At 42.7% G+C, this 72,089-nt stretch overlaps 2 protein-coding genes and 2 non-coding genes across 4 annotated transcripts; all 4 read right to left on the reverse strand.

The window, feature by feature from the left end:
- Nucleotides 1-9,369: 9,369 nt before the first annotated feature.
- On the reverse strand, nt 9,370-10,241 carry LOC125548597 (Polyketide cyclase/dehydrase and lipid transport superfamily protein). The gene has a single exon (XM_048712163.2). The coding sequence runs from the start codon at nt 10,008-10,010 to the stop codon at nt 9,474-9,476; it is 537 nt and encodes a 178-aa protein (XP_048568120.1). The 5' UTR covers nt 10,011-10,241; the 3' UTR covers nt 9,370-9,473.
- A 21,630-nt stretch (nt 10,242-31,871) lies between these two features.
- Nucleotides 31,872-31,944, reverse strand: TRNAK-CUU (transfer RNA lysine (anticodon CUU)). Its single transcript has one exon. It is a non-coding gene; the product is annotated as a tRNA-Lys (tRNA).
- Nucleotides 31,945-32,060: 116 nt separating this feature from the next.
- Nucleotides 32,061-42,441, reverse strand: LOC125544720 (ABC transporter G family member 38). The gene is made up of 22 exons (XM_048708464.2): nt 42,008-42,441; nt 41,654-41,863; nt 41,324-41,568; nt 41,159-41,235; nt 40,989-41,036; nt 38,700-38,790; nt 38,309-38,610; nt 37,790-38,071; nt 37,387-37,703; nt 37,128-37,288; nt 36,628-36,737; nt 36,398-36,548; nt 36,111-36,254; nt 35,868-36,016; nt 35,101-35,433; nt 34,181-34,471; nt 34,011-34,094; nt 33,742-33,875; nt 33,258-33,485; nt 32,989-33,160; nt 32,661-32,915; nt 32,061-32,553 (listed from the first exon to the last, which is right to left on the reverse strand). The coding sequence occupies exons 1-22, from the start codon at nt 42,340-42,342 to the stop codon at nt 32,284-32,286; spliced, it is 4,389 nt and encodes a 1,462-aa protein (XP_048564421.1). The 5' UTR covers nt 42,343-42,441; the 3' UTR covers nt 32,061-32,283.
- Nucleotides 42,442-43,512: 1,071 nt separating this feature from the next.
- TRNAF-GAA (transfer RNA phenylalanine (anticodon GAA)) lies at nt 43,513-43,585 on the reverse strand. Its single transcript has one exon. It is a non-coding gene; the product is annotated as a tRNA-Phe (tRNA).
- Between the last annotated feature and the right edge of the window lie 28,504 nt (nt 43,586-72,089).

Genomic DNA, 72,089 nt, shown 5'->3' on the forward strand with positions numbered 1-72,089 from the left:
GCTGGTTTCTCCATAGATAGATCTTGGTGACACGTAGGGAAATTTTGAATTTCTGCTACGTTCCCCAACAGTGGCATCATGAGCTAGGTCTATTGCGTAGATTCTATGCACGAGTAGAACACAAAGTAGTTGTGGGCGTTGATTTTGTTCAATATGCTTACCGTTACTAGTCCAATCTTGATTCGGCGGCATTGTGGGATGAAGCGGCCCGGACCGACCTTACACGTACTCTTACGTGAGACTGGTTCCACCGACTGACATGCACTAGTTGCATAAGGTGGCTAGCGGGTGTCTGTCTCTCCCACTTTAGTCGGATCGGATTCGATGAAAAGGGTCCTTATGAAGGGTAAATAGCAATTGGCATATCACGTTGTGGTTTTTGCGTAGGTAAGAAACGTTCTTGCAAGAAACCCATAGCAGCCACGTAAAACATGCAAACAACAATTAGAGGACGTCTAACTTGTTTTTGCAGGGTATGCCATGTGATGTGATATGGCCAAAAGGATGTGATGAATGATATATGTGATGTATGAGATTGATCATGTTCTTGTAATAGGAATCACGACTTGCATGTCGATGAGTATGACAACCGGCAAGAGCCATAGGAGTTGTCTTTATTTATTGTATGACCTGCGTGTCATTGAACAACGCCATGTAATTACTTTACTTTATTGCTAACCGGTAGCCATAGTAGTAGAAGTAATAGTTAGCGAGCAACTTCATGGAGACACGATGATGGAGATCATGATGATAGAGATCATGGTGTCATGCCGGTGACAAGATGATCATGGAGCCCCAAGATGGAGATCAAAGGAGCTATATGATATTGGCCATATCATGTCATTATTATTTGATTGCATGTGATGTTTATCATGTTTTTGCATCTTGTTTACTTAGAACGACGGTAGTAAATAAGATGATCCCTCATAATAATTTCAAGAAAGTGTTCCCCCTAACTGTGCACCGTTGCGACAGTTCGTTGTTTCGAAGCACCACGTGATGATCGGGTGTGATAGATTCTAACGTTCACATACAACGAGTGTAAGACAAATTTACACACGCGAAACACTTAGGTTGACTTGACGAGCCTAGCATGTACAGACATGGCCTCGGAACACAAGAGACCGAAAGGTCGAGCATGAGTCGTATGGTAGATACGATCAACATGAAGATGTTCACCGATGATGACTAGTCCGTCTCACGTGATGATCGGACACGGCCTAGTTGACTCGGATCATGTAATCACTTAGATGACTAGAGGGATGTCTATCTGAGTGGGAGTTCATAAGATGAACTTGATTATCCTGAACATAGTCAAAAGATCTTCGCAAATTATGTCGTAGCTCGCGCTTCAGTTCTACTGTTTAGATATGTTCCTACAGAAAATTTAGTTGAAAGTTGATAGTAGCAATTATGTGGACTAGGTCCGTAAACTGAGGATTGTCCTCATTGCTTCATAGAAGGCTTATGTCCTTAATGCACCTCTCGGTGTGCTGAACCTCGAACGTCGTTTGTGGATGTTGCGAACATCTGACATACACATTTTTGATAACTACATGATAGTTCAGTTAAATGGTTTAGAGTTGAGGCACCGAAGACGTTTTGAAACGTCGCGAAACATATGAGATGTTTCGAGGGCTGAAATTGGGATTTCAGGCTCGTGCCCACGTCAAGAGGTATAAGACCTCCGACGATTTTCTTAGCCTGCAAACTAAGGGAGAAAAGCTCAATTGTTGAACTTGTGCTCAGATTTTCTGAGTACAACAATCATTTGAATCAAGTGGGAGTTGATCTTCCAGATGAGATAGTGATGTTTCTCCGAAGTCATTACCACCAAGCTGCTAGAGCTTCGTGATGAACTATAATGTATCGGGGACATATATGATGATCCTTGAGATATTCGTGATGTTTGACACCACAAAAGTAGAAATCAAGAAGGAGCATCAATTGTTGATGGTTGATGAAACCACCAGTCTCAAGAAGGGCAAGGGCAAAAAGGGATACTTCATGAAACGGCAAATTAGCTGCTGCTCTAGTGAAGAAACCCAAAGTTGTACCCAAACCCGAGACTAAGTGCTTCTGTAATAAGGGGAACAGCCACTGGAGCAGAATTACCCTAGATACTTGGTAGATGAGAAGGCTGGCAAGGTCGGTAGAAGTATATTTGATATACATTATGTTAATGTGTACTTTACTAGTACTCCTAGTAGCACCAGGGTATTAAATACCGGTTCGGTTGCTAAGTGTTAGTAACTCGAAATAAAAGCTACGGAATAAATGAAGACTAGCTAAAGGTGAGATGACGATATGTGTTGGAAGTATTTCCAAGGTTGATCAAATATCGTACGCTCCCTCTACCATCAAGATTGGTGTTTGCGTTGAGCATAGACATGATTGGATTATGTCTATCGCAATATGGTTATTCATTTAAGGAGAATAATGGTTACTCTATTTATTTGAATAATACCTTCAATGGTCTTGCACCTAAAATGAATGGTTTATTGAATCTCGATCATAGTGATACACATGTTCATGCCAAAAGATATAAGATAGTAATGATAGTACCACCTACTTGTGGCACTACCACATAAGTCATATCGGTATAAAACGCATGAAGAAGCTCCATGTTGATGGATCTTTGGGCTCACTCGTTTTTGAAAAGTTTGAGACATGCGAACCATGTCTATTGGTATATATGCATGAAGAAACTCCATGCAAATGGACCACTTGGACTCACTTGATTTTGAATCACTTGAGACATGCAAATCATACCACATGGGCAAGATGACTGAAAGCCTCATTTTCAGTAAAATGGAACTAGAAAGCAACTTGTTGGAAGTAATACATTTTGATGTGTACAGTCCAATGAGTGCTGAGGCATGTAGTGGATATCGTTATGTTCTTACTTCATAGATGATTTGAGTAGATACTGAGTATATTTACTTAATGAAACATAAGTCTGAATTATTGAAAGGTTCAAGTAATTTCAGGGTGAAGTTGAAAGATCGTCGTGACAAGGGGATAAAAGATCTATGATATGATCATAGAGATGAATATCTGAATTACGAGTTTGGCACAGAATTAAGACATTGTGGAAATTGTTTCACAACTAATACAGCCTGGAACGCCATAGTGTGATGGTGTGTCCGAACATCATAACTGCATCCTATTGGATATGATGCATACCATGATGTCTCTTATCGAATTATCACGATAGTTTATGGGTTAGGCATTAGAGACAACCACATTTACTTTAAATAGGGCACCACGTAATTCTGATGAGATGACACCGTATGAACTATGGTTTAGAGAAACCTAAGCTGTCATTTCTTAAAGGTTTGGGGCTGCGACGCTTATGTGAAAAAGTTTCGGGCTGATAAGCTCGAACCCAAAGCGGATAAATGCATCTTCATAGGACACCCAAAACAGTTGGGTATACCTCCTGTCTCAGATCCGAAAGCAATAAGGGATTGTTTCTAGAATCAGGTCCTTTCTCGAGGAAAAGTTTCTCTCGAAGGAATTGAGTGGGAGGATGGTGGAGACTTGATGAGGTTATTGAACCGTCACTTCAACTAGTGTATAGCAGGGCACAAAGAGTTGTTCCTGTGGCACCTACACCAATTGAAGTGGAAGCTTATGATATTGATCATGAGACTTCGGATCAAGTCACTCCCAAACCTCGTAGGATGACAAGGATGCGTACTACTTCAGAGTGGTACGTAATCCTGTCTTGGAAGTCATGTTGCTAGACAACAATGAACCTACGAGCTATGGAAAAGCGATGGTGGGCCCGGATTCCGATAAATGGCTCGAGGCCATAAAATCCGAGAGAGGATCCATGTATGAAAACAAAGTGTAGACTTTGGCAGAACGGCTCGATGGTCGTAAGGCTGTTAAGTATAGATGGATTTTAAAAGGAAGACGGACAATGATGGTAAATGTGACCATTAAGAAAGCTCGACTTGTCGTTAAGATGTTTTTCGACAAGTTCAAGGAGTTGACTACGATGAGACTTTCTCACTCGTAGCGATGCTAAGAGTCTGTTGGAATTATATTAGCATTATTTATGAAATCTTGCAGATAGGATGTCAAACATTGTTTCCTCGACGATTTTCTTGAGAAAAGGTTGTATGTGATACAACCGGAAGGTTTTGTCAATCCTAAAAGATGCTAATAAGTATGCAAAGCTCTAGCAATCCTTCTAAGGGCTGGAGTAAGCATCTCGGAGTTGGAATGTATGCTTTGATGAGATGATCAAAGATTTTGGGTGTATACAAAGTTTATGAGAAACTTGTATTTCCAAAGAAGTGAGTGCGAGCACTATAGAATTTTCGATGAGTATGTGTTGTTAACATGTTGTTGATCGGAAATGATGTAGAATTTCTAGAAAGCATGCAGAGTTATTTGAAAAGTGTTTTTCAATGGAAAGCCTGGATTAAGCTACTTGAACATTGAGCATCAAGATCTATAAGGATAGATCAAAACGCTTAATGGTACTTTCAAATGAGCACATACCTTGACATGATCTTGAAGGTGTTCAAGATGTATCAGTCAAAGAAGGAGTTCTTGCCTGAGTTGTAAGGTATGAAGTTAAGACTTAAAGCTCGACCACGGCAGAAGAAAGAAAAAGGACGAATGTCGTCCCCTATGCTTTTGTCATAGGCTCTATACGGTATGCCATGCTGAGTACCGCACCTGATGTGTGCCTTGCCACATGTCTGGCAAGAGGGTACAAAGGTGATCCAGGAGTGGATCACTAAATAGCGGTCAAAATTGTCCTTGGAGTAATAAGGACATGTTTCTCGATTATGGAGGTGATAAAGAGTTCGGCGTAAAGGGTTACATCGATGCAAGCTTTAACACCTATCCGAATGATTCTGAGTAGCAAACCGAATACGTATAGTGGAGCAACCATTTGGAATAGCTCCAAGTGGAGCGTGGAAGCAGCAATTATAATATGACCTAGAGATTAGCGAAGTACATACGGATCTGAATGTTGCAGACCCGTTGACTAAAACCTCTCTCACAAGCAAAACATGATCAAACCCAGAACTCATTGAGTCTTAATCACATAATGATGTGAACTAGTTTAGTGACACTAGTAAGCTCTTTGGATGTTGGTCACATGGTGATGTGACCTGTGAGTGTTAATCACATGGCGATGTGAACTAGATTATTGACTCTAGTGCAAGTGGGAGACTGTTGGAAATATGCCCTAGAGGCAATAATAAATTGATTATTATTATATTTCCTTGTTCATGATAATCGTTTATTATCCATGCTAGAATTGTATTGATAGGAAACTCAGATACATGTGTGGATACATAGACAACACCATGTCCCTAGTAAGCCTCTAGTTGACTAGCTCATTGATCAATAGATGGTTACGGTTTTCTGACCATGGACATTGGATGTCGTTGATAACGGGATCACATCATTGGGAGAATGATGTGATGGACAAGACCCAATCCTAAGCCTAGCACATAGATCGTGTAGTTCGCATGCTAAAGCTTTTCTAATGTCAAGTATCATTTCCTTAGACCATGAGATTGTGCAACTCCCGGATACCGTAGGAATAGTTTGGGTGTGCCAAACGTCACAACGTAACTGGGTGGCTATAAAGGTACACTACAGGTATCTCCGAAAGTGTCTATTAGGTTGGCACGAATCGAGACTGGGATTTGTCACTCCGTGTGACGGAGAGGTATCTCTGGGCCCACTCGGTAGGACATCATCATAATGTGCACAATATGATCAAGGAGTTGATCACGTGATGATGTGTTACGGAACGAGTAAAGAGACTTGCCGGTAACGAGATTGAACAAGGTATCGGGATACCGACGATCGAATCTCGGGCAAGTATCGTACCGCTAGACAAAGGGAATTGTATACGGGATTGATCGAATCCTCGACATCGTGGTTCATCCGATGAGATCATCGTGGAACATGTAGGAACCAACATGGGTATCCAGATCCCGCTGTTGGTTATTGACCGGAGAACGTCTCGGTCATGTCTGCATGGTTCCCGAACCCGTAGGGTCTACACACTTAAGGTTCGATGACGCTAGGGTTATAAGGAATAGATATACGTGGTTACCGAATGTTGTTCGGAGTCCCGGATGAGATCCCGGACATCACGAGGAGTTCCGGAATGGTCCGGAGGTAAAGATTTATATATGGAAAGTCCTATTTTGGTCACCGGAAAAGTTTCGGGTTTTATCGGTAACGTACCGGGACCACCGGGAGGGTCCCGGGGGTCCACCAAGTGGGGCCACCAGCCCCGGAGGCTTGCATGGGCCAAGAGTGGGAAGGGACCAGCCCCTGAGTGGGCTGGTGCGCCTCCCACAAGGCCCAAGGCGCAGCTAGGAGGAGAAAGGGGAAACCCTAGGCGCAGATGGGCCTAAGGCCCACCCTAGGGCGCGCCCCCCTCAAACCCATCTAGGGCTGCCGCCCCCCTAGGGGTGGGAACCCTAGAGGGGGCGCACCCTCCTCCCCTCCTCCTATAAATAGTGGGGGTTTTGGGCTGCCCAACATAGACGATTTGATCTCTCCCTGGTGCAGCCCTACCTCTCTCCTCCTCGTCTCTTGCGGTGCTTGGCGAAGCCCTGCTGGAGGACCACGCTCGTCCACCACCACCACGCCGTTGTGCTGCTGCTGGATGGAGTCTTCCTCAACCTCTCCCTCTCTCCTTGCTGGATCAAGGCATGGGAGATGTCACCGGGCTGTACGTGTGTTGAACGCGGAGGTGCCGTCCGTTCGGCACTAGGATCTCCGGTGATTTGGATCACGACGAGTACGACTCCTTCAACCCCGTTCTCTTGAACGCTTCCGCTTAGCGATCTACAAGGGTATGTAGATGCACTCTCCTTCCCCTCGTTGCTGGTTTCTCCATAGATAGATCTTGGTGACACGTAGGAAAATTTTGAATTTCTGCTACGTTCCCCAACAGGTAGTCGCTGACGGTAGGAGCGGCCAAGGTGGGCGTGCGGTGAAGAAGAAGAAGAAGAAGAAGAAGAAGAAGTCAACGCAGGGGGGCGGGTTGTTGGGGAACGTAGTAATTTCAAAAAAATTCATACGCACACAGAAGATCATGGTGATGCATAGCAACGAGAGGGAAGAGTATCGTCCACGTACCCTCGTAGACCGAATGCGGAAGCGTTAGCACAACGTGGTTGATGTAGTCGTACGTCTTCACGATCCAATCGATCCAAGTACCGAACGCACGGCACCTCCGAGTTCTGCACACGTTCAACTCGATGACGTCCCGCGAGCTCCAATCCAGCAAAGCTTCACAGGAGAGTTTCGTCAGCACGACGGCGTGGTGACGGTGATGATGATGCTACCGACGCAGGGCTTCGCCTAAGCATCGCTATGATATAATCGAGGTGTATTATGGTGGAAGGGGGCACCAGACACGGCTAGGGGATCAATGATCAACTTGTGTGTCTAGAGGTGCCCCTGCCCCCGTATATAAAGGAGCAAGAGGTGGAGGCCGGTCTACCCTCTATGGCGCGCCAGGAGGAGGAGTCCTCCTCCTAGTAGTAGGACTCCCCTCTTTCCTACTCCTACTAGGAGGGGGAAAGGAAGGGAGGGAGGGAGAAGGAAAGGGGGCGCCGCCCCCCCCCCTCTCCTAGTCCAATTCGGAACAGAGGGGGAGGGGCGCGCGGCCTACCCTAGGCCAGCCCCCTCTCTCTCTTCACTAAGGCCCATACGGCCTATTATTTCGCCCTGGGGGTTCCCGTAACCCTCCGGCACTCCGGTTTTATCCAAAATCACCCGGAATACTTCCGATGTCCGAATATATTCGTCCAATATATCGATCTTTACGTCTCGACCATTTCGAGACTCCTCGTCATGTCCGTGATAATATCCGGGACTCCGAACTACCTTCGGTACATAAAAACACAAAAAATCATAATACGATCGTCACTGAACTTTAAGCGTGCGGACCCTACGGGTTCGAGAACTATGTAGACATGATCGAGACACGTCTCTGGTCAATAACCAATAGCGGAACCTGGATGCTCATATTGTCTCCCACATATTCTACGAAGATCTTTATCGGTCAAACCGCATAACAACATACGTTGTTCCCTTTATCATCGGTACGTTACTTGCCCAAGATTCGATCGTCGGTATCTCAATACCTAGTTCAATATCGTTACCGGCAAGTCTCTTTACTCGTTCCGTAATACATCATTCCGCAACTAACGCATTAGTTACAATGCTTGCAAGGCTTATAGTGATGTGCATTACCGAGTGGGCCCAGAGATACCTCTCCGACAATCGGAGTGACATGAGTACAAGGTGTCCGCGTGTATTAGGTGGTAGTGACATGAGTACATAATTTGCATGGGTGAATAAATACACCTTTTGTTAAAAGTATGTTCTTCCTGCATAGCTACATATATATAACCCAACAAAAACACCTAACCTTTTATCAATACGAAAACAACATATTCACATGCATATGAGCAACGCTACGTTGTGAATAAACATTAGATACCGGCTAAAGCTCATACCATAAAACAAGAGAGAACCGTCAATTTAGAAACAACTAGCTAAATACCCGTGCGTTGCAATGGGGCCAACTTTATGTATGTATTTCAACCAGAATTTTTCTGATTTGGTTGAGATTGAGATATGCTATGAGGAGAGAATCCATAGGCAAAGCTAAACAAGGAGGTGAGGGTTTGTTTGATCAATGCGGGGGGGGGGGGGGGGGGGGGTATGTGTGAGAGGGGACATGTATGAAGCAATTGTTTGACATTCTTAGCTTTGTGAAAAAGCAACACTCAATACTCTCGTGCCAATTCCTCATAATCATATCCAAAAGATTGTCTGCCAAGTAGTCCGCGGAACATATTTTGGAGAGTTTGTTTTACGGGACGCGGATTTTTGGCTTTGGGAGCATATGCTTTGTAAATAAATTTTAAAAATTCTGATTTTTTTAGATGTTCATATTAGTGTGGCAAGTGTGCTTGACAAGTCTCATGCCATATGGGATAGCAGTGCTTTGTCGGTGAAAAAAAAACAAAATTAAGTGTAACATTTGGCGTTCGACTTGTTTTTTTTGCACAAGTCAAAATGCTTAACTTTTTCACTAACAAAATTGCATGTACCATTTGGGTGCGACAATGAACATATCTATTTTTTTCAAAAAAAATTATTTGTAAAAATTCATTTTTAGCATGCAGGATCATGTACTCCCTAGAGCCAAATTGAATATCCGCCTTTTATGCTGGTATATATTGAATTTATGGTAACTTACCACATAGGGCATGTATCATATAAAGTTTTTTTAGAAGATCTTTTCGATAGTTCTAAATTTAAACAAATCAAAGAATATCTAGAAGAAAATTTTCCAAGTAAAATTCTCCAAAATTTCCATGAAATTGCTTTGAATCAAAAGGGCATGGACTTGTGATCGAACATACTGTCGCCAGTATCACTAGGACAAGCGGAAAACAAGATCAAAATACTCGCAAAGCAGCAGGATCACCATCGACGTTCGCCATGATCTCCTCTTCGAGCCTCTTGGCAATGCCATGCGCGAGCTTCTCCAGGAAACCCACGAAGCCTTCCAGCGTCCACCCCTCGACGGGATCGGCCTCGAACGACCACCTGACCGCGCACCCGGCCGGGTCGGGCTCCACGCCGATGGTCGCCCGGTACCGGCCGAACCCCTTGTTGGTCTCCACCACCTCGTAGCTGTAGGACCGCCCCGCGGCGTCGACCTCGAGGAGCCGCTCCTTGGACCAGCCGACCGCCTCCCCCGGTGCCGCCATGTTCACCGGCCCCGCGCAGTACCGGACGCACCCGGGCCGGCCGTCGTCGCCCTCCAGCCTCCGGCACGTCTGCACCAGGGACACCCACTTGTCGAGGGAGCAGAAGTCTCCCAGCAGGGCCCACGCCTGGTCGGGCGTCGGCCCCGCCGCCGCGGCGCGCACGGTGCCGCGCCACTCGGGCGCCGCCGTTTCACTGTCCGGGCCGTGACCGTGAGGCGCCATGTGCCGGCGCCTGGGCAGCTAGATCGCGGGTGTCGCCGTCAGGTGCGTGATTCGTGCAAGTGCAACGTCGGGATCGTGGTGAATATGATGAGGAACTGAGGGTCACGACTCGTGAGGGAGAGGAGGGGGCGTCTAGCTCACCAGCCGTGTAGTAGATACACAACGTGACCCGCGAGAGGATTAGTTGGCAGGTCGTACGTCCAACCGCATGCGTGTCCAGTGGCGGACTGGTGGAAACTGCTGGGTGCCTCCTACCAGCTTAGCTAGATGCGCGCGCTGCTTGCATTGCATGGCTTGTGAACCATAAAATAAAGTGCATGTGTATTGTCAACATATTCTCTCTAGCTGGCACGAATGGACATGAGTCCACGGGAGAAGCTTGTCACTTTGTGTTGTAGGGCCTCTTAGAAGTGGGGTTACGTGGCTGGGCTACTTAAAATTTGCCAGCTTTTGATGTGGCACCAGATGTATACGGTTTGTATATATGCTCATGCATGTCGAATACCCGCTTCCAAAAGCAAAGGCGCATACTAGCTCACATGTTCTGTCACGGGAGAAGATGATGCGTTGCTCTTTCCGCCTCTTTTGATCGTGCCAGTTCAGCACCGGGTACTAATGTGCTGATGTGATGTCCAATGCGTAAACATTACAATTTTGTAAGTGACTGGTCAGTGCACCTTTTATCCAGGCTGCCACCTCCAGAAAATGATTCAATTGTTGGGCTAACCCCTCCACATGGAGTGAACTGGCAGCACAATAATCTCAGCTCCATCTAATGGATGGGATATCTCCTTGAGAATTACAGTAATACTCTTTTCTTTTTGGTTTAGAGGGCTTATCTTAATTTTTTCGTTTTTTCAATTTAAAAGGCTCATCTCCATCTTCTATTGGGATTCCGAGGCACATTAAATCTTTGCATGCAAGAATTAAAAAGAAACTCACAAATGCATGTAATGTTCCTAGTCATTTAGTGGCTTAATGCATTAGTTTAATATGGGTAGTTTTGTAAAGTACGAGATACATTTCTCCACTCATCATCTGCCTTGAATGATGAAATTTCAGATTTGGGCCCTGTAAACCGGAAAGGAGAGGGAGTAATAGGAAAAGAAGACCCCCGACAACCTTTATCATGGTTGAGGGGATGCCACTATGAGAGGAGAGAACACCATAAAGCACTACAACCGACAAAAAAAGGTGGAGAGATGAGTTCGGATAGGCAGTAAAACGGTGTGGAACATTCAAAATTTTGTGAGGAGCCTGTAGAATTGCTTGGCTATAAAAAAACAATCATATATGAGAGTTGCATGTAATTCATTAAGAAGAAAGAGAGTACAACACCCAAGATGACACGGCCCATACATCACCAAAAATGCCGCAACCTGTCAACACTCTCTTGCATCGCCAAAGATGCTGTGGCCTAAACAACACGACGACCCAAGACAATCTGCACTTGAGCAAAGTACAGCACAATACATGAAAAGTGAGAAACCTCCACTGCAAGGGCTTAAACATTAGCCAGTCGCAACATGACCCAAAAATGATGTCGGTTGTGACTGAAGCACACGCATCACAAGGACAAAACCGCCTCCAGTCTAAAGCAACACTATTTATGTTGGGGAACGTAGTAATTTCAAAAAATTCCTACGCACACGCAAGATCATGGTGATGCATAGCAACGAGAGGGAAGAGTATCGCCCACGTACCCTCGTAGACCGTAAGCGGAAGCGTTATGAGAACGCGGTTGATGTAGTCGAACGTCTTCACGATCCGACCGATCCAAGTACCGAACGCACGGCACCTCCGAGTTCAGCACATGTTTAGCTCGATGACGTCCCACGAACTCCGATCCAGTAGGGCTTCACGGGAGAGTTCCGTCAGCACGACGGCGTGTTGACGGTGATGATGTTGCTACCGACGCAGGGTTTCGCCTAAGCACTGCTACGATATGATCGAGGTGGATTATGGTAGAGGGGGGCACCACACACGGCTAAGGGATCAATGATCAACTTGTGTGTCTACGGGGTGCCCCCTTGCCCCCCATATATAAAGGAACAAGGAGGAGGGGAACGTAGTAATTTCAAAAAAATTCCTACGTACACGCAAGATCATGGTGATGCATAGTAACGAGAGGGGAGAGTGTTGTCTATGTACCCTCGTAGACCGGAATCGGAAGCGTTGGCACAACGCGGTTGATGTAGTCGTACGTCTTCATGGCCCGACCGATCAAGCACCGAAACTACGGCACCTCCGTGTTCTAGCACACGTTCAGCTCGATGACGATCCCCGGACTCCGATCCAGCAAAGTGTCGGGGAAGAGTTCCGTCAGCACGACGGCGTGGTGACGATCTTGATGTTCTACCATCGTAGGGCTTCGCCTAAGCACCTCTACAATATTATCGAGGATTATGATGGAGGGAGGCACCGCACACGGCTAAGAGAACGATCACGAAGATCAACTTGTTGTCTCTAGAGGTGCCCCCCTGCCCCTGTATATAAAGGAGCAAGGGGGAGAGGCCGGCCGGCCCTTGGGGCGCGCCAAGGAGGGGGGAGTCCTCCTCCTAGTAGGAGTAGGACTCCCCTTTCCTAGTCCAACTAGGAAGAGAGAAGGGGGAAGGAAAGAGAGGGAGAGGGAGAGGGAAAGAGGGGCCGCGCCCCCCTCCCCTAGTCCAATTCGGACTCCCCATGGGAGGGGGCGCGCCACCTCCTGGGCTGCTTCCCTCTCTCTCCTCTCAGGCCCACTAAGGCCCAATACTTTCACGTGGGGTTCCGGTAACCCTTCCGGCACTCCGGTTTTCTCCGAAATCACCCGAAACACTTCCGGTGTCCGAATATAGCCGTCCAATATATCGATCTTTATGTCTCGACCATTTCGAGACTCCTCGTCATGTCCGTGATCATATCCGGGACTCCGAACAACCTTCGGTACATCAAAATATATAAACTCATAATGAAACTGTAATCGTAACGTTAAGCATGCGGACCCTACGGGTTCGAGAACAATGTAGACATGATCGAGACACGTCTCCGGTCAATAACCAATAGCGGAACCTGGATGCTCATATTGGCTCCTACATATTCTACGAAGATCTTTTATCGGTCAGACCGCATAACAACATACATTGTTCCCTTTGTCATCGGTATGTTATGAAGGAAATATGCCCTAGAGGCAATAATAAAGTTATTATTTATTTCCTTATATCATGATAAAAGTTTATTATTCATGCTAGAATTGTATTAACCGGAAACATAATACATATGTGAATACATAGACAAACAGAGTGTCACTAGTATGCCTCTACTTGACTAGCTCGTTAATCAAAGATGGTTATGTTTCCTAACCATGGACAAAGAGTTGTTATTTGATTAACGGGATCACATCATTAGTTGAATGATCTGATTGACATGACCCATTCCATTAGCTTAGCACCCGATCGTTTAGTATGTTGCTATTGCTTTCTTCATGACTTATACATGTTCCTATGACTATGAGATTATGCAACTCCCGTTTGCCAGAGGAACACTTTGTGTGCTACCAAACGTCACAACGTAACTGGGTGATTATAAAGGAGCTCTACAGGTGTCTCCAAAGGTACATGTTGGGTTGGCGTATTTCGAGATTAGGATTTGTCACTCCGATTGTCGGAGAGGTATCTCTGGGCCCTTTCGGTAATGCACATCACTTAAGCCTTGCAAGCATTGCAACTAATGAGTTAGTTGCGGGATGATGTATTACGGAACGAGTAAAGAGATTTGCCGGTAACGAGATTGAACTAGGTATAGGATACCGACGATCGAATCTTGGGCAAGTAAACATACCGATGACAAAGGGAACAACGTATGTTGTTATGCGGTCTGACCGATAAAAGATCTTCGTAGAATATGTAGGAGCCAATATGAGCATCCAGGTTCCGCTATTGGTTATTGACCGGAGACATGTCTCGGTCATGTCTACATTGTTCTCGAACCCGTAGGGTCCGCATGCTTAAGGTTACGATGACAGTTATATTATGAGTTTATGCATTTTGATGTACCGAAGGTTGTTCGGAGTCCCTGATGTGATCACGGACATGACGAGGAGTCTCGAAATGGTCGAGACATAAAGATTGATATATTGGAAGCCTATGTTTGGATATCGGAAGTGTTCCGGGTGAAATCGGGATTTTACCGGAGTACCGGGAGGTTACCGGAACCCCCCGGGAGGTATGTGGGCCTTAGTGGGCCTTAGTGGAAGAGAGGAGAGGTGGCCAGAGATGGGCCGCACGCCCCTCCCCCCTTGGTCCGAATAGGACAAGGAGAGGGGGCCGGCCCCCTTCCTCCTCTCTCTCCTCTTTTTCCCCCTCCGCGAATCCTATTCCAACTAGGAAAGGGGGGGAGTCCTACTCCCGGAGGGAGTAGGACTCCTCCTGGCGCGCCCTATGATGGCCGGACGGCCCCCCTCCCTTGAGCCTTTATATACGGAGGCAGGGGCACCCCCTAGAGACACAAGTTGATCCACGTGATCATATTCTTAGCCGTGTGCGGTGCCCCCTTCCACCATAGTCCTCGATAATATTGTAGCGGTGCTTAGGCGAAGCCCTGCAACAGTAGTACATCAAGATCGTCACCACGCCGTCGTGCTGACAGAACTCTTCCCCGACACTTTGTTGGATCGAAGTCCGGGGATCGTCATCGAGCTGAACGTGTGCTAGAACTCGAAGGTGCCCTAGTCTCGGTGCTTGATCGGTCGGGCCGTGAAGACGTACGACTACATCAACCAAGTTAACGCTTCCGTTGTCGATCTACAAGGGTACGTAGATCACACTCTCCCCCTCTCGTTGCTATACATCACCATGATCTTGCGTGTGCGTAGGAATTTTTTTGAAATTACTACAAAACCCATCATGTTACTTGCCCGAGATTCGATCGTCGGTATCTCAATACCTAGTTCAATCTCGTTACCGGCAAGTCTCTTTACTCGTTCCGTAATACATCATCCTGCAACTAACAAATTAGTTGCAATGCTTTCAAGGCTTAAGTGATGTGCCCAGCGATACCTCTCCGACAATCGGAGTGACAAATCCTAATCTCGAAATACGCCAACCCAACATGTACCTTTGGAGACACCTGTAGAGCACCTTTATAATCACCCAGTTATGTTGTGACGTTTGGTGGCACACAAAGTGTTCCTCCGGTAAACGGGAGTTGCATAATCTCATAGTCATAGGAACATGTATAAGTCATGAAGAAAGCAATAGCAACAAACTAAACGATCAAGTGCTATGCTAACGGAATGGGTCAAGTCAATCACATCATTATCCTAATGATGTGATCCCGTTAATCAAATGACAACTCATGTCTATAGTTAGGAAACATAACCATCTTTGATCAACGAGCTAGTCAAGTAGAGGCATACTAGTGACACTCTGTTTGTCTATGTATTCACACATGTATTATGTTTCCGGTTAATACAATTCTAGCATGAATAATAAATATTTATCATGATATAAGGAAATAAATAATAACTTTATTATTGCCTCTAGGGCATATTTCCTTCAGTCTCCCACTTGCACTAGAGTCAATAATCTAGTTCACATCGCCATGTGATTTAATACCAATAGTTCAGATCACCATGTGATTACACCCATAGTTCACATCGACATGTGGCCAACACCCAAAGGGTTTACTAGAGTCAATAATCTAGTTCACATCGCTATGTGATTAACACCCAAAGAGTACTGAGGTGTGATCATATTTTGCTTGTGAGAGAAGTTTAGTCAACGGGTATGCCACATTCAGATCCATAAGTATTTTGCAAATTTCTATGTCAACAATGCTCTACACAGAGCTACTCTAGCTAATTGCTCCCACTTTCAATATGTATCCAGATTGAGTTCAAAGTCATCTGGATCAGTGTCAAAATTTGCATCGACGTAACCCTTTACGACGAACCTTTTGTCACTTCCATAATCGAGAAACATATCCTTATTCCACTAAGGATAATTTTGACCAATGTCCAGTGATCTACTCCTAGATCACTATTGTACTCCTTTGCCAAACTCAGGGCAGGGTATACAATAGGTCTGGTACACAACATGGCATACTTTATAGAACCTATGGCTGAGGCATAGGGAATGACTTTCATTCTCTCTCTATCTTCTGCCGTGGTCGGGTTTTTTGAGTCTTACTCAACTTCACACCTTGTAACACAGGCAAGAACTCCTTCTTTGACTGTTTCATTTTGAACTATTTCAAAATCTTGTCAAGGTATGTACTCATTGAAAAACTTATCAAGCGTCTTGATCTATCTCTATAGATCTTGATGCTCAATATGTAACCAGCTTCACCGAGGTCTTTCTTTGAAAAAACTCCTTTCAAACATTCCTTTATGCTTTGCAGAATAATTCTACATCATTTCCGATCAACAATATGTCATGCATATACTTATCAGAAATGTTGTAGTGCTCCCACTCACTTTCTTGTAAATACAGGCTTCACCGCAAGTCTGTATAAAACTATATGCTTTGATCAACTTATCAAAGCGTATATTCCAACTCCGAGATGCTTGCACCAGTCCATAGATGGATCGCTGGAGCTTGCATATTTTGTTAGTACCTTTAGGATTGACAAAACCTTCTGGTTGCATCATATACAACTCTTCTTTAATAAATCCATTAAGGAATGTAGTTTTGTTTATCCATTTCCCAGATTTCATAAAATGCGGCAATTGCTAATATGATTCGGACAGACTTAAGCATAGATACGAGTGAGAAACTCTCATCGTAGTCAACACCTTGAACTTGTCGAAAACCTTTTTGCGACAATTCTAGCTTTGTAGATAGTAACACTACTATCAGCGTCTGTCTTCCTCTTGAAGATCCATTTAATCTTAATGGCTCGCCGATCATTGGGCAAGTCAATCAAAGTCCATACTTTGTTCTCATACATGGATCTCATCTCAGATTTCATGGCCTCAAGCCATTTCACGGAATCTGGGCTCATCATCGCTTCCTCATAGTTCGTAGGCTCGTCATGGTCAAGTAACATGACCTCCAGAACAGGATTACCGTACCACTCTGGTGTGGATCTCACTCTGGTTTACCTACGAGGTTCGGTAGTAACTTGATCTGAAGTTACATGATCATCATCATTAGCTTCCTCACTAATTGGTGTAGTAGTCACAGGAACAGATTTCTGTGATGAACTACTTTCCAATAAGGGAGCAGGTACAGTTACCTCATCAAGTTCTACTTTCCTCCCACTCACTTCTTTCGAGAGAAACTCCTTTTCTAGAAAGGATCCATTCAAAGCAACGAATATATTGCCTTCGGATCTGTGATAGAAGGTGTACCCAACATTTTATTTTGGGTATCCTATGAAGACGCACTTCTCTGATTTGGGTTAGAGCTTATCAGGTTGAAACTTTTTCACATAAGCATTGCAACCTCAAACTTTAAGAAACGACAGCTTAGGTTCTTGCCAAACCATAGTTCATACGGTGTTGTCTCAACGGATTTAGATGGTGCCCTATTTAACGTGAATGCAGCTGTCTCTAATGCATAACCCCAAAACGACAGTGGTAGATCGGTAAGAGACATCATAGATCGCACCATATCTAATAAAATACGGTTATGACATTCGGACACACCATTACACTGTGGTGTTCCAGGTGGCGTGAGTAGTGAAACTATTTCACATTGTTTTTAACTGAAGGCCAAACTCGTAACTCAAATATTTTACTTCTGCGATCATATTGTAGAAACTTTTATTTTTGTTACGATGATTCTCCACTTCACTCTGAAATTCTTTGAACTTTTCAAATGTTTCAGACTTGTGTTTCATCAAGTAGATATACTCATATCTGCTCAAATCATCTGTGAAGATCAGAAAATAATGATACCTGCCATGAGCCTCAATATTCATCGGACCACATACATCAGTATGTATGATTTCCAACAAATTTGTTGCTCGCTCCATTGTTCCGGAGAACGGAGTCATAGTCATCTTGCCCATGAGGCATGGTTCGCAAGCATCAACTGATTCATAATCAAGTGATTCCAAAAACCCATCAGCATGGATTTTCTTCATGCGCTTTACACCAATATGACCTAAACGGCAGTGCCACAAATAAGTTGCACCATCATTATTAACTTTGCATCTTTTGGTTTCAATATTATGAATATGTGTATCACTACGGTCGAGATCCAACGAACCATTTTCATTGGGTGTGTAACCATATAAGGTTTTATTCATGTAAACAGAACAACAGTTTATTCTCTTTACTTAAATGAATAACCGTATTGCAATAAACATGATCAAATCATATTCATGCTCAACGCAAACACCAAATAACACTTATTTAGGTTCAACACTAATCCCAAAAGTATAGGGAGTGTGCGATGATGATCATATCAATCTTGGAACCACTTCCAACACACATCGTCACTTCACCCTTAACTAGTCTATGTTCATTCTGCAACTCCCGTTTTGAGTCACTACTCTTAGCAACTGAACCAATATCAAATACCGAGGGGTTGCTACGAACACTAGTAAAATACACATCAATAATCTGCATATCAAATATACCTTTGTTCACTTTGCCATCCTTCTTATCCGCCAAATACTTGGAGCAGTTCCGCTTCCAGTGACCAGTCCCTTTGCAGTAGAAGCACTTAGTCTCAGGCTTAGGACCAGACTTGGGCTTCTTCACTTGAGCAGCAACTTGCTTGCCATTCTTCTTGAAGTTCCCCTTCTTCCCTTTGCCCTTTTCTTGAAACTAGTGGTCTTGTCTACCATCAACACTTGATAATTTTCTTGATTTCTACCTTCGTTGATTTCAGCATTACGAAGAGCTTGGGAATCGTTTCCGTTATCCCTTGCATATCATAGTTCATCACGAAGTTCTACTAACTTGGTGATGGTGACTAGAGAATTCTGTCAATCACTATTTTATCTGGAAGATTGACTCCCACTTGATTCAAGTGATTGTAGTACCCAGACAATCTGAGCACATGCTCACTACTTGAGCTATTGTCCTCCATCTTTTAGCTATAGAACTTGTTGGAGACTTCATATCTCTCAACTAGGGTATTTGCTTAAAATATTAACTTCAACTCCTGGAACATCTCATATGGTCCATGACGTTCAAAACGTCTTTGAAGTCCCGATTCTAAGCCGTTTAAGCATGGTGCACTAAACTATCAAGTAGTCATCATATTGAGCTAGCCAAATGTTCATAATATCTGCATCTGCTCCTGCAATAGGTTTGTCACCTAGCGGTGCATCAAAGACATAATTCTTCTGTGCAGCAATGAAGATAAACCTCAGATCACGGATCCAATCCGCATCATTGCTACTAACATCTTTCAACTTAGTTTTCTCTAGGAACATATCAAAAATAAAACAGGGGAGCTAAACGCGAGCTATTGATCTACAACATAGATATGCTAATACTACCAGGACTAAGTTCATGATAAATTAGAGTTCAATTAATCATATTACTTAAGAACTCCCACTTAGAAAAATATCCCTCTAATCCTCTAAGTGATCACGTTATCCAAATCAACTAAACCATGTCCGATCATCACGTGAGATGGAGTAGTATCAATGGTGAACATCAATATGTTGATTATATCTACTATATGATTCACGCTCGACCTTTCGGTCTCCGTGTTCCGAGGCCATATCTGTTATATGCTAGGCTCGTCAAGTTAAACCTAAGTATTCCGCGTGTGCAACTATTTTGCACCCGTTGTATTTGAACGTAGAGCCTATCACACCCGATCATCACGTGGTGTCTCAGCACGAAGAACTTTCGCAACGGTGCATACTCAGGGAGAACACTTATACTTTGATAATTTAGTGAGGGATCATCTTATAATGCTACCGTCAATCAAAGCAAGATAAGATGCATAAAAGATAAACATCACATGCAATCAATATAACTGATATGATATGGCCATCATCATCTTGTGCTTGTGATCTCCATCTTCGAAGCACCGTCATGATCACCATCGTCACCGGCGCAACACCTTGATCACCATCGTAGCATCGTTGTTGTCTCGCCAAAACTTATTCTTCCACGACTATCGCTACCGCTTAGTGATAAAGTAAAGCATTACAGCGCAATTGCATTGCATATAATAAAGCGACATCCAAATGGCTCCTGCCAGTTGCCGATAACTCGGTTACAAAACATGATCATCTCATACAATAAAATTTAGCATCATGTCTTGACCATATCACATCACAACATGCCCTGCAAAAACAAGTTAGACATCCTCTACTTTGTTGTTGCAAGTTTTACGTGGCTGCTACGGGCTTAGCAAGAACCGTTCTTACCTACGCATCAAAACCACAATGATAGTTTGTCAAGTTGGTGCTGTTTTAACCTTCGTAAGGACCGGGCGTAGCCACACTCGGTTCAACTAAAGTTGGAGAAACTGACACCCGCCAGCCACCTGTGTGCAAAGCACGTCGGTAGAACCAGTCTCGCGTAAGCGTACGCGTAATGTCGGTCTGGGCCGCTTCATCCAACAATACCACCGAACCAAAGTATGACATGCTGGTAAGCAGTATGACTTATACCACCCACAACTCACTTGTGTTCTACTTGTGCATAACATCAACGCATAAAACCTAGGCTCAGATGCCACTATTGGGGAACGTAGTAATTTCAAAAAAAAATCCTACGTACACGCAAGATCATGGTGATGCATAGCAATGAGAGGGGAGAGTGTTGTCTACGTACCCTCGTAGACCGGAAGTGGAAGCGTTAGCACAACGCGGTTGATGTAGTCGTACGTCTTCACGGCCCGACCGATCAAGCACCGAAACTACGGCACCTCCGAGTTCTAGCACACGTTCAGCTCGATGACGATCCCCGGACTCCGATCTAGCAAAGTGTCGGGGAAGAGTTTCGTCAGCACGACGGCGTGGTGACGATCTTGATGTTCTACTGTTGCAGGGCTTCGCCTAAGCACCGCTACAATATTATCGAGGATTATGGTGGAGGGGGGCACCGTACACGGCTAAGAGAACGATCACGAAGACCAACTTGTTGTCTCTAGAGGTGCCCCCTGCCCCTGTATATAAATGAGCAAGGGGGAGAGGCCGGCCGGCCCTTGGGGCGCGCCAAGGAGGGGGGAGTTCTCCTCCTAGTAGGAGTAGGACTCCCCTTTCCTAGTCCAACTAGGAAGAGAGAAGGGGGAAGGAAAGAGAGGGAGAGGGAAAGAGGGGCTGCGCCCCCCTCCCCTAGTCCAATTCGGACTCCCCATGGGAGGGGGCACGCCATCTCCTGGGCTGCTGCCCTCTCTCTCCCCTCAGGCCCACTAAGGCCCAATACTTCCTCGAGGGGTTCCGGTAACCCTTCCGACACTCCGGTTTTCTCCGAAATCACCCGAAACACTTCCGTGTCCGAATATAGCCGTCCAATATATCGATCTTTATGTCTCGACCATTTAGAGACTCCTCGTCATGTCCGTGATCATATCCGGGACTCCGAACAACCTTCGGTACATCAAAATATATAAACTCATAATGAAACTGTCATCGTAACGTTAAGCGTGCGGACCCTACGGGTTCGAGAACAATGTAGACATGACCGAGACACGTCTCCGATCAATAACCAATAGCAGAACCTGGATGCTCATATTGGCTCCTACATATTCTACGAAGATCTTTTATCGGTCAGACCGCATAACAACATAAGTTGTTCCCTTTGTCATCGGTATGTTACTTGCCCGAGATTCGATCGTCGATATCTCAATACCTAGTTCAATCTCGTTACCGGCAAGTCTCTTTACTCGTTCCGTAATACATCATCCTGCAACTAACTCATTAGTTGCAATGCTTGCAAGGCTTAAGTGATGTGCATTACCGAGAGGGCCCAGAGATACCTCTCCGACAATCGGAGTGACAAATCCTAATCTCGAAATACGCCAACCCAACAAGTACCTTCGGAGACACCTGTAGAGCACCTTTATAATCGCCCAGTTACGTTGTGATGTTTGGTGGCACACAAAGTGTTCCTCTGGTAAACGGGAGTTGCATAATCTCATAGTCATAGGAACATGTATAAGTCATGAAGAAAGCAACAGCAACAAACTAAACGATCAAGTTCTATGCTAACGGAATGGGTCAAGTCAATCACATCATTCTCCTAATGATGTGATCCCGTTAATCAAATGACAACTCATGTCTATGGTTAGGAAACATAACCATCTTTGATCAACGAGCTAGTCAAGTAGAGGCATACTAGTGACACTCTGTTTGTCTATGTATTCACACATGTATTATGTTTCCGGTTAATACAATTATAGCATGAATAATAAACATTTATCATGATATAAGGAAATAAATAATAACTTTATTATTGCCTCTAGGGCATATTTCCTTCACCCCCTGCCCCCGTATATAAAGGAGCAAGGGGGGGCGGCCAGCCCTCTATGGCGCGCCAGGAGGAGGAGTCCTCCTCCTAGTAGGAGTAGGACTCCCCTCTTTCCTGCTCCTACTAAGAGGGGGAAAGGAAGGGAAGAGGGAGAAGGAAAGGGGGCGCCGCCCCCTCTCCTAGTCCAATTCAGACCAGAGGGGAAGGGACGCGCGGCCTGCCGTAGGCCAGCCCTCTCTCTCTCCACTAAGGCCCATAAGGCCCATTATTTCTCCCGGGGGGGTCCGGTAACCCTCCGGCACTCCGGTTTTCTCCGAAATCACCTGGAACACTTCCGGTGTTTGAATATAGTCGTCCAATATATCGATTTTTACGTCTCGACCATTTCAAGACTACTCATCATGTCCGTGATCATATCCGGGACTCCGAACTACCTTCGATACATCAAAAGACAAAAACTCATTATACCGACCGTCACCGGACTTTAAGCGTGTGGACCCTACGGGTTCGAGAACTATGTAGACATGACCGAGACACATCTCCGGTCAATAACTAATAGCAGAACCTGGATGTTCATATTGGCTCCCACATATTCTACTAAGATCTTTATCGGTCAAACCGCATAATAGCATACGTTGTTCCCTTTGTCATCAGTATGTTACTTGCCCGAGATTCGATCATTGGTATCTCAATACCTAGTTCAATCTCGTTACCGACAAGTCTCTTTTACTTGTTCTGTAATGCATCATCCCGCAACTAACTCATTAGTTACAATGCTTGCAAGGCTTATAGTGATGTGCATTACTGAGTGGGCCCAGAGATACCTCTTCGACAATTGGAGTGACAAATCCTAATCTTGATCTATGTTAACTCAACAAGTACCATCGGAGACACCTGTAGAGCACCTTTATAATCACTGAGTTATGTTGTGATGTTTGGTAGCACACAAAGTGTTCCTCTGGTAATCGGGAGTTACATAATCTTATAGTCATAGGAACATGTATAAGTCATGAAGAAAGCAATAGCAGTAAACTAAAATGATCAAGTGCTAAGCTGACGAAATGGGTCAAGTCAATCACATCATTCTCCTAATGATGTGATCCCGTTTATCAAATGACAACTCATGTCTATGGTTAGGAAACATCACCATGTTTGATCAACGATCTAGTCAAGTAGAGGCATACTAGTGACACTCTGTTTGTCTATGTATTCGACATGTATCATGTTTCTGGTTAATACAATTCTAGCATGAATAATAAACATTTATCATGATATAAGGAAATAAATAATAACTTTATTATTGCCTCTAGGGCATATTTCCTTCAATTTATACGAGCATAGGAATGATGATGTCACCAAGCAAGAGGCCACCAACCCAACATCGTCGTACCATGCCCCCACCCAGGTCGTAGGGAGGGTGATGCAAGCACAAACTAGAGGAGAACATGAGGGTGATGCAAGCACCGATGACTAAACCAAACGACCGGCATCCTGGGGGATGAGGTAGCGACCAACTGAACAATCAACAACCTATGGGTCGTAGACGCGATGCAAGCTATGATTTATCTTATCTCTTGAATGTGTGGTTGCGTAGTCTTCTCCATAGAAAATATTCTGACCCGGGAGCTAATTGTTTGTGAGATAACAACCCAATGAGCATAAGCTGCATCATCTCTGGTTCAATATTTATCTTATCTCTTGCTAGTTGTTATGGTTATTGTTGTTGATTATACTAGGCTTGCACTTTAAAAGTGTTGTTATTGATGTTGTAAATCTCTAGAGGTTCTGGAGAAGAACTCCTTTGTATCCATTATTGATTGTAATGGAAGAAGTAGATTAGTTGGTCACGTGGTTTTTAACTCATCCTCTTGAGTAGGTTTTATGGCATATATCACTTGTGTCAATTGTGCATGTTATTGTACTATTTTGCGCTGCTTATGAGTTGGTTAAAGCTCTTCTCAATAGTTCATCACAAGATGAAAGATTAACTAATGCATTGTTGTTGCCTTTTTGCGGTATTTCTCTTATGCTTCTTGAATGATCAAATGTGTCAATTAAAGGCGAGGGGTGAATAGGTGACTACAAATTTTAACTTTCTTAGTTGATTTTAGGGATTTAGGGATTATGAGTTCTCCAAAATGCAACCAAGAGAATCATCATATAAGTCAAAGAACACTAGCAAATTAGATAAACAAGTTAGGTTACCACTAAGCGGGTAACAAAAAACAGGGAACAAATTAATTAATGGGACAAGGACGAAGAAGATGTATCATGAAATTCAAGTCCTTGGGAGGACTATAATCTCCATTGAAGAGGCTTGGAAAACAAAGATATCCAATAGCCACATTGACCTAGGCTTCTTCTCCTTGAGCCTCGGTCACCATGTATCTTGCTCAATCACTACGCATAGTATTAAAACCTCACGGGATAAACTTTCCCAAAACATTGGGGGCACCATGCTCTTTCACTAAGCATGCGTCTCGAGGTGATCACCATCTTCATAAACTTTCCCAAAGCTTTCCCATAACCTTGGAAGGTTCCAAGCACCTCTAGCCTTCTGGGGCTCCCTACGAAACCAAGAGTATTAACCTTTGTGAAAACCTCAATGCAGATTCAAGATTGGCTCCGTGGAATCACAAACCTAGTGTTTCTACTTATTTTCGCTTACTAAAATCAAAGGTTGGTTGGTTGTTGATGAAGGAATGTAAGCTCAAATAGGTCAACAACGGTGGAATGCTCAAGTCTGGTATGCACTCCATTTAGGATAGAAGGGGCGCCTCTTATATGGGGCCCAAAAATATGCCCATTACATAGCCATTCTTGCCTACCCGAAGACCCTGGGGCATCCCGAATATTCGGGTCCATTAGGGAAATACTCCAACCGAACACAAGGATTAATTCAACCCAAACTCGGAGTAGGATTGGAGTTCTAAGTTGTCTTTTCTGGTTACTTCAGTTATTAGGGGTGCATTTTGGGACTTTATCTCGGGCCTTTTTGAAATGCATAGGATTTGTATATGGCAATAAAAAACATTATTCGTCCTTCACAATTCATGTTAATAGTACAGTTTCCCTAGTAAATGAAAACAGATAAATAAACGACAAAATATAAAGTTATTGTCTTCTTTTATCCTTTTTGCTTGGAGCCCCCGACCACATTTACTTCAGGCCGATAACTTTTTCATATATTATGAGTACAATTTCTCCCCTAATCAATCGTCATTATTACCGAGACACACTCAATGGATAAAGGTGTCCTTTCAGTTCTAAAAATTCCTAAAACAATATAATGGTCAATTGTGCTAGGTTTTGTTTGGATAGAAGAACATTCGGTTGGGTTGGATGTGTTGTCCAAATTGTTGGTGGACTTGTCGTGTTCTCAAAATCATGGTGGTGAGAAAATTGTTTGTGGTGAAAAATGTTATTTGACAACTTACATTTTTTAATAATATTTGACAACTTAGCTAGGTGTGTGGGTAAGTAGAAAATATATATAATGTCTTATGAGTTCTAAAGACTTGTTGTTTTGTTATTGGACAACTTACCTTTTTTAGAATATTTGGCAACTTAGTTGTGTGTGTGTGGCTAAGCACAAAATGTATGAAAGGCCTTATAATCTGATCAAATCAACTGCCTCGGCAGCCGTTGGATGGCGCGCAGGACAGCCATGTGTCCCATGGAGGAGAGCCGGGAGAGGATAGATAGAGGGAAATTGCGTGGCTGAGGGGAAAAGGTAGGAGACGAGAAGGGGACCACATCGGGGAAGAAAGGAAAGGATGGCCGCAGTGTGTGGATAAGGGAGAAGAGAAAGATGGGCAACGCATGGGCTTCGGGGGGAGGGAGGCATGGCACACATAGGAAGTGTCTGACGCGGACCGCAACAAGCACCATGTGTGGGCACATGTGTTTGCAACAAGGTCCATGTTTGCAAACCTGGTAATCAATCTGTATTGTGTTGCGCTATGATTAAAATTGGGAAAGATGTGTCCAGCACTTGTAAAAAATATTATATCTAATGTACTGAACATGGTTGAAGGGAGAGTGCGCCCCATGGAGGAGAGTCGGGAAAGGATAGAGAGAGGGGAAGTGTGTCCATGGCTGAGGGTAAAAGGTAGGGGACGAGAAGGGTACATGTGTCCGGTCGTGACGGTTTTGACCACTAAAGTTGCCATCCGAAAAGAAAAGGCAAACCAAAAAAACTAAACTTGTCATCTAAAAAGAAGTTGCTATGCTTGACAACTAAAGTTGTTATCCTCGCGTCCTAAACTTGCCACAAAAAACATTCAGAGTTGCCACGTGTTCGTGTCACATGTGTGGCACTTATCGGGGTCCTATATCTAATATGTGTATCACATATGTCATTGTATATTTTCGATAGTTGTCCGTGATTTTGCAATTTAACTGTTGCGTCTTCTCGACCCGCTGGGTTTCTCTTTATATATACCGACTAATAAAGTGTTGAACGCTTATGCCCATCCACCGTCGCGTCTTCCCGCAACCCCCCCCCCTCCCCGATTACCCCACAATGCATATCATACATTTTTCAAATAGTCATATCTTTTAAACTGTAACTCTTATTTTAACATATTATATATGAAATTTGATTTTTTTGTAGAATCTGAATATGATGTTATTTTACATGATAACTATTTTTAAATTGTTATTTATGGAGTTGCCTTAATCAATAATGAACGATCCACCCCTTTTTTGTATCGGTGTAAGTCCAGATTGAAAATGAACACATTAGTAAAAATTAGACTGAATACGAAAGAAATCATCTGTAACAATGCATGGACATGTCGGCAAAACCTCACACGGGGAAAAGGAAAGCATATTTCTTATCTTATGCGGAGAGAGAGAGAGACGCCTTAGAATTGATCACATTCAAACGCGTTGTGATTGTGTGAGCATTGAGGCCTTCATTGGCGAGGGTGCGAGAAGGATAAGCGGCAATACAGATGGGATGCCATGTTTGAATAAATAACATGGACCTACTGAGGTCTGGAATCACGGTTATTAGTTAGGGGCATTTATTATTTTTCCTCCCGTTACAACGCACAGGCTCTTTCGCTAGTTATTAAAAATTGAATGGGAGCACACAATATCAATTTACTAAGAACTTTGATGACAAGTGAGCCAGATTTTACGCAGAATTTTGATTTGTTGACAGCCACTATGAAGTGTCCCCAGAAAATAGAACAAGTACATACAGAATTTTGATTTGTTGTCGGTCAGTGTGAAGTGTCCCCGAAAATTAGAATTTTGATTTGTTCCCGGTCAGTGTGAAGTGTCCCCGAAAAATAGAACAAGTACATGTGCAAGATGCTCAAGAAAATTCAATGGTTAGGGGCACCTGTTATTTTTCCTCCTGTTACAACGCACGGGCTATTTCGCTAGTTTTTAAAAATTGAATGGGAGCACAGAATATCAATTTAGTAAGAACTTTGACGACAAGTGAGCCAAATTTTACACAAAATGTTGATTTGTTGACAGCAAGTACGAAGTGTCCGCAAAAAATAGAACAACTACATACAAAATTTTGATTTGTTGCCGGTCAGTTTGAAGTGTCCTCGAAAATTAGAATTTTGGTTTGTTACAGTACAATGCACGGGCTATTTCGCAAGTTATTAAAAATTGAATGGGAGCACAGAATATCAATTTAGTAAGAACTTTGACGACAAATGAGCCAGGTTTTACACAGAATTTTGATTTGTTGACAGCTAGTACGAAGTGTCCCAAAAATAGAACAATTACATACAAAATTTTGATTTGTTGCCGGTCAGTTTGAAGTGTCCTCGAAAAATAGAATTTTGATTTGTTACAGTACAACGCGCGGGCTATTTCGCTAGTTTTTAAAAATTAAATGGGAGCACAGAATATCAATTTAGTAAGAACTTTGACGACAAGTGAGCCAGATTTTACACAAAATGTTGATTTGTTGACAGCAAGTACGAAGTGTCCGCAAAAAATAGAACAACTACATACAAAATTTTGATTTGTTGCCGGTCAGTTTGAAGTGTCCTCGAAAATTAGAATTTTGGTTTGTTACAGTACAATGCACGGGCTATTTCGCAAGTTATTAAAAATTGAATGGGAGCACAGAATATCAATTTAGTAAGAACTTTGACGACAAATGAGCCAGGTTTTACACAGAATTTTGATTTGTTGACAGCTAGTACGAAGTGTCCCCAAAAAATAGAACAATTACATACAAAATTTTGATTTGTTGCCGGTCAGTTTGAAGTGTCCTCGAAAAATAGAATTTTGATTTGTTACAGTACAACGCGCGGGCTATTTTGCTAGTTTTTAAAAATTGAATGGGAGCACAGAATACCAATTTAGTAAGAACTTTGACGACAAGTGAGCCAGATTGTACACAGAATTTTGATTTTGTTGACAGCCACTACGAAGTGTCCCCAAAAAATAGAACAAGTACATACAAACTTTTAATTCGTTGCCGGTCAATTTAGTAAGAACTTTGACGACAACTGAGCCAGATTTTACACAGAATTTTGATTTGTTGACAGCCAGTACGAAGTGTCATAAAAAAATAGAACAAGTACATAAAAAAATTTGATTTTGTTGCTGGTCAGTTTGAAGTGTCCTCAAAAATTGGAATTTTGATTTGTTGCCGGTCAGTTTGAAGTGTCCTCGAAAAATAGAATTTTGATTTGTTACAGTACAACGCGCGGGCTATTTTGCTAGTTTTTAAAAATTGAATGGGAGCACAGAATACCAATTTAGTAAGAACTTTGACGACAAGTGAGCCAGATTGTACACAGAATTTTGATTTTGTTGACAGCCACTACGAAGTGTCCCCAAAAAATAGAACAAGTACATACAAACTTTTAATTCGTTGCCGGTCAATTTAGTAAGAACTTTGACGACAACTGAGCCAGATTTTATACAGAATTTTGATTTGTTGACAGCCAGTACGAAGTGTCATAAAAAAATAGAACGAGTACATAAAAAATTTGATTTTGTTGCTGGTCAGTTTGAAGTGTCCTCAAAAATTGGAATTTTGATTTGTTGCCGGTCAGTTTGAAGTGTCCTCGAAAAATAGAATTTTGATTTGTTACAGTACAACGCGCGGGCTATTTTGCTAGTTTTTAAAAATTGAATGGGAGCACAGAATACCAATTTAGTAAGAACTTTGACGACAAGTGAGCCAGATTGTACACAGAATTTTGATTTTGTTGACAGCCACTACGAAGTGTCCCCAAAAAATAGAACAAGTACATACAAACTTTTAATTCGTTGCCGGTCAATTTAGTAAGAACTTTGACGACAACTGAGCCAGATTTTACACAGAATTTTGATTTGTTGACAGCCAGTACGAAGTGTCATAAAAAAATAGAACGAGTACATAAAAAAATTTGATTTTGTTGCTGGTCAGTTTGAAGTGTCCTCAAAAATTGGAATTTTGATTTGTTGCCGGTCAGTTTGAAGTGTCCTCGAAAAATAGAATTTTGATTTGTTACAGTACAACGCGCGGGCTATTTTGCTAGTTTTTAAAAATTGAATGGGAGCACAGAATACCAATTTAGTAAGAACTTTGACGACAAGTGAGCCAGATTGTACACAGAATTTTGATTTTGTTGACAGCCACTACGAAGTGTCCCCAAAAAATAGAACAAGTACATACAAACTTTTAATTCGTTGCCGGTCAATTTAGTAAGAACTTTGACGACAACTGAGCCAGATTTTATACAGAATTTTGATTTGTTGACAGCCAGTACGAAGTGTCATAAAAAAATAGAACGAGTACATAAAAAAATTTGATTTTGTTGCTGGTCAGTTTGAAGTGTCCTCAAAAATTGGAATTTTGATTTGTTGCCGGTCAGTTTGAAGTGTCCTCGAAAAATAGAATTTTGATTTGTTACAGTACAACGCGCGGGCTATTTTGCTAGTTTTTAAAAATTGAATGGGAGCACAGAATACCAATTTAGTAAGAACTTTGACGACAAGTGAGCCAGATTGTACACAGAATTTTGATTTTGTTGACAGCCACTACGAAGTGTCCCCAAAAAATAGAACAAGTACATACAAACTTTTAATTCGTTGCCGGTCAATTTAGTAAGAACTTTGACGACAACTGAGCCAGATTTTATACAGAATTTTGATTTGTTGACAGCCAGTACGAAGTGTCATAAAAAAATAGAACGAGTACATAAAAATTTTTGATTTTGTTGCTGGTCAGTTTGAAGTGTCCTCAAAAATTGGAATTTTGATTTGTTGCCGGTCAGTTTGAAGTGTCCTCGAAAAATAGAATTTTGATTTGTTACAGTACAACGCGCGGGCTATTTTGCTAGTTTTTAAAAATTGAATGGGAGCACAGAATACCAATTTAGTAAGAACTTTGACGACAAGTGAGCCAGATTGTACACAGAATTTTGATTTTGTTGACAGCCACTACGAAGTGTCCCCAAAAAATAGAACAAGTACATACAAACTTTTAATTCGTTGCCGGTCAATTTAGTAAGAACTTTGACGACAACTGAGCCAGATTTTACACAGAATTTTAATTTGTTGACAGCCAGTACGAAGTGTCATAAAAAAATAGAACAAGTACATAAAAAAATTTGATTTTGTTGCTGGTCAGTTTGAAGTGTCCTCAAAAATTGGAATTTTGATTTGTTGCCGGTCAGTTTGAAGTGTCCTCGAAAAATAGAATTTTGATTTGTTACAGTACAACGCGCGGGCTATTTTGCTAGTTTTTAAAAATTGAATGGGAGCACAGAATACCAATTTAGTAAGAACTTTGACGACAAGTGAGCCAGATTGTACACAGAATTTTGATTTTGTTGACAGCCACTACGAAGTGTCCCCAAAAAATAGAACAAGTACATACAAACTTTTAATTCGTTGCCGGTCAATTTAGTAAGAACTTTGACGACAACTGAGCCAGATTTTATACAGAATTTTGATTTGTTGACAGCCAGTACGAAGTGTCATAAAAAAATAGAACGAGTACATAAAAAAATTTGATTTTGTTGCTGGTCAGTTTGAAGTGTCCTCAAAAATTGGAATTTTGATTTGTTGCCGGTCAGTTTGAAGTGTCCTCGAAAAATAGAATTTTGATTTGTTACAGTACAACGCGCGGGCTATTTTGCTAGTTTTTAAAAATTGAATGGGAGCACAGAATACCAATTTAGTAAGAACTTTGACGACAAGTGAGCCAGATTGTACACAGAATTTTGATTTTGTTGACAGCCACTACGAAGTGTCCCCAAAAAATAGAACAAGTACATACAAACTTTTAATTCGTTGCCGGTCAATTTAGTAAGAACTTTGACGACAACTGAGCCAGATTTTATACAGAATTTTGATTTGTTGACAGCCAGTACGAAGTGTCATAAAAAAATAGAACGAGTACATAAAAAAATTTGATTTTGTTGCTGGTCAGTTTGAAGTGTCCTCAAAAATTGGAATTTTGATTTGTTACAGGTTAGTGTGAAGTGTCCCCAAAAAATAGAAAAAGTACAAGCAAATTCATTCGCCCACCATGGGGCTCGAACCCACGACCACAAGGTTAAGAGCCTTGCGCTCTACCAACTGAGCTAGACGGGCTTTGTGTTTAAACTTTGCGGATAGGTTAAATGGCGTAGAAAGTAGCAATGTTGAAATCCGTTAAGCATCCCACATGACACTGCGGATCATACTAGTGCCACTCACAGTAGTCAGATTCTGGAGCCCAAAATGTTCTTTTATGTTTGACCCTTAACTTTTGCACGGTTTCATTTAAAATATTATCAGATACAAAAAGACTACATGGTCTTGCACAATGCTTCCTTGCTTCAGCTACCCATTCGCTCAAACACCAGGGCATAACCATGGGCAGCAAAACTAACACTATAACAAGGGTAGTGCACATGGCAATCTACATGACAAAATGGACGCACATTGTTTCTATCTCTGTTGGAAATTGAACGTCTTTATGCAGTAAGCATATATCATAGCGAAGAAGACAGTGAAGCCAGCCAGCACAACCGCCACGACGCCCATGAAGTCGTTATCATAACCGAAGTAGCTCTTGATGAAAGCTGAGACTTGCTGATCGGGTTGACCAGGCACCTTGATAAGATCTTCCACATCCCCGTACTGTGACACAACAAGCCCGTAAACTGTCCATGCCACCGGGCAAAGCCAATAGTACCAAATCCACCATTTTGGGATTTTCTGAAGTAAAACGGAAGCAAAAGATTAGATGAACCTACAACGACTGCATTGCACAAGGTTCATGTTCTTAAATTAGTTGTAAAGGTAAAAAAGAAGGTGTGGCTCACCGATCTTGCAACGAAGAACCCTGAGAAGAGATTGAAAAAGGAGTAGAATGCAGCGGCAAATATAGAAGCAACTTGACCATTTGGCGATATGGAGACAGTCATCATGCCATAGTAAGTGAAATACAGGAAGGTGAAGAATGAAACATAGAAGAACCAGAAGAACTTTACTAGTGTCCACTCGAAAGACATCATCGGGTAGACGATAAGAGTATAAACCAGAGTCTCAACGAACACATATGGTATCTCCACAACTACCTGAATAGACATATTCAGTGCATTAGTATCAAACAGTTATGCCTTTTCTATTTAACCACTAATGTTTACTGACCTGAGCGAGGGCATAGGGTATAGCTGAGTACATTCCAGCTGCTTGCTCTCTGTAAAATACAGTCCTTTCCACAGCAACAACAGGTTGAACACAGATACAATTCTCGCAGCCAACGAACATGACAGCGGCATACATTGATCCCACAATGACTAAAAGATCACCCGAGCTCCTCCTGCACCAAGTAACAAATAACTGAGCATCCCGTAAATACGCTTTCAAGAAGGATCAATGGTTGTGCACATGATAATAGCTGAGCATTATAAACATACATCTTTAGACCAACCCTCCAGAATATAACCCCCAGCACTAAGGCCGTAACAAATGCAAAGAACATCCTGACGAGGTTGTAATCAGGACTTCTCCAGTAAGTCCACCATTGCTTCCAGAGACAGAATTTAAACTGACCAAAGGAACTCTGTGAGTATTGAGAAGGGAAGTAAAGGTCGCTGGTACCAGGAGGTGGCTTGCTCAGCTCTTTGACTAATGCTTTATTCCGCCTGAAAATATTAATCCACACAAGGAAGTAGTTATAAACGCCTGAAGAGTTCAAGGTGCAGGAAGAAGTTCATTCTTCCGTAAGTTGCGGGATTGAAAGTTCAAACCATAATGGTGTATCACTAATTTACTAGAACAATTTTTAAGTAGTGCATGCTGATGCTGTAATGCTGCCTACGCTTCTTCTAGAAGTTTGTTTCTTTTTAAAAACGTCTCAACCCTATTTACAGGACAAAGTTGAGGGGACACTTCACTTACTGATGCATAGTCGAAGATTTGTAACTTTCGGCAAAATCAATCTTCAGTCGAACTTCTGCTGCTGCAGAGCTTACATCCAACATCCATGTAGCTGGGTTGCACTTCTCTTTGATCTTTGGGACTCCAGGAATTTCCTGATTTGATACATAAAACACAAATATTATGACATGATCTATAGACTTCAAATACAGGAACTCCAAAAAAAAGGTACCCTCATAGTTACAAGGTATATGCATAACGGAGAGTGGTTTGGATATCAGATTGCAGACCTGAAAGTATTCGACAACTTTATGGGAGTTCCTACCCAACGGTCCAGAATATATGACTTGACCTCCTCTTTTCAGTAATAGCAGCTTCCATGGTGAAACCCCAGAAGATTGTCAAGCACCAAAGTTATAAATAGAATATATGAGAAAAAAGTATCCAAAAGATGCATTACCTCATCAAAAGCTTCAAAAATGTCTATACTTGGTTGATGGATGGTGCAGACAACAGTTCTTCCAGTATTGACAGTGTTTCGAACAGTTCTCATGACAATTGCGGCAGCTCTTGCATCAAGACCTGAAGTTGGTTCGTCCATGAAGATAATTGAGGGGTTTGCCACAAGCTCTACAGCAATAGTCAACCTCTTTCTTTGTTCAGTCGACAGACCGTTCACACCAGGGAGACCCACAATAGCATCCTTGAGACCGCTCAGTTCAATTAGTTCCATTACTTCATCCACAAATACCTACAGAAAGAAACAAAAGTTAATCCATCTAAACAGTTAATCAACTTCATTCACCCCACTCAGAAAAAAGGAACTTCACACACAATCTTACTCCAGCAAACACTTCAGTGAGTTGAGTACCATAGTTGCCATACAACTCACTAGGGGTATTAAAAAAGGGTTTTTCATCAACCTGTGGCGACCATGCTATACATTTTTTAATCTAGCACTGTGGCTTGGATCGCGTGGAAGAGGAAACTGAACTAAAAATGCTACAGCCGGTTTTATCCGTGTTGGAATGAACCCGTTTTTAGCACCCCCTACAACTACACAATGGTTTTCACTTTCAGTGAGATTTCAATGAAATTTACTGAATTTCAATGCACACTGCAATATTTACCGTTCGGTCAAAATATTTCAGCAATTTCAGTAGTACACATGAACTCAAATATTTTTCAAAATTTTCAAATATTTGGTTGAATTCAAGTGAATGTTTCGGCCCTTTGGCCGAAATGCAAACCGAAATCACTGAAATTCACTGAATTTTGGTGATTCTGGTTCTTGCTGAAAATTTTCTGAAACTGAAAGTGAAAACCTTGCCAAATGCAACAGTTGGAAAATTGAGGTCGTAATAAGACACAAGAGCGAACCTTCTTCTCTTGATCAGTGACCTCCTTAGGCAGGCGCAGGAAAGCAGAGAAGAGTAGCGACTCTCTGACTGTGATCTGTGGAGAGTGGATGTCATTTTGCTCGCAGTAACCCGACATTCTTGCAAATGTTGCTTGGTTCTTAGGGTAACCAGATATGTAGACTTCCCCTTCAATGTATCCACCAGTCTTCCTCCCAGACAAGACATCCATGAGGGTGGTCTTTCCAGCTCCACTCACACCCATAAGGGCAGTCAAAACCCCAGGGCGAAAAGCGCCAGATATCCCTGACAGCAGCTGAAGCTTATCAGCGGTTACTCCTTGAGTCTTCATCTCCTGACAGATTCGCAGTTTGCAAATGAGATTATATAACAACACTGTGATGCACAACAAATGTGTCATCAAATAACACTCTCAAGTTTGTAAAGATATGTATCCTACATAGTTCATAGGGATGTCATAACAAATATGTTAATTTCATAATTTGCAACCACCAGGTCCTCGCAGAAAATTGCTACGATCATGCATTAGCTGAAAAAAATCCAGGACTGAAAATGGGCTGTTCTAAGAGAACAACATATAACTTGAAGTTCACACTAAAAATGTTTGCCAGCCTAAAAATGATGTATTAAATCAGCGACAATTAATATGGATCGGAGGGAGTACGTAACTATAGCATGATAGGGAAAATCTCATAGTCACAGAACATCAATGGGCAAAGGTACGAGGATGCAGTTTAAGAAAAAGAATAAAGGGACACGCATACATACCGCAGGCATGTCAACATAGTAGTTTATCTCATTGAAAGACATGGAGAGAGGTTCAAACGGAAGAACCATCCCTCTTCCTGGAGCATATCCAACAGACCTATCAGAAGTATTTGGGGAACGGCCACGTAATTGTTCAAGCACCTTATCCACTACAGAATAAGAAACATCGTTAGAACTGGCCAATATAAGAGGCATGTCTTTTTCCGAAGTGTATGTGAGTTTTTTGGGGGGCGGGGAGCTTACATGTGATGATTGAGTTCGGGGATGTAGGTTCTGTTGTTCGAACCGTAGTTCTCTGTGTTATATGTGGCTCCTTCTTTTGCTCAAAGTCATTCTCTGGAAATCCATCAGTTTCTTCAGGCAAGATGGCTTGCGGTTTTCCAATAGCTATGCAAAGTACAAACAACGAATTAATTATCCACACCAAATAACACAGTTGTGTATTTCGAATACACCTATATATTTACGCAGAAAAGAAAGTTGCCAGAATAAGCAAACAATAAAGTTGACAGATGCAAGTCATGACTTACCGTTCAGGTACATGAGCGATAGTGTGAATAGCACATTGAACACAACGGTGAACCCTAGAAGGGCACCTGCTCCAATCCAGTACCACTCCTTGTCAGTGAATACACCTGCATTTTCTAGAACTGCCACTCCCAATGGCCTTCCATCAGCTATCTACTGATACACAAGAAAAAAAGTCAAGTAACATGTTTGTATGAGATAACAGTAGTAAGATGAACATGAGTTAACTTACAGATTGGTCCAGCCACCTCGGAGAATCCATCTCATTGACAGCAAGAGCAATGTATGCATACGTAAGAGGTGAACACCAATAACCCCATACCAGCCATTTTGGAATTGCATCTGTAACAATGAGAAATGGTTGATATTTGAAGTAACACTTGAAATGTCAAAATTAACGGTGATTTATTTCGACTGCTACGTCAAGACTCTATACTGAAAAATGCCAGCTATAAAAAGGTTTAGATAAGTGATTTAGGCCCTTTGAGGTATAAGGTCCCGGTAGTTGTATTTTATTTCAAGAGATAACTTTTCTGATTCATTTGTGAAGAATCTTCATCGATGACAGTAAGTGGCCAAAATGACAGTTCTTGCCTGCGCCTTACATGTATTCCTGTTCAGACACAATCAATAATTTCTGGAGTTGTGTACCAATGGCACCAATTCAACAATGTCCATTATGTTGGCAAGGAGAATGGTAATCTATATGTGATGGTATGCATGGATGATTACCTCTTGGTAGGATGAATCCTCCCATTACAAATATGATCAGAAGGGCAAGAGATCCAGCGGTATTAGTGACGACAACAGTCCTACATAAGCCAGCAACAAGCCTGAACAATCCTCCAGCCGCCTGCTGGATCAAGAATACTATAAGCAGATGTTTGAAGAACCTGCACAATGATGAGCATTGCACTCTTAGGGCCGTAAAGCAAATATTGAGCTCAATAATATTACAATTTTAGTGGACAGAACAATTGAGATGGCCCACCTGCTAGCTTCAGGGGAAAAGCCTATGAGGTAGTAGGTTATTACAACCCAAATTATTGACTCAAGCAAGGCCATAGGGACTTTCAGGAGAACATTTGGAAGTGTAAAATGCCATGGCCGATAGAATAGAAAATCTCTATGTTTGTAGAATACAGGTAGCCTTGCGAGAGTAAGGGTTGCCTCGGCAAAACCATTGAACATGTTAGCTATCATGATAAATATAAGTGCCCCTAGGTAGACTTGGCCATCTTCCTCATTATCTTCATGGAGCGTTGTACGCAAGAAAACCGTTGATGCTACTAGAGCAACTATGATTCCCTTCAAAAGAAAGGAAGACAAAGAATCACATCTATGAATAGATAAGAAAGCACTTCACCATTTAAGGTTATCTTGGATCTAGGTACCTGGACTATTTTGAAAACGTAGATAAATGAGTTTCTCTGCATGAGAAGCCATTCTTTGGAGAACGAGGTCTTGAGAAGCTCTGAAGTTGAAACAGACTGATCGGAGAAAACCAGAGCAGATTTGTGGATTTTTCTCTTGTTGAAAGGAACCGAAAGCTGCTTTTTTAGGCTCTTCCCCATGTGAAATTTCCTGAACTTTAAAACAAATTCAGGTACTGATACATAGTGATAAGGCTTTTCATTCTGTATCCAGTATTGCGCCTGATCTTTCTTTGATGTAACCTGTGAAAAGTTGCATTTGTGAGAAAGGAAAATTGGATGTACTAACTATAAAAAATTGATCGTACCAACTCTTGCATGTAAACTGGATGTGTTAAGGCACATGAAATCGTAAATAAGCTACTAAAGCTCTAGAAATGATGTTTACCGTTAAAAAAAAAGTTTATATAGTCTTCACTACATATACCCATGCTGAATTAGTGAGATCCGTAGTAATTTGGACTTTTTAATGCTACGAACCTCTTGCAAGAAATCAGCAGCTCCTTTCCTCTCGGGGCAGCGGAAGCCGCACCTCTCGAAGAACTCGAGCACGTACTCCCTGGGACCCTGGTAGACGATCTGCCCCTCGGAGAGCAGCATGACGTCGTCGAAGAGGTCGAAGATCTCCGGCGCGGGCTGCAGCAGCGACACCAGCACGGTAGCCTCGCCCAGGTGGACAATCTGCTGGATGCACCTGACGACCTGGTAGGTGGTGGAGCTGTCCAGGCCGGTGGATATCTCGTCCATGAACAGCACCTTGGTCGGGCCGACCAGCATCTCCCCTGCAACCAAATCAGTCAATACGACGTCACCAATGGCGAGAAGAATGCAACAGAATCACTGTTAATTGAGGGACGCGCCCAAAAACTACCTGTTGTGAGGCGCTTCTTCTGCCCGCCGGAGATGCCGGTCCGCATGTCGTCGCCGACCATGACGTCGGCGCACATGTCCAGCCCGAGGATCTGCACACACCAGCGGCATCAGGCATGGGGACATCATGGCCAATGCGCCGCGGATCGTTGGGAGGCGAGGAGAGAGAGGAAGGCGAGGCCTTCTTGGGTGCGGCAAAGAAGCGAACGCCTTGTCTGCAACTTCCCCCGCCTATCTACTCTATTTTCGGCTGTCTAAAACGATCACCGGAATCAAACAAGTTCCGAACTCCCGATGTGGCGACCCATTCGGCTCCGGCATGGCACCGCCAGTAAAGCTGCCGGCCGCCAGTCCGGCAGCAGGAGACGGTGGCGCGAACGCGGCAAGACATTCGTGCTCTGCTCGAGTAAATTTGACTTTCCACGGTGCTAGTATTGTTTTTCTAGGATCCAGAAGATCTATTATAAAAATTATTCAGAAATGGAAATACAAATCACCCCAAAATTAAAAAAAGAAAGATATCCAGGTCTGACAACTACCGCCAGTAGAACAAGCCATCGAAGCGCCGTTGTTGTTGCTTCCGTACCAGAGCCGACCTGACCTTGTCGATAACAGTCGAGAAGTCTTCGTGCAGGCGCCCCTAAGGATCAGCGCCTCTGGGGCCGTGGCCATCGTCGTTGAACTCTTGAATCGTTTTGAAGAACCTGACAAGGAAACCCTAACCTCGCGGCTTCGAGGAGCGGGATCTATGCCGGAGCTCCATCGAATCCATCTCGATGGATAAACTCGAGGAGGATAAGAACTCGGGAGACTAGCTTGAGGATGAAGCATTGCTATCCACCCGGACGCCACCTGGGGAGGGCTAAGAATCCTAACCCACCTACTAGCCGGAGCTAGGCACCAGGATTTCCCTCCCCATCACCGGGTTCTGAAACGACGAGCAGAGGGAAGGGGAATCCACAGACCCATCGGCAAAAATCGAGGGGGGAGGGGACTTTGCCCTAGTGGCCTATTTTGTGCCTGGCCTATCACATTGCTATTATGTACCTAACTTTTTTAAAATAAACACGGTCGCGGTGCTTCTCTAGCCCTTCCCCTACAAAGCTACAATTCTAAAAAAAAAAATCTTTCAGGAGTTAGAGCACACCTACCTTCTCTCGAACATCTAACTGCTCAAAATTTGAAGCGGTACTCGGCAAACTAAGCCTGCTTAAATTTGAGTAGTTCCCACCATTTATCGCTCAACATTCTCTCTCCTCACAATTGCTGGTATTCATGGTGCAAACACCAATGCGCCGCCCTAACAACGGCGGGCCGACTGATTTTGCATCTAAATTGTGATGCCGATGTAGTTCCCTACCCGAGCCGGGTACAAACTATGAGGAGCATTCCCATGATCCCGATGCATTTGTCAGCGTGTTGGGACCGAAATTGCAACAGAAGTGTGTGGTAATAGTCACACCAGCTATGTCGAGCTCAGAGGAGGACGGCGACAATGAGGAGCAAGCCACCGACGAGGTGCAAATCCTCTCATGGGAGGTGACCAAGCATGAGACGAGCACGCTCTAAATTCCACGCCGAGTGCCGACCGCCAAGCGATGCAGGAGCACCTCGCCATTTGAGGTGGCGGTGGAGTTCGAACACGACGTAGCGGTGAACCGTGCGACCTCGACGACGATGGAGGGACCGGGACGCGATGTTCGCGAAGCTCGGCGACTCCGACAAGGAGCCGATGTCGTGGATTAGGAGGCGCACTCACGAACACGAGGCATCGTGCTTTCGCAAGGATGCGGTCATTGACCTCTCCTCTGATGAGGAGTAGTTTTAGCTTTGATTTTATGTTTAATGAGTGGTAGTTTCAAACTATAAGGTGTATTAGTTTTTTTCAAAGTCAACCATATGCACTTTACCAAATTTTTAGAATGAGGTATCAATATTAACATATCAAACTTGTATGATTATATCTATCATGAAAAGTATTGTCATATCTTTTTATTGTAGATATTGATAATTTATTATATAATCTTGGTCGAACATACATAAGTTTGACTTGAATGAAAACTGATCACCCTATATTCTAAAACGGAGGGGGTATAATTAAGCACAAGAGTATCTGAATCTAGTTTCAGTTTGTGCTTGAAACGAGCATGTGTGCAAAATCGAGCTTTAGAAGAGTTAAAAATTCAGAGGAAGGGCTAGGCGCAAAGAATTCCTCAAAATTTGAGGTGTTAGGTTGTAGGGTGTCGTTTCAGGAGTCAGAGTATGGGGAAACGCCTAGAGACGTTCTTACCCTGAGAATGTAGTCTGTCTGCAGTGTGCTCCCTTCGACTGAAGTGGCCTGCAGGTCAATACAAGAGAATTAAACTCAACATCAGCAGCAAGATAGACCAAAGTGTTGCATGATAATAGGTCATGAATGGTTCCAGGGTCGAGAGAGTGGGTATATAACTGTATATATACCTTCATGAAGAGGTCAACCTCTGGGTCAGGATAAATCCCCAGCTGCCTCTCCTTCTTGGTCAGCTCCTGGAGCAACTCTGCACGCGAAACATCGTCGATCAGTCTCAAGAACTGCTGGTGCCTGGTGCCACCACGCGCGCGATCGATACAGGACGGACAGCTCACCGTATCTGTGGCCTACCCCCTGGCACCTGGCGGAGAAGTGGAGGGTCTCCTTGACGGTCATCTCGCCGGCGTGGACGTCGTTCTGGCTGATGTACGCCGCCGTCTTCTGCGGCACGAACTCGTCCAGGGCGTAGCCGTTGTACGTCACCTCCCCGCGCACCTTCAGAGTGGGGTCCAACTTGCCGGCCAGCGCCAGCAGAAGCGTCGTCTTGCCTGAAGACGGTGGGCCGAGCAGGAGTGTCATCCTGGAGCGAGGGAAAACATCAATTTGAATTCAGGCCTCATCATCATTGGTTAAAGGAAAAATATGGTCTGTGTGGGAGTAGGTACCTGGACGGCCTTACGACGCCTGAGACGTCCTTGAGAATGTGGAGGGTCTTGGTCTTGGCGAGGCTGACCCCGGCGAGCCCCAGCATGGCGTCCACCGTGTCCAGCGTCGCGTTCGCCAACGTCGGCAGCGCGCGGCTCCCGACGTGGCACTCCGCCTCCACGTTCAGGCTCTTGAACCTCACCTCCGCCGTCGGGATCACGATGCCCGCGCTGCCAAAACCAAAACACGACACGAACAACAATTAATCTCTAAGACGCATGCATGGTCACCACCCCGTGCACTGCACTCGCTCTCCTGCATGCCTTGAAACATCACACGCATATACTAGATGTAGTACATGTTGAGGTACGTACCGATCAATGCGCGCGCGGAGCTTCTTGAGGAAGCGCTCGTTGTCCTCGTCGGCGACCCGGAAGACGCTCTCCACGAAGGCCTGCCGCTGGGGGCCCTCCAGCATGCGCACGTCCACCTCCTCGTGCGCGAACCGCCGGCGCCCGGCCTGGGCCTCGGACCGCAGGATGCCCGTGCGCAGCCGCTCGAACGACGGCAGCCGCTCCAGCGCCGCCCACCGCAGCGCCTCCTCATCGTCGCTCTCCCCTGCCCCGCTCCGCCGCCGGGAGGACCCGCCGGAGAAGTAGACGCTCACGTCCGGGCTCACGCTCTGCAGGCTGCGGCTTATCATCTCCATGGCGCCCGTGCATGCGTGCACTGCCTCGGTCTCGGTTGGCTATCGTCGTTATTACTGCGGGTTCGCGTATATGTAATATGTTGTCGACATGGCACGCATTGACAGACAGCGTAACGCAAACGTACCAAAGCTTGTGCTTAGAAGATGCCGGCTACATCGGCCGGCAGGATTCGTCACCTTTGACGTGGATGGATTGCTCCATTCCCAGCTTGTTTTCGGGACATGGACGGATTAGGATATGCCAGCGTTCTGCAGGACAGCTCCGGTACGTACTGTCACACGCACATTGTGTGGCGTCGTGGAAGGATAGGTGGGGACATGGAGCGCTCGTTCTACACTAGTGGCGGCAGGATTCTTCGACGGGACCAAACCAAACGGGTGCGTGCATGAAAGCCAAATGGTGAAGGGCGGGCATCTTGGTGTCCCAGTCGCATATTGGTGCCACTCTGATTGGAGCTGGGCGTCGGCGTCGCCTCTGAAGCGTTCAATGATTTGGGCGAAAGGTGACATTTCCATTGCCTGGGCTAATTAGGCGACAAAAGGGGCATCAGACGGGCGGATGGAGTAACCTGGATTTATATCCCTCGCCTGGCCGGATGTGGGAGACTGGTTAAGTGCCACTGTAGTCGCTGCCACTTGCTACACATGATTACGATGTTAACTATGCACTGCTGGTAGGTGGATGCGAAAAGGTCCCAGCTGTGGTGAAATGAGAAAAGGTCCCAGTTGTGATGAGCTCGGCCTCCTCGATGATAAGGTCCTTGGCTTGGTTGGAGCTAGCGTCGCGTCGGTTTTAATTTCTACCGGCCAGGCCGGACAAAAATGACAACATTGGTGACATAGCTGCCTACGGAAGTGCGGGCCAATACTATAGCTATAGCACCAATTGGTCAAAAGTGCCTTGGCAAATGCACTGACCGCAAAGAAAATCATGCATGAGAGCCAAAGTGTGAGCTTGGCCTCCTCGATGATCAGGTGCTTGGCTGGATTGGAGCTAGCATCGGGTTTTCTGCACAAGCGAAGCCGGGACAAATGACAACGTTATGATTCTCGCCGTTCTTCCCTGCAGCGTTATTACTGACATAGCTGCCTACGGATCAAAGGTATAGTATATATACGGGCACCGATTTGGTAAAAAAGGTACCTTGACAACCGCAACAAAAATAAGCATGCGGTGAGCGTGGATCGAACACGCGACCTTCAGATCTTCAGTCTGACGCTCTCCCAACTGAGCTATCCCCGCATGATGTTATTTTGTCACCCATAAAGATCATATTTTCCTCTTAATTTTCGAGATTCGAGTGCTACAGAAAATGGACAGTGTTTGTAGAACTAATGAATTACTCTCAAGGGAAAGCATGAGGATTACACTTACATATATTTGGAATTACTTTGCGTATGACGGAATTTGGTCCAATGTCGGAACGATGGTACAAGAGGGCGCTTGGGACGTACAGGGATCGGACAACTTTTGCCGTACATGAAGTAGCCGTCTTTACATAGTATTAAATAACCTCTCCAGTGTAGTATTCTGCTATGGACATTGTATGAAAATTTCAGAAGTGACAACTTTTACAGTGGCAAATGATAATTGTATATTTTTTACATGCATGACATATCAAAGTGCATACTCGTTCGAAACAAAATGCACAAATTGACAAGTTCTCGCATTCATAAATAGAGCATAGATGTTCCAGTACCGAATCACGATCTACACTCTAATACAAAAAAGATGCTACATCTGATTTTAGATTTAAGAGACACAAACACATCTAAAACATATTTGATAGGATAGTCAATCTATAAAAATTCCAAGAACAATAGAAAATGTGCAAACATATGCGGCCAAGATTTCTGTGCTTGATAAAGTATGGAGAAAAACTTGTTCAAAATATTACAAGATTTCTAGTATGCTGATTGAACTTTGGTTGTTTTTAGCATAAGGGGGTGATTTTAGTCTGCTAGAATGTTTGCAGCCTTTTTCAAGTTGGATCAAAAACATCTACAACAGAGCTTTTCTTTCCCCTCTCGCAAGGCGACTAGGGAAATCCTTCCTCTTCTCGATCTTCACCGGCGGGCCAGTGGATTTGTATCCCCTCCGCCTGCCGCTCCAGCGCCCGGTGGCGGGGAGGGAATTTTTGATGCCTCGGATCTGGCTAGTAGATAGTGTTGGGGAACACAGTATTTCAAAAAAATTCCTACGATCACGCAAGATCTATCTAGGAGATGTATAGCAACGACAGGGGAGAGTGTGTCTACGTACCCTTGTAGACAGAAAGCGGGAGCGTTTAATAACACGGTTGATGTAGTCGAATGTCTTTGCGATCCAACCGATCCAAGTACCGAACATACGGCACCTCCGCGATCAGCACACGTTCAGCTCGGTGACGTCCCTCGAACTCTTGATCCAGTTGAGGCCGAGGGAGGGTTCCGTCAGCATGACGGCGTGGCGACGATGATGATGAAGTTTACCGGCGCAGGGCTTCGCCTAAGCACTACGAAGATATGACCGAGGTGTGTAACTGTGGAGGGGGGCACCGCACACGGCTAAGAGAAACTTTGGTGTGCCTTTGGGGTGCCCCCGTCCCACGTATATAAAGGGGGGGAGGAGAGGTGGCCGGTCCTAGGGGGCGCGCCATGGGGGGAGTCCTACTTGGACTCCTAGTCCAAGTAGGATTCGGTCCCCCCCTTTCCTAGTCCAAGTAGGAGAAGAAGAGAAAGAGGAGAGAAGAGAAGGAAGGAGGGGGGCGCCGCCCCCTCCCCTTGTCCAATTTGGACTGGGAAAGGGGGGGTGCCACCTCTGGCCGGCCCTCTCTCTTCTCCACTAAGGCCCATTGTGTCCCATTAACTTCCGGGGGGGTCCGGTAACCCCCAGTACTCTGAAACTTATCTGAAACGACCCGAACCATTCCGGTGTCCGAATGTAGCCTTCCAATATATGAATCTTTATGTATCGACCATTTCGAGACTCCTCGTAATGTCCGTGATCTCATCCGGGACTCCGAACAAACTTCGGTTCATCAAAACACGAAACTCATAATATAAATCGTCATCGAACGTTAAGCGTGCGGACCCTATGGGTTCGAGATCTATGTAGACATGACCGAGACATATCTCCGGTTAATAACCAATAGAGGAACCTGGATGCTCATATTGGCTCCTACATATTCTACGGAGATCTTTATTGGTCAAACCACATAACAACATACGTTGTTCCCTTTGTCATCGGTATGTTGCTTGCCCGAGATTCGATCGTCGGTATCATCATACATAGTTCAATCTCGTCATCGGCAAGTCTCTTTAGTCGTTCCGTTATGCATCATCCCATGGCTAACTCATTAGACACATTGCTTGCAAGGCTCATAGTGATGTGCATTACCGAGAGGGCCCAGAGATACCTCTCCAATACACGGAGTGACAAATCCTAATCTCGATCTATGCCAACTCAACAAACACCATCGGAGACACCTGTAGAGCATCTTTATAATCACCCAATTACGTTGTGACATTTGATAGCACACTAAGTGTTCCTCCGGTATTCGGGAGTTGCATAATCTCATAGTCATAGGAACATGTATAAGTCATGAATAAAGCAATAGCAATAAACTAAACGATCATAGTGCTAAGCTAATGGATGGGTCTTGTCCATCACATCATTCTCTAATGATGTGATACCGTTCATCAAATGACAACACATGTCTATGGTTAGGAAACTTAACCATCTTTGATTAACGAGCTAGTCAAGTGGAGGCATACTAGGGACACTCTATTTTGTCTATGTATTCACACATGTACTAAGTTTTCAGTTAATACAATCCTAGCATGAATAATAAACATTTATCATGATATAAGGAAATATAAATAACAACTTTATTATTGCCTCTAGGGCATATTTCCTTCAGTCTCCCACTTGCACTAGAGTCAATAATCTAGTTCACATCGTCATGTGATTTAACACCAATAGTTCACACATTTATGTGATTAGTTCACTGTCGGTGTCAAAACCGGCAGATCTCGGGGTAGGGGGTCCCGAGCTGTGGATTGAGGATCAATGGTAACAGGGACGATGAACACGGTGTTTTTACCCAGGTTCGGGCCCTCTCTATGGAGGTAAAACCCTACGTCCTGCTCTTGTTTATATCAATGGAGTATCAAGTACAGAGTTGATCTACCTCGAGATCATGTATTGTGGTCTATACCCTAGAGGTATGATGAGTAATGTCATAATGATCTAGCCTATATCTATCAACTAGCCTAGCCTCGGTTTATATAATGCACCAGAGGCCTAGGATAACAAGAGCCCTAGTCGAATGCGCCTGTGGGGAGGAGTCCTTGTCTTGATCATCAAGTCTTGTGGAATCTTCCTCGTGTATACATTGGTTGTCCGAACTGGCCCATGAGTATACGGCCATGGGGGTCCTCGGCCCAATCTAACTGATCGGGAGACGATGTGGTGAGTACCCCCTAGTCCAGGACACCGTCAGTAGCCCCCTGAACCGATCTTCAAGTTGGGGACGCTCCTTGATTCTTCCGAATTGTTCTTCATCTTCGGTCGTCGGTCTTGAAAACTGGTTCAACAAATCATCTCATATTCAATCTTGAGGATCGTCGAAGTGAATCCGGAGAGTTTACATCGGGTATCCGAGGAGCCACTTTAAGTTATCGGCCTTTATCAATGCCTTGTTATTTTTTACGCCACACCTCGGGTTTGAAGTTGTTCCCGTGCGGCGGTGTCCTCTTACATCTGAGCTCCAACGCCGGACTGCATTCGAGATATCTTTTATAGCCGAGCACCAATGCCGGACTATATCTGAGGTGTCATAGATCACCTTGGCTTGAAGAAGTCTGAGGGAGGTTATCCAAGTTTAACGCTGAAAAGTTCTCTATGGAACGAGCCATTCGAATCCGAGCTTTATGCCGGAACACTTCCGAGCTCCAACGATGGTCAGCGTCCGAGGTGTTGTAAACTACCTCGGTCTTTTAAAATATTAAACGAATTCAGCCGAGCTTAATGCCGAAAATGCCCTCTATGGAGCCAGCCACTGGCACCCGAGCTTTATGCCGGACTGCTTCCAAGGTGGTGCACCACCCCGACCGTGGGCTGATTTTTTGTGAATTTTTTTGATTGGGCAATTTATTCTCTGCTGAGATATATAGCCAGTATATATATATATATATGTCCAGTAGCCCTCAAGGTGTGTGTCGGTCTAAAACCCGAGATGCACCTGAAGGAAAACATAAAACTGCTAATCCTAGTAGCCCCTGAGACTCAGGTCGATTTGCGAAATCGTCTTAAGGATCAACTCCTAGCTCGGCAGCATACGTAGGAATAGAAACACAGTGTAATATGTTAGAAATAGTGTCGACGGACAGGCCCTTGAGAAAGGGTTGTGAGAAGTCACCGTGATATATCAGCTTGATGCCAGATAAGTCCTAGATGGTACTTATTGTTGTCCGAAGACGCACTTGCCCATAGTTCGGTCATGCCGAACACTGAGCACTTTGAATTCTCTGCATTGAATAAGTAATGCAGTAGCCCCCGAGACACTGGTCGGGTGGCAACACCAGATCAGGGGATTGATGTGCCCCTTTGATATTTATAAATAATGAGCGCGAAGCCCAGTAGCCCCCGAGCCTTGATGTGGGCACAGGTGGCCGAATTAAGGATCAATATCCGTTTGACAGAAAATTTTGTTGTGTTTAACACAAACGTCTTGGAAAGAGAATAAAGATCTCTTAAAAGAGCTTAGGGCTGGTCGAAGTCCAAGCTCGCCAAGGTAGGCCCCAAGGGGTTTTAAAAGGTGGATTGCAGTAAATGGATTTTACTCGCAATTTTTATGTGTAATGATTCTATGTACCCAAGTACTTTACATCATTAATGCTCAGATCCGCATTGTACAAAACTTTATTGACCGACCATCGGCTTCAACCTCCTCGGCCAGTGGTCAGGGAGTGTTTGTCCTACTTTATAAAGCCTTTACAAGGACCAAGGTTTACGACAAACAAGGCAATCCGGCCATATGGCTTTATAAACAAAGGTATGCGGAGAGAATGTTATATTACTGTTTGATGTAAGAAACATCTCCCAAAGAAAATAATCTCGCTATCGGTTCCTGTCTTTGGGTTGTCATGCCGACCATGATCATGAAACCTCAACTCCGATCGATGCGGGAGAAAAATATTGAGGATTTAGTTCAGGGAAAGTTCCCGAACTCTATGGTATTAAGGAACCAAAATTTTCACTTCCGTCGTTGCCGACCAATGTGATCCTTTAAGATTGCTAGCTTTCAGCTTCACTCAGTCTGAGGTACTAACTCGGATGACCCTGTATTACCCTGTAGTAACAATCACAGAGGTGCTCCCTTTACCGCCTAGCCGAACAATCGGGAACGTAGGGGTAAGCATAGGAGCCAGGCAACCCAGCTTGGCCAAAATCTTAAGTCAAATTGATGCATATTTATGGCTTTATAACGATGATTATGGAAGGCAACCCTTGTATATTAAATACAAATGACGATGATATGTTTATTTTGACTCCATTGCGGCCGTTTATTAGTTGAAAGTGGCCCATCGTTGGCTTCTACGCCTTTGTAGATACTATGCATGGTTTCTCTGTGATAACAAGGCAACCCTTAGCCGACGTCTCGGTGCCCAAAGGCGGTTGTGTTAGCGGAAACGAGGCAATCAGATATGCGGGCTTTATAACTTTCACTTAGTCATAGGAGCTTTAAACTGGGGAAGCTAGCTACGAGCCCCCGGTTAGTGTTCGATGATAGCCGAGGTCAAGCCGTAAACACTTCGGCAATGTTATGAACGGACCATCATTTAACATAGTCATCGGATCGCTAACCAATTTACGCTTATTGTGACAGTCAGTTTTCGACTTTCTCCACTGAGGTGCTTAACCATGCGAGCTGGAAGCACAATCGCAGTGGTTGTCTCTTTGCACACCTAGCCGAACAAAGCGGAACGTAGGAGGCAAGCACAGGAGTCGGACAACCCAACTATTGACCAAAGACACAATTCGAAACTGATGCATATGTAGCAATATCCGAGAATGTTTTTGCCGAATCTCTAAAGGTGTCTGGCGTTGCACTGCGAGACTTATGATGGAAACTCACAAATTTTTAAAAGTGCCATAGGCTTGGAAAACCAAAAAACCTCAGTAAAAACTTGACGTCTGAACTAGATCAAGCGTTCGGTGCCAATCCGAAAATTGGTCTTAGAAAAAAATGTGCTTCTGTCGTGCTTTAACATGACACATCCGATCTCAAGACTTCAAGCGGGTCAGCCTACGGCTTCAAGCTCCTTATCCTGAAGGCGGAGTGCTTCACCGAGGCCAGTTTAGCGAACTAAACTCGAGCGGCTTTAGAGAGAAGCTAGGCTATCTGGCTATTGACCATGCACTCGAGTCAAAAAAGAAGCTGTAGAAAAGACTTTGCAACGACCAAGAAGAAAACACATTTACTATAAAACAGCTCATATAAATTTTAAGAGCCCCCAGTAAACTTGGGTAAAAGAATTTTATGTATAATGATTGTATGTACCGAAGTACTTATATCATATCGGTGTTCACCCGAACTTTAAACGCGTCTTAACCGACCGTCGACTTCTCCCTCTTCGGTCAAGGGCCGAAAAGTGTTATGTACTCCACCTATCAAGAATATCGACGATGTTTCCGATAACTAGACAATTAGGCCATAAGGCTGTAACAGACAAAGCGCGTTTAGGGAACTTATGCTATATTACTGACGAAGTGTAAGAAGCATCTTCGAAGAAAATAGTACCCCCACCGATACCTTTCTTCGGTTGCTCATTGTTACTATGATACTTGTGCAATAGATTTTTTATACTCATGAGTTCCGTTGTCTGCCGACCATGATTGGAAACAGTAAGAGCGCTAGCTTTCGGCTTCACCCAGTCTGAGGTACTAACTCGGATGACCCGGTAGTAACAATCACAGAGGTGCTCCCTTTACCGCCTAGTCGAACAATCGGGAATGTAGGGGTAAGCACAGGAGCCAGGCAACCCAGCTTGCGAAACACTTAAATCAACATGGTGCATATTGTGGCGTAATACACGAACAAGGAACGAAGCCATACAAGTATAATCATATGCAAGAGGAAAGGCTTCATAAAGGAAGCCCCTAAATAAACGGGGTATTTGAATTTGTGTGTCACAAACAAAGTTTTGGCAAGGAATTTTGTCACAAACAACTTTTTGCCAAAAAGTATAATGCTTGGTCGAACCGAACAAAATTTAAAACTGAAAGTTTTTTAGTATGAAAGCGACTTAGCTGGTTAATGTGCTCGGTGTTGATGACGCGATTTGGGCTTGTGGCGAGACGAAGACGCCCATTGATCTGTGAGGATCCGACAAGGTTCGCAGTCCTCGGCATGGCCGAGGTCCCAGCCTCCAAGCCCGAGGTGTCCGAGTAAGGAGTTCAGCACTCTGAGGTAGTGACACGGCTCGGCCAATGCAGGCCGGAAGAGTGACACTGAAGTCCCCGACGTGGTTTAATGAAGTGATGACGAAGCCCCCGGTTCAGCCAAGGTGACAGCGCTGCCCAATCCGGATCATTTACCTGTGCACAGAAGATAGTGTAAGCCAGAGATAACCGTAATAAAAAAGGTTGCATGATTAATTATTCATGCAAAGTGAGTAATAAAAGAAATATGGCCCGTGCGCCAAACACCCAACGAGGTAGGACCCTCTTGATGATGCCGAAGTCCCCGAGGCAACCGAACATGTTGGTATGGCAATTCAACCAATAAGATAATCATGCGAGCCGATTTATGCCAATTGGGACGATGACGTTGGCTTGCCGAAGTGACCGCGTGACACGGTCGAAGTCGATCACCTACACACATAAAATAGTGCGATCCAAAATGAATAATATAAATATATATAAAATCCTTGCGTAATTGATTTTCGCAAAAATAATTTATTTAAAGATATGCGGCCTGGCGCCGAAGTCAATGTCGATGCAGAGCGTCGGCATGATGCGGTAAAGGCGTGGCAAAGCCAAATTCACAGGTCGGTCCAAGCTCCCGATGCAGCGTTCGCCGAACTATGTACGGAAACTAACCGAACCACCAAGCGACCGTCGTTAATGCGGCCACCATTTGATAGACCTGTGTACAGATGATGGAACAAATCAGAGTAATGATTTCTTGGAAAAATAAACCAAACAAACAAAAATTGCTAGGATTAATAGCACCTGGTTTATTTGTTGTAGCAGTCCGAAGAAAGGTTACTCCCAAAATTGGGACTCGATCCGCACACCCATTGCCTGATGGGTGATGAAGAGACAGCATGGCAATGCTGGCAAAGATTGTCTCGCTGAGGCAAAGCCCCCGGTCCAGCTAACGTAACGAAGCTGGTCGGCTGGTGACGCCGAAGTCTACGGAGTAGGTTGACGAAGAAATAGCAGAGCCCCCGGTCCAGCCGAGGTGTCGAAGTAGGTCGGCGTGATGGGCATCGGCTTGAAGAAGCAACAGTGCGGTCGTGACGATGCAGGTCGTAGCTCATGACATGGTCAATGCCGGCTTGATGAAGTGACCGTGCGGCGATGTTGGTGTGCCCGCTCTGTGTAGTCCATGGGGAGACGATGTTGGTGATGATTTATCCTTCACGATGCCGAACTCTTGTTCGGCTGGCAGAGATGATGATCCAAAGAAGTTGAGCTCGGCTCAACAAAGCGACGACGTATCTAGCGCAGGTCGGCAGCCGTAGAGCAACGTTGTCGGGCTGGTTTAACACCGACGCGATGGTGAAGATCATATTGGAAAAGACTTTAAATTTAACGGGATGTGTTTGGGAACAAAACACAATACCCCATACAAAACTTCCTTCAAAAAGGATGTCCGAAATCCGGTTCATAAAAGAATGAACTCGGGTCGGATTCGTTCTCGCGCAGAAAATAGATCTGAAAAGTGATGCACTAATCAGAAGGTTCCCGAAGTTTGGACGGTCGGATCGAGCTGAAATTTTGAGGGGTGATAGATATGGGAATTCCGCAGCATATGAACGGTTGGATCTCCAAAGGACCTCCGAGCTGGGCTCTGGTGATCACGCCCTAAACTCGTCCAGATTCCCGTCCTGATTTGACAGGGCTCCGGTATATCGTAGATTGCCAGAGATTCCTCCATCGGAACTCAACGAAATTTTCCAGAGTTGTTGTAGACTCAATTCCGCGCAATTCCACCGAAGCAATCGCTAAAACGATACTCAAGGAGGCGGTGGAGGCTGATACAAGTTTGCTGTTTAGAAAAAACAACACGGTCACCCGAGGGTAATGTTGACGTTGAGCCCCCGAGCTCCATGGGTGATTCCTCCATGATCTTGATAGTGATTGGAGTTCATGTTGATGCAGGCCCTCATCCGAACATGACGATCGGAGGTAGGGCGCAGTCCTCGGTCAAGCCAAGGTGACCAGTCGAGTCGGCGATGAAGATACCGACGTCGCAGATGATCTGCAGTCGAGCCATTGATCCTTTACCGGTCACACAGAGGGACTCTTAATGAAAGCATCATTGTCGGAGTCAAAACCGGCAGATCTCGGGGTAGGGGGGTCCCGAGCTATGGATTGAGGATCAATGATAACAGGGACGATGAACACAGTGTTTTTACCCAGGTTCGGGCCCTCTCTATGGAGGTAAAACCCTACGTCCTGATCTTGTTTATATCAATGGAGTATCAAGTACAGAGTTGATCTACCTCGAGATCATGTATTGTGGTCTAAACCCTAGAGGTATGATGAGTAATGTCATAATGATCTAGCCTATATCTATCAACTAGCCTAGCCTCGGTTTATATAATGCACCAGAGGCGTAGGATAACAAGAGCCCTAGTCGAATATCCCTGTGGGGAGGAGTCCTTATCTTGATCACCAAGTCTTGTGAAATCTTTCTCGTGTACACATCGGTTGTTCGAACTGGCCCATGAGTATACGGCCATGGGGGTCCTCGGCCCAATCTAATCGATCGGGAGACGATGTGGTGAGTACCCCCTAGTCCAGGACACCGTCATTCACATCTCCATGTGACTTAATACCCAAAGGGTTTACTATAGTTAATAATCTAGTTCACATCGCTATGTGATTAACAACCAAAGAGTGATCATGTTTTGCTTGTGAGAGAAGTTTAGTCAACGGGTCTGCCACATTCAGACTCGTATGTATTTTGCAATTTTTCTATGTCTACAATGCTTTGCACGGAGCTACTCTAGCTAATCGCTCCCACTTTCAATATGTATCTAGATTGAGACTTAGAGTCATCCGGATCAGTATCAAAGCTTGCATCGATGTAACCCTTTACGACGAACATTTTGTCACCTCCATAACCGAGAAACATGTCCTTATTCCACTAAGGATAATTTTGACCGTTGTCCAGTGATCCACTCCTGGATCACTATTGTACCCTCTTGCAAAACTCATGGTGAGATACACAATAGGTCTGGTACACAGCATAGCATACTTTATAGAACCTATGACTGAGGCATAGAGAATGACTTTTCATTCTCTTTTTATTTTCTGTCGTGGTTGGTTTTTGAGTATTTACTCAACTTCACACCTTACAACTCAGGCAAGAACTCCTTATTTGACTGATCCATTTTGAACTCCTCCAAAATCTTATCAAGGTATGTACTCATCGAAAGTCTTATCAAGTGTCTTGATCTATCTTTATAGATCTTGATGCCCAATATGTAAGTAGCTTCACTGAGGTCTTTCATTGAATTTTTTTATTCAAGTATCCTTTTATGCTGTCCAGAAATTCTGTAATATTTCCAATCAACAATGTGTCATCCACATATAATATCAGAAATGATACAGAGCTCCCACTCACTTTCTTGTAAATACAGGCTTCTCCAAAAGTCTGTATAAAACCATATGCTTTGATCACACTATCAAAGCGTACATTCCAACTCCGAGATGCTTGCACCAGTCCATAAATGGATCACTGGAGCTTACACACTTTGTTAGCACCTTTCGGATTGTCAAAAACTTCTGGTTGCATCATATACAACTCTTCTTTAAGAAATCCATTAAGGAATGCAGTTTTGACATCCATTTGCCAAATTTCATAAAATGCGGTAATTGCTAACATGATTCAGACAAACTTTAAGCATAGATACGAGTGAGAAACTCTCATCATAGTCAACACTACTATCAGCGTCCGCCTTCCTCTTAAAGATCCATTTAATCTCAATGGCTCGCCGACCATCGGGCAAGTCAATCAAACTCCATACTTTGTTCTCATACATGGTTCCCATCTCAGATTTCATGGCCTCAAGCCATTTCACGGAATCTGGGCTCATCATCGCTTCCTCATAGTTCGTAGGTTCGTCATGGTTTAGTAACATGACTTCCAGAAAGGATTACTGTACCAATCTGGTGCAGACCATACTCTGGTTGACCTACGAGGTTCGGTAGTAACTTTATCTGAAGTTTCATGATCATCATCATTAGCTTCCTCACTAATTGGTGTAGGAATCACTGAACTAATTTCTGTGATGAACTACTTTCCAATTCGGGAGAAGGTACAACTACCTCATCAAGTTCTACTTTCCTCCCACTCACTTCTTTCGAGAGAAACTCCTCTAGAAAGTGTCCATTCTTAGCAACAAAGATCTTGCCTTAGGATCTGTGATAGAAGGTGTACCCAACAGTTTCTTTTGGGTATCCTATGAAGACGTACTTCTCTGATTCGGGCTTGAGCTTATCAGGCTGAAGCTTTTTCACATAAGCATCACAACCTCAAACTTTAAGAAACAACAGCTTAGGTTTCTTGCCAAACCATAGTTCATACAGTGTCGTCTCAACGGATTTAGATGGTGCCCTATTTAACGTGAATGCAGTTGTCTCTAATGCATAACCCCAAAACGATAGTGGTAAATCGGTAAGAGACATCATAGATCGCACCATATCCAATAAAGTACGGTTATGATGTTCGGACACACCATTACGCTGTGGTGTTCCAGGTGGCGTGAGTTGCGAAACTATTTCACATTGTTTCAAATGAAGACCAAACTCGTAACTCAAATATTCGCCTCCGCGATCAGATCGTAGAAATTTTATTTTCTTGTTACGATGGATTTCCACTTCACTCTAAAATTCTTTGAAATTTTCAAATGTTTCAGACTTATGTTTCATTAAGTAGATATACCCATATCTGCTCAAATCATCTATGAAGGTCAGAATAATGATACCCGCCGCGAGCCTCAACACTCATCGGACCGCATACATCGGTATGTATTATTTCCAATAAGTTAGTGGCTCGCTCCATTGTTCCGTAGAACGGAGTCTTAGTCATCTTGCCCATGAGGTATGGTTCGCAAGCATCAAGTGATTCATAATCAAGTGATTCCAAAAGCCCATCAGCATGGAGTTTCTTCATGCGCTTTACACCAATATGACCTAAACGGCAGTGCCACTAGTATGTTGCACTATCATTATCAACTTTGCATATTTTGGCATCAATATTATGAATATGTGTATCACTACGATCGAGATTCAATAAACCATTCACCTTGTGTGTATGACCATAAAAGGTTTTATTCATGTAAATAGAATAACAATTATTCTTTGACTTAAATGAATAACTGTATTGCAATAAACATGATCCAATCATATTATGCTCAACGCAAACACCAAGTAACATTTATTTTAGGTTCAACACTAATCCCGAAGGTAAAGGGAGTGTGCGATGGTGATCTTATCAACCTTGGAATCACTTCCAACACACACTGTCACCTCGCCCTCAACTAGTCTCTGTTCATTTTGTAACTCTTGTTTCAAGTTACTAATCATAGCAACTGAACCCGTATCAAATACCCAGGGGCTACTATGAAGACTAGTAAAGTACACATCAATAACATGCATATCATATATACTTCTGTTCACTTTGCCATCCTTCTTATCCGTCAAGTATTTGGGGCAGCTCCGCTTTCAGTGACCATTTCCTTTGCAGTAGAAGCACTCATTTTAAGGCTTGGGTCTAAGCTTTGGGCTTCTTCATGGGAGTGGCAACTTGCTTGCCATTCTTATTGAAGTTCCCTTTCCTTCCCTTGCCCTTTTACTTGAAACTAGTGGTCTTGTCAACCATCAACACTTGATGCTTTTCTTGATTTCTATCTTCGCCGATTTTAGCATCCCGAAGAGCTCAGGGAATCGTTTTTGTCAACCCTTGCATATTATAGTTCATCACGAAGTTCCAGTAACTTGGTGATAGTGACTAGAGAAATTTGTCAATCACTATCTTATCTGGAAGATTAACTCCCACTTGATTCAAGCGATTGTAGTACTCGGAAATTCTGAGCACATGCTCACTGGTTGAGCTATTCTCCTCCATCTTATTGGCAAAATACTTGTCAGAGGTCTCATACCTCTCAACTCGGGCATGAGTCTAAAATACCAATTTCAGCTCTTGGAACATCTTATATGTGATACATCTCCATCATACTACTTTTCCAAAAACTTTTGACCATGTTTTGGACTCTAACTTGCATGATTTGAATGGAACTAACCTGGACTGACCCTGTTTTCAGCATAATTGCCATGGTGTTATTTTTGTGCAGAAATAAAAGTTCTTGGAATGACATGAAACTCCACGGAGAATATTTTTGGAATATATAAAAAAATACTGGCGAAATAATCAATGTCAGGGTGCCCACACCCTGTCCACGAGGGTGGGGGGCGCGCCCCCTGTCTTGTGGGCTCCCTGAGGCTCCACCGACCTCAACTCCAACTCTATCTATTCACGTTCGGGGAGAAAAAACGGAGAGAAGGATTCATCGCGTTTTACGATACGGAGCCGCAGTCAAGCCCTAATCTCTCTCGGGAGGGCTGATCTGGAGTCCGTTCGGGGCTCTAGAGAGGGGAATCCATCGCCATCGTCCTCATCAACCTTCCTCCATCACCAATTTCATGACGCTCACCGCCGTGCGTGAGTAATTCCATCGTAGGCTTGCTGGACAGTGATGGGTTGGATGAGATTTATCATGTAATCGAGTTAGTTTTGTCAGGGTTTGATCCCTAGTATCCATTATGTTCTGAGATTGATGTTGCTATGACTCTGCTATGCTTAATGCTTGTCACTAGGGCCCGAGTGCCATGATTTCAAATCTGAACCTATTATGTTTTCATGAATACATGTGAGTTCTTGATCCTATTTTGCAAGTCAATAGTCACCTACTATGTGTTATGATCCGGTAACCCCGAAGTGACAATAATCGGGACCACTCCCGGTGATGACCGTAGTTTGAGGAGTTCATGTATTCACTAAGTGTTAATGCTTTGTTCTGGTACTCTATTAAAAGGAGGCCTTAATATCCCTTAGTTTCCAATAGGACCCCGCTGCCACGGGAGGGTAGGACAAAAGATGTCATGCAAGTTCTTTTCCATAAGCACGTATGACTATATTCGGAATACATGCCTACATTACATTGATGAACTGGAGCTAGTTCTGTGTCACCCTATGTTATTACTGTTGCATGAGGAATCACATCCGACATAATTATCCATCACTGATCCAATGCCTACGAGCTTTTCACATATTGATCTTTGCTTAGTTACTTTTCTGTTGCCACTGTTACAATTACTACAAAACCAATACTATTACTATTACCTTTGCCACCATTACCGTTACTTCCATATTACTTTGCTACTAAATACTTTGCTGCAGATATTAAGTCTTTCAGGTGCGGTCGAATTGACAACTCAACTGTTAATACTTGAGAATATTCTTTGGCTCCCCTTGTGTCAAATAAATAAATTTGGATTGAATACTCTACCCTCGAAAACTGTTGCGATCCCCTATACTTGTGGGTTATCAAGACTATTTTCTGGCGCCGTTTCCAGGGAGCATAGCTCTTTTCTTTGAGTCACTTGGGATTTATATCTTTTGATCACTATGAGGAACTTGAAAGATTAAAGAACCAAGATTTTTCCCTCAACTACGGGGGGAGGTAAGGAACTACCATCTAGCTATGCACTTGATTCACCTTATATTTTGAGTAAACTTGCGCACCTACATCTGCTATTTATTCTGATATGTCGCATGTTATTAATGATGCCACTTCTGCTTTGCATGATGCTTATGATGAAACTACTTCTATGCTTGATAATACTGTGCCACTAGGTGAATTTCTTGATAAACAACTTGCCAGGGTTAGAGAGAATGAAAATATTGAAACTGATAATATTGATGAAAGTGATGATGAAGATTCTCCCCGTAGATATGAATTGCCTGTTGCGCCTGAAGATTATGTTATGGATGAAGAAACTGCTAGAGACTTTTTAGCTTGCAATGATAGATATGATCTTAAGAAATTGTTAGCTAAGCTGAAAGAAAAATCTTTGAATGCGACAATGAAATATGACCCTGCTTTTGCTTCTTCACCTATCTGTATTTCTGATAAGGATTATGATTTCTCTGTCGATCCTGAGTTAATTACTTTGGTTGAATCTGATCCTTTTTATGGCTACAAATCTGAAACTGATGTGGCACATCTCACTAAATTAAATGATATAGCCACCCTGTTCACTAATGATGAGAAAACTCTCTATTACTTTATCCTTAAATTGTTTCCGTTCTCATTAAAGGGTGATACTAAAACATGGTTTAATTCTCTTGATCCTGGTTGTGTGCGTAGTCCCCAGGATATAATTTATTACTTCTCTGCTAAATATTTCCCCGCTCATAAGAAACAAGCTGCCTTAAGGGAAATACATAATTTTGTGCAAATTGAAGAAGAGAGTCTCCCACAAGCTTGGGGGAGGCTTCTCTGATTACTTAATGCTTTGCCTGATCATCCTCTCAAGAAAAATGGAATACTTGATATCTTTTATAATGGACTAACTGATGCTTCCACAGACCACCTGGATAGTTGTGCTGGTTGTGTTTTCAGGGAAAGAACTGTTGGTCAAGCTGAATTACTATTGAACAATATGTTGAGTAATGAAAATGATTGGACACTTCCTAAACCAACTCCTAAGCCAACTCCGAAGAAAAGAGGTATTCTATTTCTCAATCCTGAAGATATGCAAGAGGCAAAGAAATCTATGAAAGAAAAGGGTATTAAATCTGAAGATGTTAAGAATTTACCACCTATTGAAGAGATACATGGTCTTGATAACCCGACAAAGGTACTAAAGGTAAATTCTCTCTATAGATTTGATGAAGGTGATATTCCTCGTTATAAGTCTGCTAGCCAATGCTTAGATGAGTTTGATAATTTTATTCTTAAACAAGAAAACTTCAATGCTTATGTTGGTAGACAAATGAAACGTAATGCTTATATGATTGAACACTTGAGTGATTATATGTCTAGAGTTAAAGGTGAACTTAAACTTATTAGTAAACATGCTTCTATGGTTACCACTCAAGTAGAACAAGTGCTTAAAGCTTAGAATGACTTGCTCAATGAATTAGATAATAAGAAAAATAAAAATGTTGTTAGAGTTGTGACTAGAGGGGGTAAAATGACTTAGGAACCTTTGTATCCCGAGGGCCACCCTAAGAGAATTAAACAAGATTCTCAGAGAACTAATGTTGATGCACCTAGTTCTTCTAAGAAGAAGAAAAAGAAAAATGATAGGACTTTGCATGCTTCTAGTGAACCTGTTGTTGACACACCTGAGAATCCCAATGATATTTCTATTTCTGATGCCGAAACACAATCTAGTAATGAACATGAACCTAGTGATAATGTTAATGATGATGTTCATGTTGATGCTCAACCTAGCAAGAACAACGATGTAGAGATTGAACTTGATGTTGATCTTGATAACCCACAATCAAAGAATCAATGTTATGATAAGAGAGACTTTGTTGCTAGGAAGCACGGTAAAGAAAGAGAACCATGGGTTCAGAAACCCATGCCTTTTCCTCCTAAACCATCCAAGAAAAAGGATGATGAGGATTTTGAGTGCTTTGCTGAAATGATTAGACCTATCTTTTTGCGTATGTGTTTCACTGGTATGCTTAAAATGAATCCTTATGCTAAGTACATGAAAGATATTGTTACAAATAAAAAAAAGATACCTAAAGCTGAAATTTCCACCATGCTTGCTAATTATACTTTTAAGGGTGGAATACCAAAGAAATTAGGAGATCCAGGAGTACCAACTATACCATGCTCCATTAAAAGAAACTATGTTAAAATTGCTTTATGTAATCTTGGAGCCGGTGTTAGTGTTATGCCTCTCTCTTTATATCGTAGACTTGATTTGAATAAGTTGACACCTACTGAAATATCTTTGCAAATGGCTGATAAATCAACTGCTATACCTATCGGTATTTGTGAGGATGTGCCTGTTGTGGTTGCAAACGTTACCATTTTAACAAACTTTATTATTCTTGATATTCCTGAGGACGATAGTATGTCTATTATTCTTGGTAGACCCTTTTTGAATACTGTAGGGGCTGTTATTGATTGCAACAAAGGCAATGTCACTTTTCATGTTAATGGTAATGAGCATATGGTACACTTTCCGAGGAAACAACCTCAAGTCCACATTATTAATTCTATTGGAAAAACTTCAACGATTAATATTGGAGGTTTTGAATTTCCTCTGCCTACTATCAAGAAGAAATATGATATTCTTATTGTTGGGGACATGCATATCCCCGTTGAGGTAACCTAGTGTTATTCGAAAATTCTCCGGTTTCATGTGATTCGGAAAGAGTTTGTTAACAAGACTTGATCAACCTTGTTAGTGGATTACTTTTGATGAGCATGAGATGGATGAAGTTAGAAAGCACAACTCTCTATACCCTCTTTTTACTTTCTGTAATTTAGTTTAAATAAAGCAAAAATAGTATTTTCTGTCAATTTTCTGAATTATCCTTGCAATTAAAAATACCCTGAAAATAAAAGTTCTCCAAATGTCCTAAAAAATTTATATGGTTTTTTCCAGAATATTTAAGAATTATTGGCACTGAGAACACACCAGGGGGACCCACCACCTGGCCACGAGGGTCCAGGGCGTGCCCCCTGCCTCATGGACCCCACGTGGGCCCCCTCCACTTATCCTTGCACCCACACACTTCTTCTTCCTCCAGAAAAAAATCCTCCCACAACTCAAACCCGAGTTTTAGCTCATCTTGCTGCCATTTTTGATCTCCTTGCTCAAAGCCCCATTCACAAAACTGCTTTGGGGGATTGTTCTTCGGTATGTGACTCCTCCAATGGTCCAATTAGTTTTTGTTCTAGTGCTTTATTTATTGCAAATTTTTGCTGCTTAGGTGACCCTGTTCTTGAGCTTGAATGTCAAATTTATGTGGTCAAAAGTAGTTTTAATGCATGATATGGTCTCTAGAACTTATGGGAGTAGTTGCTATCAATCTTGTTGAGTTTGATTCACTTTTATTTTGAGTCACTAAAAATTTCAGAAATTTTTCAGGAAAGAAAATGATGAAGAGATTGTTGAGGGGCTCTTCGAGCCGAAGCTCGAAGGATAAGCAAAGTGAAGAGAATAATAAGCCCAAATATAATCTCCCTCGCACTGCGGAGGTTCGGCTGTGCGAATGTCCTTGTGATGAGTTCTTGAGAGCAGACGAGATTTATGATGATTTTTATTATTTGGCTGGGAATGCAGGCCTCATCGACTTCCTCCGCGACCAGCGCGAACAGTATCTCCTCATCACTAATATTTTTGTGCAAAATTTTTACTTTCATGCTAAGAAATCACCACCTTCAGTGGAATTTCATTTATATGATGAGGTTAAGGAGATGTCACTTTATGATTTTTGTTGGGTCTGTAAGATACCCTTTGAGGGCAGCATAGAGGAACAACATCGTAATGATGTGGAGGGGTTTATTGATACAATTGCTGTAGGGGAAACGAGGAAAGTTTCTGATGCAAGAATTACTAGCATACATTTTCCTGTTCTACGTTATTTTGCAATATTTGCTAGTAGATGCTTAATTGGCCGCGGGAACAGTGGAAATCTCAGTGCCCCTGATATTGTTATTTTGCGCCATGCTTTGTTTCATGATACAACTTTCAGTCTAGGCGCTATTGTTGCTGAACAGTTAAATCTGAACTGTACAAAGGGCCTCATCTTTGGAGGCATCTTTGCTTCACGCCTTGCTGCACTCTTTAGGATACCTGTTAGGCATTATGTGAAAGAGAAAAAGTTGTTGCCCCCTATTTTTCTTGATTATAAGAGTATGGTAGCACATGATTTCATTGTTAAGGATAAAAAGAAGATGCTTAAGTATAGATTGATATTTGATAAAAACTACTATGAGATTATTACCTTGCATGCACCCTCTTTGTTTAACATATTTTTAGGCATGTACCTCGTTTTGCCGGAGGCCATTCATGCTTGCCGGAGCCTGACATCAGCTCCAGAGCCCGAGCCGGAGCTACCCCTTGATCCTTATCGGCAGTCTATTTATCAATGGGATCCAGAGGAGATTGCCAACCAGTGGCACCCAGAGGACACTCCTCCATACACCGCAAAGGGCAGCTTTGAGCCATGGCCATAAACCAACTTAGGCCAACAGCTTAAGCTTGGGGGAGTACGTATTCCTCACTGACATTACATTCATGTACACACACATGCCAGTTGTCGGTGCTCATACTTTTTCATTGTAATATCCATGCTAGTTTATTTTCTTTTCCAGGATTCTTCTTGTGTATTTGAAAAACCTTAAGAAAAACAAAAAAAAAATTAGTTGTAATTTTTAGCTAGTTTACTTTCCATGCTTGTAGTAGTAGTAATTGAAAAGAAAACCCCAAAAGATTTCTCGTTCTTCTTTTGCTTGTTGGGAGCTTTCCCATGTAAATAGTTTTGTTTCTTTTCTTTTCTTTTCTTTGGGGATCGAGAGGAGAAGACCATGATGAAAATGTTGAGTGCCTCTCATATGCATTATTGTTGATCCAACAGAGAGCCCACATTACCTTGTCTTCTCCCTTGAATTGAATGCTTGCAGATTCCAGATTAGTCCAATGCACGTGCACTATTATTATCCACATCGTTTGGTTGTGCAAGTGAAAGGAAATAATGAAAATATATGATGGACTGATTGAGATGAGAAAAGCTGGTATGAACTCGGCCGATCTTGTTTTTGTAAATATGATTAGTTCATCGTTCCTGATCCAGCCTATTATGAATGAAACATGTTTGCAATGACAATTAGAGATTATAGTTGCTCATGCCATGCTTAATTAGCTAGGAGTTTATAATGGTTTACCTCGCATGCCAACATGCTATTAAAATGGTTGTGATGTGGTATGATAGGGTGGTATCCTCCTTTGAATGATTCGAGTGGCTTGACTTGGCACATGTTCACGCATGTAGTTGAAACAAAATCAACATAGCCTCCACGATATTTATGTTCATGGTGAATTATATCCTACTCATGCTTGCACTCAGTGTTGATTAATTTTAATGCATGTTCATGACTGTTGTCGCTCTCTAGCTGGTCGCTTCCCTGTCTCTTTCTAGCCTTCACTTGTACTAAGCGGGAATACTTCTTGTGCATCCACTTCCATAAACCCCAAAAGTTATTCCATATGAGTCCACCATACCTTCCTATATGCGGTATCTACCTGCCGTTCCAAGTAAATTTGTATGTGCCAAACTCTAAACCTTCAAATGAAATTCAGTTTTGTATGCTCAAATAGCTCATGTATCAACTAGGGCTGTCTATATCTTCCATGCTAGGTGGGTTATTCTCAAGAGGAGGGGACTCCTCTCCTCACTCACGAGAAAATGGCTAGTAACCGGGATGCCCAGTCCAATGCTTAAATTAAAATAATTGCAAACAAAACTCCCCCAGGATTGTTGTTAGTTGGAGGCACCTGTTGTTTCGGACAAGCCATGGATTGATGTTTGTTGGTGGTGGGGGAGTACAAACTTTACCATTCTGTTTGGGAACCGCCTATAATGTGTGTAGCATGGAAGATATCGAGATCTCTCGGTTGTTATGTTGACAATGAAAGTATACCACTCAAAATATTGTTCATCTATATTTCAAAATTGAGCTCTAGCACCTCTACAAATCTCTGCTTCCCTCTGCGAAGGGCCTATCTATTTACTTTTATGTTGAGTCATCACCCTCTTATTAAAAAGCACCAGTTGGAGAGCACCGCTGTCATTTGCATGTATTACTATTAGTTTACATTGAGTATGACTGTGACTAGATCTCTTTTACCATGAATTACAATGTTTAGTCAGTCCTTGATCTTCAGAGGTGCTCCGCATTTATGTTTTGCGGTCTTAGAAAGGGCTAGCGAGATACCATCTTGTTATATCATATTATGATTGTTTTGAGAAAGTGTTGTCATCCGAGATGTACTATTATTGCTCGCTAGTTGATTATGCCATTGATATGAGTAAACATGAGACCTAAATATTATTGTGAATATGGTTAGTTCATAATCTTTGCTGAAAACTTGAATGCTAGCTTTACATATTTACAACAACAAGATCAAACAAAGTTTGTAAAAGTTTTTCTTTATCACTTTCAATTTGTCAACTGAATTGCTTGAGGACAAGCAAAGGTTTAAGCTTGGGGGAGTTGATACGTCTCCATCGTATCTACTTTTCCAAACACTTTTGACCTTCTTTTGGACTCTAACTTGCATGATTTGAATGGAACTAACCCGGACTGACGCTGTTTTCAGCAAAATTGCCATGGTGTTATTTTTGTGCAGAAATAAAAGTTCTCAGAATGACCTGAAACTTCACGGAGAATATTTTTGGAATATATAAAAAAATATTGGCGAAAGAATCAACGTCAGGGGGCCCACACCCTGTCCACGAGGGTGGGGGGCGCGCCCACCCCCTTGGGGCTCACCCCCTGTCTCATGGGCCCCCTGAGGCTCCACCAACCTCAACTCCAACTCTATATATTCACATTCAGGGAGAAAAAAATCAGAGAGAAGGATTCATTGCGTTTTACGATATGGAGCCGCCGCCAAGCCCTAATCTCTCTCGGGAGGGCTGATTGATAACCCACAAGTATAGGGGATCACAACAGTTTTCAAGGGTAGAGTATCAACCCAAATTCATTGATTCTACACAAGGGGAGCCAAAGAATATTCTCAAGTATTAACAGTTGAGTTGTCAATTCAACCGCACCTGAAAGACTTAATATCTGCAGCAAAGTATTTAGTAGCAAAGTAATATGGAAGTAACGGTAATGGTGGCAAAAGTAACAGTATTGGTTTGTAGTGATTGTGAAAGTGGCAACGGAAAAGTAACTAAGCAAAGATAAATATGTGAAAAGCTCATAGGCATTGGACCAGTGATGGATAATTATGTCGGATGCGATTCCTCATGGAACGGTTATAACCTAGGGTGACACAGAACTAGCTCAAGTTCATCAATGTAATGTAGGCTGATACGTCCATTTTGCATCATGCTTTTATATCGATATTTATTGCATTATGGGCTGTTATTACACATTATGTCACAATACTTATGCCTATTGTCTCTTATTTTACAAGGTTTACATGAAGAGGGAGAATGCCGGCAACTCGGATTCTGGGCTGGAAAAGAAGCAAATATTAGAGAACTATTCTGCACAGCTCCAAAAGTCCTGAAACTTCACGGAAGCTATTTCCAGAATATATAAAAAATACTGAGCGCAAGAAGTTCCAGAGGGGGGCCACACCCTGTCCACGAGGGTGGGGGCGCGCCCTACCCCCCTGGGCGCGCCCCCTGCCTCGTGGGCCCCCTGGTGGCCCTTCGATGCGCATCTTCTGCTATATGGAGTCTTTCATCGAGCAAAAAATCATAAGTAAGCTTTCGGGACCACCGCCACAAGGCGGAACCTTGGCGGAACCAATTTAGGGCTCTGGCGGAGCTGTTCTACCGGGGAAACTTCCCTCGGGGAGGGGGAAATCATCACCATCGTCATCACCAACGATCCTCTCATCGGGAGGGGGTCAATCTCCATCAACATCTTCACCAGCACCATCTCATCTCAAATCCTAGTTCATCTCTTGTATCCAATCTTTGTATCCAGACCTCAGATTGGTACTTGTGGGTTGCTAGTAGTGTTGATTACTCCTTGTAGTTGATGCTAGTTGGTTTACTTGGTGGAAGATCATATGTTCAGATCCATTATGCATATTAATACCCCTCTGATTATGAACATGAATGTGCTTTGTGAGTAGTTACGTTTGTTCCTGAGGACATGGGAGAAGTCTCGCTATTAGTAGTCATGTGAATTTGGTATTCATTCGATATTTTGATGAGATGTATGTTGTCACCCCTCTAGTGGTGTCATGTGAACGTCGACTACATGACACTTCACCATTGTTTGGGACTATAGGGAGGTATTGGGAAGTAATAAGTAGATGATGGGTTGCTAGAGTGATAGAATCTTAAACCCTAGTTTATGCGTTGCTTCGTAAGGGGCTGATTTGGATCCATGTGTTTCATGCTATGGTTAGGTTTACCTTAATACTTCTGTTGTAGTTGCGGATGCTTGCAATGGAGGTTAATCATAAGTGGGATGTTTTTTCCAGGTAAGGACAGCACCCAAGCATCGGTCCACCCACATATCAAACTATCAAAGTACCGAACGTGAATCATATGAACGTGATGAAAACTAGCTTGACGATAATTCCCATGTGTCCTTGGGAGCGTTTTCCTTCATATAAGAGTTTGTCCAGGCTTGTCCTTTGCTACAAAAAGGATTGGGCCATCTTGTTTCACCTTATTTACTTTTATTACTTGCTACTCGTTACAAATTACCTTGTCACAAAACTATCTGTTACCGATAATTTTAGTGCTTGCAGAGAATACCCTACTGAGAACTGCTTATCATTTCCTTCTGCTCCTTGTTGGGTTTGACACTCTTACTTATCAAAAAGGCTATGATAGATCCACTACACTTGTGGGTCATCAAGACTCTTTTCTGGCACCGTTGCCGGGGAGTGAAGCGCCTTTGGTAGGTGGAACTTGGTAAGGAAAAATTTATATAGTGTGCTAAAATTTACTGTCACTTGTTACTATGGAAAGTAATCCTTTGAGGGGCTTGTTCGGGGTATCTTCACCTCGTTCGGAACCACAATTAGTTACCCCTCAACCTACTGAACCTACTGAAAATGTTTACTTTGAAATTCCTTCGGGTATGATAGAGAAACTGCTAGCTAATCCTTTTGCAGGAGATGGAACATTGCATCCCGACTTACACTTAATCTATGTGGATGAAGTTTGTGGATTATTTAAGCTTGCAGGTATGCCCGATGATGTTATCAAGAAGAAAGTCTTCCCTTTATCTTTGAAGGGAGATTCATTGACATGCTATAGGCTATGTGATGATATGGGATCATGAGACTATAAGCGATTGAAATTGGAATTCCATCAGAAGTTTTATCCTATGCATCTTGTTCATCATGATCGTAATTATATATATAAGTCTTGGCCTCGCGAAGGAGAAAGCATCGCTTAAGCTTGGGGGAGGCTTAAGTCAATGTTATATTCATGCCCCAATCATGAGCTCTCAAGAGAAATGATTATTCAAATTTTGTATGGCTTTGTGACAACAATCGCTCCATGCTCGATACTTCTTGTACTGGTTCCTTTATGATGAAGACTATTGAATACAAATGGAATTTATTGGAGAGAATTAAACGCAACTCTGAAGATTGGGATCTCGACGAAGGTAAGGAGTCAGGTATAACACCTACGTTTGATTGTGTTAAATCTTTTATGGATACCGATGTTTTCTGTAAATTTAGCACTAAATATGGACTTGACTCTGAGATAGTAGCTTCTTTCTGCAAATCTTTTGCTACTCATGTTGATCTCCCTAAGGAGAAGTGGTTTAAATATAATCCTCCCATTGAAACAAAAGTAGTTGCACCTATTAAAGTTGAAGAAAAGACTATCACTTATAATGATCCTGTTGTTCCCACTCTTATGTTGAGAAACCACCTTTCCCTGTTAGAATAAAGGATCATGCTAAAGCTTCAACTGTTGTTCGTAAAAGTAATATTAGAACTTATACACCTCCTGAGCAAGTTAAAGTTGAACCTAATATTGCTATGGTTAAAGATCTCTTGGCTGATAATATTGATGGGCATGTTATTTACTTCTGTGATGAAGCTGCTAGAATTGCTAGGCCTGATACTAAAAATAAACATAGACCTGTTGTAGGCATGCCTGTTATTTCTGTTAAAATAGGAGATCATTGTTATCATGGCTTATGTGATATGGGTGCTAGTGCTAGTGCAATACCTATTTCCTTATACAAAGAAATTATGCATGATATTGCACCAGCTGAGATAGAAGGTATTGATGTTACCATTAAGCTTGCTAATAGAGATACTATTTCACCAGTTGGGATTGTTAGAGATGTTGAAGTCTTGTGTGGGAAGGCTAAATATCCTGTTGATGTTCTTGTTCTTGGTTCCCCTCAAGATAGCTTTTGTCCCATTATATTTGGTAGACCCTTCTTGAACACTGTTAATGCTAAGATAGATTGTAAGAAGGATGTCGTTACTATTGGTTTGGATGATATGTCCCATGAGTTTAATTTTCCTAAATTTCGTAGGCAACCCCATGATAAAGAATTGCCTAGTAAAGATGAAATTATTGGTCTTGCTTCTATTTCCGTGCCTCCTACTGATCCATTAGAACAATATTTGCTAGACCATGAAAATGATGTGTTCATGAATGAAAGAAGGGAAATAGAAGAAGTATTCTTTAAATAGGGACCTATTCTTAAACACAACTTGCCTATTGAAATCCTAGGGGATCCTCCTCCACCCAAGGGTGATCCTGTGTTTGAGCTTAAACCATTACCTTATACTCTTAAATATGCTTATCTTGATGAAAAGAAAATATATCATGTTATTATTAGTGCTAACCTTTCAGAGAAGGAGGAAGAGAAATTATTGAAAACTCTGAAGAAGCACAGTGCTGCTATTGGATATACTGTTGATGATCTTAAGGGCATTAGTCCCACTCTATGTCAACACAAAATAAATTTGGAGGAAGACGCCAAACCAGTTATTGATCATCAACGACGGCTGAATCCTAAGATGAAAGAAGTGGTAAGAAAAGAAATATTAAAACTCCTTGAGGCAGGTATAATTTATCATGTTGCTAACAGTCAGTGGGTAGGTCCTATCCATTGTGTCCCTAAGAAGGGAGGTATTACTATTGTTCCTAATGATAAAGATGAATTGATTCCGCAAAGAATTATTACAGGTTATATGATGGTAATTGATTTCCGCAAATTAAATAAGGCTACTAAAAAAGATCATTACCCCTTACCTTTTATTGATCAAATGCTAGAAAGATTATCCAAACATACACATTTTTGTTTTCTAGATGGTTACTCTGGCTTCTCTCAAATACCTGTGTCAGCTGATGATCAATCAAAGACCACTTTTACTTGCCCTATCGGTACTTTTGCTTATATACGTATGCCTTTTGGTTTATGTAATGCACCTGCTACCTTTCAAAGATGCATGATGGCTATATTTTCTAACTTCTGTGAAAATATATGTGGGTTTTTCATGGACGATTTCTCCGTTTATGGATCGAGTTTTGATGATTGCTTAAGCAACCTTGATCGAGTTTTGCAGAGATGTGAAGAAACTAATCTTGCTCTGAATTGGGAGAAATGCCACTTTATGGTTAATGAAGGTATTTTCTTGGGGCATAAAATTCCTGAAAGAGGCATTGAAGTTGATAAAGCTAAAGTTGATGCTATTGAAAAGATGCCATATCCCAAGGACATTAAAGGTATAAGAAGCTTCCTTGGTCATGCCGGTTTTTATAGGAGGTTCATTAAGGACTTCTCAAAAATTTCTCGGCCTCTGACTAATCTATTACAAAAAGATATTCCTTTTGTCTTTGATGATGATTGTGTAGAAGCATTTGAAATACTTAAGAAAGCATTGATTTCTACACCTATTGTTCAGCCACCTGATTGGAATTTACCCTTTGAAATTATGTGTGATGCTAGTGATTATGCTGTAGGTGCTGTTATAGGGCAAAAGGTTGATAAGAAATTAAATGTTATTCAATATGCTAGTAAAACTCTAGACAATGCCTAGAGAAATTATGCTAGTACTGAAAAGGAATTCTTAGCAGTTGTATTTGCTTGTGATAAGTTCAGACCTTATATTGTTGATTCTAAAGTAACTATTCACACTGATCAAGCTGATATTAAATACCTTATGGAAAAGAAAGATGCTAAACCTAGACTTATTAGATGGGTTCTCTTGCTACAAGAATTTGATTTGCATATTATTGATAGAAAGGGAGCTGAGAACCCCGTTGCAGACAACCTGTCTAGGTTAGAAAATGTTCTTGATGTCCCACTACCTATTGATGATAGCTTTCCTGATGAACAACTAAATGTCATAAATGCTTCTCGAACTGCTCCATGGTATGCTGATTATGCTAATTATATTGTTGCTAAATTTATACCACCTAGTTTCACATACCAGCAAAAGAAAAAGTTCTTCTATGATTTGAGACATTACTTTTGGGATGACCCACATCTTTATAAAGAAGGAGTAGATGGTATTATTAGACGTTGTGTACCTGAGCATGAATAGGAACAAATCTTACGCAAGTGTCACTCCGAGGCTTATGGAGGACACCATGCTGGAGATAGAACTGCACATAACGTATTGCAATCCGGTTTTTAATTGGCCTACTCTCTTCAAGGATGCCCGTAAGTTTTTCTTGTCTTGTGATGAATGTTAAAGAATTGGTAATATTAGTAGACGTCAAGAAATGCCTATGAACTATTCACTTGTTATTGAACCATTTGATGTTTGGGGCTTTGATTATATGGGACCTTTTCCTTCCTCTAATGGGTATACACATATCTTAGTTGCTGTTGATTACGTTACTAAGTGGGTAGAAGCTATTACAACTAGTAGTGCTGATCATAACACCTCTATTAAGATGCTTAAAGAAGTTATTTTCCCGAGGTTTGGAGTCCCTAGATATTTAATGACTGATGGTGGTTCACATTTTATTCATGGTGCTTTTCATAAAATGCTTGCTAAGTATGACGTTAATCATAGAATTGCATACGCATATCACCCACAGTCTAGTGGTCAAGTAGAATTAAGTAACAGAGAGCTCAAATTAATTTTGTAAAAGACTGTTAATAGATCTAGAAATAATTGGTCCAAGAAACTTGATGATGCATTATAGGCTTATAAAACTGCATATAAAAATCCTATGGGTATGTCTCCGTATAAAATGGTTTATGGTAAAGCATGCCACTTACCTCTTGAATTAGAACATAAGGCATATTGGGCCATTAAAGAGCTCAATTATGATTTCAAACTTGCCGGTGAGAAGAGGTTATTTGACATTAGCTCACTTGATGAATGGAGAACCCAGGCTTATGAAAATGCCAAGTTGTTTAAAGAAAAAGTTAAAAGATGGCATGATAAAAGGATACAAAAGCGTGAGTTCAACGTAGGTGATTATGTATTGCTATACAACTCTCGTTTAAGATTTTTTGCAGGAAAACTTCTCTCTAAATGGGAAGGTCCTTACGTTATCGAGGAGGTCTATCGTTCCGGTGCCATAAAAATCAACAACTTCGAAGGAACAAATCCGAAGGTGGTGAACGGTCAAAGAATTAAACATTATATCTCAGATAATCCTATAAATTTTGAAACTAATATTATTGAAACCGTAACCCCGGAGTTATACATAAGGGACAGTGTCCGGAATGTTTCAGACTCCAAAAAGGAATAGGTACGTGGTACGGTAAGTAAACCGACTCCAAAACAGTTC

This window comes from Triticum urartu, chromosome 3A (assembly GCF_056163025.1).
Source record: "Triticum urartu cultivar PI428250 chromosome 3A, HENAU_Tu73, whole genome shotgun sequence".
In the NCBI taxonomy this organism is placed as follows: Eukaryota; Viridiplantae; Streptophyta; class Magnoliopsida; order Poales; family Poaceae; genus Triticum; species Triticum urartu.

What these genes read in the sequence shown, in the direction of transcription:
- LOC125548597 (XM_048712163.2), bottom strand. Translation starts at nt 10,010, where the DNA reads ATGGCGCCTCACGGTCACGGCCCGGACAGTGAAACGGCGGCGCCCGAG.
- LOC125544720 (XM_048708464.2), bottom strand. Translation starts at nt 42,342, where the DNA reads ATGGAGATGATAAGCCGCAGCCTGCAGAGCGTGAGCCCGGACGTGAGC. An exon ending in AGGTTGACCTCTTCATGAAG is followed by an intron (nt 41,037 to 41,158) that starts GTATATATACAG and finishes ATTGACCTGCAG; the next exon opens with GCCACTTCAGTCGAAGGGAG. An exon ending in AGGATTCATCCTACCAAGAG is followed by an intron (nt 36,738 to 37,127) that starts GTAATCATCCAT and finishes TCATTGTTACAG; the next exon opens with ATGCAATTCCAAAATGGCTG.